At 41.3% G+C, this 72,089-nt stretch overlaps 2 protein-coding genes across 2 annotated transcripts; one reads left to right on the forward strand and one right to left on the reverse strand.

The window, feature by feature from the left end:
- Positions 1–15,091: 15,091 nt before the first annotated feature.
- Positions 15,092–20,159, reverse strand: LOC133899625 (ABC transporter A family member 7-like). The gene is made up of 18 exons (XM_062340643.1): positions 20,004–20,159; positions 19,426–19,810; positions 19,242–19,324; positions 18,995–19,139; positions 18,392–18,520; positions 18,181–18,305; positions 17,933–18,091; positions 17,689–17,851; positions 17,482–17,607; positions 17,314–17,397; positions 16,872–17,236; positions 16,597–16,797; positions 16,402–16,511; positions 16,221–16,305; positions 15,938–16,066; positions 15,727–15,832; positions 15,560–15,648; positions 15,092–15,453 (listed from the first exon to the last, which is right to left on the reverse strand). Exons 1-18 carry the CDS (start codon positions 20,085–20,087, stop codon positions 15,154–15,156), a joined length of 2,868 nt encoding a protein of 955 aa, XP_062196627.1. The 5' UTR covers positions 20,088–20,159; the 3' UTR covers positions 15,092–15,153.
- Positions 20,160–42,972: 22,813 nt separating this feature from the next.
- Positions 42,973–48,988, forward strand: LOC133898896 (ABC transporter A family member 2-like). Its single transcript, XM_062339703.1, has 16 exons — positions 42,973–43,394; positions 44,770–45,001; positions 45,208–45,377; positions 45,459–45,644; positions 45,812–45,907; positions 45,991–46,191; positions 46,274–46,430; positions 46,511–46,734; positions 46,816–46,933; positions 47,015–47,091; positions 47,178–47,267; positions 47,359–47,502; positions 47,616–47,930; positions 48,020–48,100; positions 48,177–48,353; positions 48,525–48,988. Exons 1-16 carry the CDS (start codon positions 43,026–43,028, stop codon positions 48,765–48,767), a joined length of 2,880 nt encoding a protein of 959 aa, XP_062195687.1. The 5' UTR covers positions 42,973–43,025; the 3' UTR covers positions 48,768–48,988.
- Positions 48,989–72,089: the final 23,101 nt, after the last annotated feature.

Raw genomic sequence — 72,089 nt, forward strand, 5'->3', positions numbered from 1 at the left:
CTGATCGTCGGGGGACTAGGGTGCTCGGGGGTGACCAGGCACCTCCCCGAGCACTTTCTTCCCGGTACTTAGACTCTGCGGGTCATCGGGGAACTGGGGTGCTCGGGGACCAGGGACTGTGGCCCCGAGCACCTTCTCTCGGAACTTAGACTTTCCTCACCTCGCACGAGGGACCTCACGGGGTGGTGACACGTGGCGGACGACTGGCCTAGCCTCGGGACTCAGGGACCCCCGGTTCCTGATACACCGACAGGCGGGGATTGCGGTAGCGGGGTTTAATTGGAGGGAAATGGCACGGGGAGGCGATGATTTTGAACCGGCGGCGTGATTTAGGGGCGGTGAAGGCAGGCGGCGGGAGGAGGAAGAAAGGAGGCCGGCTCGGGTTGGGCGGCTCGGGTCGGGTGGCTCGGCTCCAGCCAGGCCCGTTTGGCAATGAGAGAGGGTGGGAATTGGGGCGGCTCGAGTGCATGGGCAGGCCGGCCCGGGCGGCCCAGCGCGGGAGGAGGGAGGGCGGCCCATGTAGGGAGAAATAGAAAAAAAAGAGAGAGGGGAAAAGAGGAAATGGGCCAGGGAATAGAAACGGCCTGGGAGCACTTTATTATTTTTGAAATGCTTTTCTTTTAAGATTTTGAGCCAAATTCAAAAGGGGTTTTAAACGAGCAACTTCTAGCGAACTTTTGCAAAAAAAAAAAAAAATTCACGCATAAAGATTTATTGCAACTACGACAACATGAATGCATCAAATACAAATATAACCTATGGCAATTTAAATTCAGAAATTAATTTCTTCTATTGAACAAAATTGCAACTCCTATTTAAAATTCTTGCAAAATTTTAAACTATTGCAAAAATTGAAAATTTAGGGTGTTACACCATGGTACTAACACGGCTCGCACCGTTTCACCAGCTCACAAGTATCCTGGAGGGCCGTGGGCTAATAGAATCCTTACTGGAACGCTTTTCTGATAAAAGTGCGGTATGAAGCATGGCTACCACATATGCCACCGTGCATATCAGAGAGCATTGTGCTCCCCACATCCTTAGTGATGCATTTTAGCAAAAATGTCATTGCTCCCCCGGCTGTAAAGGTGTCCCTCTATTAGGGAGTATCTGCGGGCTTGCAGCATGACCCTTTCTGCTGACGCATCATCGTGAGGGATCACTCGATTCTGAAGGTATGCCAAGATCTAATCTATCCAGGTCATACCCGAATCAAGTTGGGCAACCACATGATGGCCACCCGAGGACTGCACAAAGGGACGCGTTGCCTCCAAAGGTGTTACCTCGGGTGCTCCGTTTGCAAGCGAAGTATCCCTGTCATGTTGGCCCAAGACCATGGTGGATGGTCGTGTGAGTCTTTCTCCAAAGACTCCGACCGAGATAGTTTCATGAGAAGAAGCTAGATGGGCAGCCTCATCGGCAAGAAAGTTGTCCCTACGGAGAGCATGCTTAACCTCAAAACTGATAAATCGGCACTCCATCTTTCTCACTTTAGTAGAGATATAGATGGAGTGGGGTAGGGTGGGTTTTGCCTCCACCCACCCCCACCCGCATGTCCCCCACCTCTCCGGCCCCCGCCCCGACTTGAGACTGGGTGATTTTTTTGTTTCCCCGCCCCGCCCCATGGAGCCCCGACTTTGACCCGACTCGCCCCGCCCCACCTTGATTAAAATTGATAAAACCTCTAGATCAAGTTTAATTATGAGGTAATAGCTACCACAACATACAAATCAATAAAAAAAACCACATCTAAGGTTCACAAGACCTAACATAATATGATAATAGTTACATATATGCATTAGTTTAGTAAAAGTTTCATTACAAAGATAATAAATTTTTTAATAAACTCACTAAATGTGCATATAACATATACTCTGGGGCTGGGTGGGGCGTGGCGGACCTTGACCTTCCCCTGCCTCGCCCTGACCACGGAGAGGATGGAGACCCGGCAGGTCAGGTGGGGACTTAGACCTCTACACTTTAGAGAGGTATGCCGCCATTTTCAGATCAGAGCATTGAAACTCCTTTTGCACTTGGTTTATGATCAGTAGCGAGCCCCCTTTCGCCAGCAGGCATTTTTTGCCTAGTGCGAAGGCTGCACTCATTCCTGAAACACAATTGAACCAAGTACCTGAGGGTGTCGCCGGTTGGTGATGTCAAGACCACTCTAGCCCCTCGCTCCCTTCAACGTGAACAACCCGTCAAAATGCATGGCCCAGAGCTCGTCCATCCCTGGTCACTTTTCATGCTTGGGCTTAAAGGATGATCACACAGCCAGAAAATCGACTAGTGCCTGGGACTTGATAGTTGTTCGGGGGACGAACTAAATATCAAACTCCCCGAGCTCTACTACCCACTTTGATGTTCTCTCTGTTGCATCCCTGCTGTGGAGGATTTCCCTAATCGAGAGCGAGGAGATCACCTTAATTTTGTGGGCCTGGAAGTAGTGTTTGAGCTTGCGAGAGGCCATCAGCATGGCATATAGCAGCTCCTGTGCTTGTGGGTACCGAGCCTTCGCGTCGTGTAGGACTTCCCCAATGTAGTATATTGGTCGCTAAAGACCTCCTCGTTCGACGACCAGAACTGCACTTGTGACCTATGGGGTGGCTGCAACATAGAGCAGGAGCTCCACATCAGGTCGAGAAGCGGTTAGTACTGTAGGGGAGGAGTGGTACCTTTTGAGATCTTGGAAGGCCGCCTCTGCTTCTGGCATCCACAGGAAGTGATTGCTCTTCTTCAGAAGCTTGAAGAGTGGCAACCCCCCTCTCCCATCCTCAAGGTGAACCTGCTCAACACAGCCACACATCTAGTTAGTTTTTGAACCTCCTTTAACCTGGTTGGGGATCCCATCTCATCGATTGCTCTGATCTTGTCATGGTTTGCTTCTATGCCTCTTCTAAGAACAAGTTCTGCGTCTTTAGATTCCAGAACTAATAGATTGGCTAGAGGGTCTACCCCCCTTAAAAGAGCGGACTTGTTTGACATGCATTTCCAATTCATGAGAAGTAGACATACATGTAGCCTTTGACATGGAATATATCACTCTCTCTTTTTTTTGTGCCTACTGAGCATCTGTGGGCTTGATGGGATCTCGTCGATCTTGGCTATCTTGAGTTACAACATGAAAGTTGTGACAGTCTGAATGTTGAACTAAGATCTTCATATGGGTTTGACAGTTGATCTGATTCTGGGCGGGAAACTTCTTGGGACATCTTTTGACCCAATGCTTAGGTTCTCCACAGTGGATACCTTCTTATCGTTAGGTACAAGGATCCCCAGGGGATATCGATTGGTATAGTGTCTTTCTTCTTCACAAAAAAAACACACCTTCCTTGTAGAGGTACTCTGGAAATTTTCTCTTGACCTGTGAAACTTCCTGGTTGACAGAACAAAGTGCTTGTTCAAGAGTGGAACATAGCCAAGAACTGTTATTTGCTTGATGGTCTTCAAAGGCTTTCTCCCTCTTCTTGTTGTTGCCTAGATTTCTATGCTTGTCTTCTTCACCTAGATCTTCAATGATCTGTAGCAGACTTTCCATATTTTGAGCCATGCCTTGAAGGATCTGAGTCAGTGTCGTCAAGAGTTGCCTCCTGTTGAATTGAAGTGACATCTGCTGGCCATTGCTGCTGTTGTTGTTTGTACCTTTACCAAGCTGATATTTCTTTTTGTTCACCATCAGATCGGGATTAAGGCAGAAGGTTGGGGAAAAAGAGAATGGATTAGAAGGAGAAAACCCAACTATACTATTAAGTATAGAGGTATGTAAGGAATGTTGCTGTTAGCATATGCTAAAGCATCCCACAACACAGTCCAACACCCAAACAGAAAAACCAAATCGCACAAGGCACACAACACAAACACGCACTACCAACAACGCTCTAACATTTACGAAGATCAGGGAAAATCCTCCTATGTCTTGAAAAACTAAAACTAGGAACGACGCATAGATCTTCATGTCTTCAGTGTTCGGTGTTCTGATAGATAATTCTTCCTTGTAGCGAAGAGTCTTTAACTTTCCAAGATTTGATTATAGGTTGAATAATTAGCATAAGAAAAATCCTATTTTCTAAATTTAAATTCAACCTTTGAAGCAATAAATTTGAGACGACTGCACCCATTGAAGATACCAAGAATGGAATATTCGAAAGAAAAAAAATTCATATACTCATGATAATCGATTAAGATTTCTTGAAGACAGTTGAGAAAGCTATCAAAAGAAAACTGAAAAGGTTAAGTCAGTACAATGAGGTTATCGCCAAGAAGAAAAATCATTTTGGAAAACAAGAAAAAATTTGAAGACCAAGTTCTCTTATCTCTTTTCCGATCTTTCTGAATCTCGAGTGCGAGATTCCTTTAAGGGCGATAGATTTGTCACACCTTGATTTTCGGATTTCTCAAATTTCTAATTTTTTTTCCAAGATTCGATTATAGGTTGAATAAATAGCATAGGAAAAGTCCTATTTTCTAAATTTAAATTCAAATTTGATTTAGGATATTAATTGTTTGTATGCATTCATGTTGAAAATAGGCATATAGGCTTTCCTTGAATTTTTATTTTATTTGGGCTCTTTTTTATTTAATTAAATTTATTTGAGTTAAATCTAATTTTCAAAGGTTTCAAAATGATTTCATGAGTTCAAATATTTTAATTAGCTTCCAAACGTTTTCTTAAACTCAAAATAATGTCATTAGCTTATAAATATTTTCTAAATTTTTGTAGAATTCCTTCTTTAGAATCTTTGTGCTTTATTTGAATTTATTTTGCTATCTCTTTCTTTGGTAATCTCTCAAACAAAGAAAGTCCAAAATCTTATTCGGGCCAGCCCATTCCCTCTCCTTCCTTCTATTCAGCCTGGCCCAGCCCACCGGCCTTCCCTCCCTGTTCCCCCACCTCCTCTCTACCATGGGTCGAGCCTGGCCGTGCCTGTTTGCCGTGCTCACCACCTGAGCACCAGAAGGTGCTCTCTGTTTTTCCGCCAGCACCTTGCGTCGCTAACTGGTGGGCCTACGCCGGCGTCATATTCCTCCCGGACTCCGACTCAGAGTAGACCGCACCGCCACCTAGGTCTCCAGCCCCCATACGCCTCCTCCTTGTCCGCCTTCATAAATTCCATCCCGGATCGTTCCTCAAACTATTTCCCATCAAAAATCGCCACTTCTGACTCATCCTTCGACTGGTGACCCGTCCTAACCGGTGCCCCACCCCATCTTGCCCCAATCAGGGCGGAGCAGATAGAAACCCGACGGGTCAGGTGGGGACTTAGACCTCTACACTTTAGCGAGGTATGCCACCATTGTTAGATCAGAGCATTGAAACTCCTTTTGCACTTGGTTTATGATTAGTAGCGAAGGCTGCTCTCATTCCTGACAATAGGCCCTAATACTCTGCAATATTGTTACTCCCCTGAAAACATAACTGAACCACATACCTGAGGGTGTCGCTAGTTGGTGATGTCAAGACCACTCCATCCCCCTCTCCCTTTAGTGTGAATGACCCGTTGAAGTGCATGGCCTAGTGCTCATCCGTCCCTGGTCATTTTTCATGCTTGGGCTCAAAGGATGATCACTTGGCCCGAAAATTGACTAGTGCCTGGGACTTGATAGCCGTTCGGGGGATGAACTAAATATCAAACTCCCTGAGCTCTACTGCCCACTTTGATGTTCTCCCTGCTGCATCCCTGCTGTGGAGGATTTCCCTAATCGGGAGTGAGGAGATTACCTTAATTTTGTGGGCCTAGAAGTAGTGACTAAGCTTGCGAGAGGCCATCAGCATGGCATATAGTAGCTTCTGTGCTTGTGGGTACCGCGACTTCACGTCTGTAGGACTTCCCTAACGTAGTATACTGGTCACTAAAGACTTCCTCATTCGACAACCAGGACTGCACTCATGACCTGTGGGGTGGCTGCAACATAGAGAATGAGATCCTCATCTGGTCGAGGAGCGGTTAGTACTGGAGGGGAAGAGTGGTACCTTTTGAGATCTTGGAAGGCCGCCTCCGCTTCTGGTGTCCACACGAAGTGGTCGCTCTTCTTCAGAAGCTTGAAGAGTGCCAACCCCCCTCTCCCATCCTCGAGGTGAACCTACTCAACATAGCCACACATCGAGTTAGTTTTTGAACCTCCTTTAACCTAGTTGGGGATCCCATCTGATCGATTGCTCTAATCTTGTCATGGTTTGCTTCTATACCTCGACTAGACACGAGGAAACCAAGCAACTTCCTTGATGCGACATATAACATGCACTTCTCTAGGTTCAGCCTCATGCGGTACTTCCGAAGGTTGTTGAATGTTTCCTCGAGGTTTGCGACTGGGTCATCCTTGGTCTGAATTTTTACAACAACATCATCGACGTACACCTCGATATTCCTACTTATCTGTGGTCAAAGGATGAGTTGGATACACCGTTGGTAAGTGGCGCTGATACTTTTTAAGCCAAAATGCATCTTTACATAACAAAAGAGCCCCGAAGGGTGTTGCAAAAGTAGTTTTCTCCTCATCTACCCTACACATGCTAATCTGATGGAACCCCAAACGGACATCTAAAAAGCTTAGCAGATCGCCACCAGCAGTTGAGTTAACGAGCTGGTCAATCTAGGGGGAACAAATCTTTCAGGCATGCCTTGTTGAGATCAGTGAAGTTGACGCATATCCTCCACTTACCATTGGGTTTTCTTACCATGGCTGGGTTGGCTAGGCACTCCAGGTATTGCACCCCTCAAATGAAGCCTGCCTCCAGGATCTTGTCGATCTCCTCACAAAGCACTTCTTTTTAGTCGGGCGCGAACCGGCGCGCTTTCTACTTTCCCAGTTGCCCCTCTGGTCGCACTGATAACTTGTGCTCGATCACATCCCTAGGGACTCTGGGCATATTAGACAGACTCTAAGAAAAGACATCCACATTGGCCTGGAGGAAAGTGATGAGCACGAGTTCCCATTTGAGGGCCACACGGGCCCCTATCTGCACCATCTTGGTTAGGTTGGTGTCGCTTAGGCATTGCTTTGAGCCGATCTATGGAACTAGTAGTGATGTGGACCTTTTTAGGGTGACTGCTCGGCCCTACGTTCTCAGGTTGTGACCCAGGAGCCAGCTCGACCATATTGAGGCTCCTTTTATCGCAGTGGAGGGCCGTCTTTCAGTTGCCCACTATAGTAATTGCTCCCTTAGGACCAGGGATCTTGATTGCCTGGTAAGCATAGTGGGTGACGACCATGAAAGGGGCCATTGCCAGTCGAGCCAGGATCACATTGTACGTGATCCCGAAGTTTGCCACATCAAACAGGACCATTTCGGTCCTGAAGTTGTTCAACAAACTGAAGGTGATGATTAGTTCAATCTATCCTAATGGCTTGGCCGAAGAGCCTGAGGTGATCCCGAAGAAGGGAGGAGATGGCTTCAACGCACTCCTAGAGATCTGCAAGGCATCTAGCGCATCCACGAAGAGGAGGTTGATGGAACTCCCTCCATCGACCAGTACGTGGCCTATTTGCACATTGTGCACCAGGGGCTCTACCGCGATGGGGTATCATCCAGGGTGTTTGACTCATGTAGGGTGGTGGGATTGGTTGAAGGTGAGGGGAACCACTGACCACTTAAGTCATGGACTAGGACCTGACATGGTCACGTATACCTCACGAACCACCGACTTGTACTCACTATTCGAGGAGGATATCACGGCTCCTCCAAAGATATAGTGAACCATGTGATCGGCTTGCTAGAATCCCAGAGTCGACTGGTCAGGGTTGGCCCTATCCTCACTATCATCGCTGCACGTGGGCTTGCACTCCCCGAGTTCCTGGTCGATAATGCCTTGCATGACCTTGCATTTGGTCAAGTTGTGGGCGTTGGTATGATGGATCGAGCAGTAGCCTTTGCCCTTCTTCCCATCCTTCTTATCAAAGCATCAGCACGGTTGGCTGGTTTGCTCGATAACCATGATGTCAAGCGGCCTGGCCTTGCTCTTGTATTTCTTTTTCTCCTTCTGGCCAACTCCTTTGGAAGAAGCGGGCTGGTTGGAGGTCGGTTGCAGCTTCTCACGCTAGCTTGAAGAGCTTGGTGGTGCTCTGGACCTCCTAAGACCATCCCGAACCATATTCCCTTCATTTCGTTCCCTTCCCGATTCCCTTCCCCGTTCCCATTCCCTTTATTTTCTCTTATCTCCAGCAGCTTCCCTTCGAGGGGAATTGCGAATGGGAAAGGAGAGAGAATCCCGTCCTGGAGGGAATGACTCCGCGAATCCTGTCGTGAAGGGAACCATGAAGGGAAACCGTTGGAGCGCTGAAGGGAACGGAAATCCCTTCACGACGGGATTTTGGTCCCCGAAGGGAAGCCGTTGGGCTAGCCTAAGTTGCCAGGTTTTGACCATCTTCTAGTCTCTGACCTTGTAACAACCAAAATTCTGGAAATCAAGAAAATTACAAAAAAAATCACAAAAAATAAAAGAGTTGCAATAACTAAATAAAAACCCTAAGTGTGTATGTGTGCCTTTATGCATATACACATATATGTGAGTATGTGTGTTATATGTATAAATACATATATACAGTGAGGGCTATTTTCTTATAAAATAGTATCTATATATATGTGTATATATTTGAATATTTGATTTGTTAGTTGATTGTGTGAGCTAATATAAGTATATATAGTATATATGTTGTATATATATATGGATATACATGTGAGAAATAAAAAAGGAAAAACAAAAAGCTTTTAGAATAGAACAGGTCGAAGCCCACTCTCTTTCTCTCCAGCCCAGCCCAGCCTTCACTCTCTCCCTCCCCTCTGGGCTGCAGCCCAGCTTGTCAATATGGCCCGCCCGACCGACCCCTACCTCCAGCTCCCTCTCCCTCCCTCCCTCTCTCTCTCTCTCTCTCATGTTGATGGACGGTGCCATCGTGGAAGTATGAGCCGGCCACGGGGAAAGGGACAAGTCCGATGCGCATATGGAGGAGGATGTCTTCTAGAAGCTCGCTAGCAACAGATATGCAAGAATCGCAGCCGAAAATTGCCTTATCTCCAACTGGATCAACTTCAAATCGAGTTTGAGTTGCCGCCGCCGCCATTCAAATCGAGTCCGAGCCGCCCATGATCTTTATCTCTTTCGGGTATATAAAGCAACCGAGACCTCTCCCCTAGAGCATCCCAAAATCATCCGTTGGTTTAGAGCTCTAGAAACACCGCATAGCTTTGCCGTTGCTGCGCCGGTGAAGAATGCCGCCACCCTCGATCTCAGTCATCATAGCCCGATTGCCACTGCCGAAGGGCTCATTAGCATCACGGGAGCACAAGAAAGCTTCCCGAGGCAAGCTCTACCACCATTGGACACCAGATCTTTGTCCACGACACCGGCCGAGGAGAACTGGCACCATGTATCATGGTCGACCTAGTTAGAGACCTCCCCGAGCTTCAACGAGAGTCTAGGTGAGTTTCCCACAAACATGTGATCCTGTTCCGCCGCTCGTCGTTGAGGTTAGACCGCCGTAGTGTTGTTTCGGCCATCGTCGGTGGTGCACCACTATGGCTGTCATCTTCGCCGCTGTGCACTCGAGTGGAAGAGAGTCGAGTCCTCTCAGCCGCCCGATCTAGATTGAACGGTTGATATTAAATCCACCGTACCCCTTCGATTTTAAACTAGACAGCATGTTGATGTGGCAGCTACGTCAACGCATGTTTCCGACATTTCACGCCATGTCAGCAAACCCAGTTAACGTTTCTTTTCTTTTTATTTGTTTTATTATTTTTTCCAACATCATAATTAGTATATATTACACAATAAATAGATTTCTAGTGCAAAAATAATTCCAATAATAATAATAATCAGGGAATTACTTTATAATAATGTTTTATAGTTGTATTTAATCATTTTTAATAGTTTTATATAGTTTTAAAATTCAAATAAATGCTAGAAAATTCCAAAAAATCCTAGAAAATCCCATAAAATCATAAATAACTTAGGAAAAAATCTAGAAAAATCCTAGTAACATAATTTTATCTATAGTTAATCTTTTTAGTCTTGTTTTGATCTTTACAAAATCATAACTTGTTATCCATAGCTCTGTTTTGACTCGTTCTTTCATCAGTTTGTCCGAAAAAGTGTGATCTTGTATGTGATGTTGTTTGTTGTGTGATATTTGGCTCTTTTTGATCTTGGTGCTTACGTGTTGCCTTTTTCCATGTATGCTGCGAGTAGATGCCAATGTTCTGGAGGAGCTAGAAGGACTGCAAGGTCAAGATTTTGAACGCCCAACTGAGATCAGTGAAGGCAAGTTGTATTTTTGATCATATTTATCCCAGTTTTCAAAATATTTTGTTTTACAAACATGCATGCTAATAATTTTGTCGGGAATCCCAAGAGTTAGGCTTTACGCTAGTTTTCGCTTATCATCCTTGTTGTCTTAGTTATGGTTTTGGGCTATGGAAGGGTAGATGATGGCCTTGCTTTGGGATGGTGATCATGATAATGGCTCTACGAACTTGATAATAATCATATGCAACAAAGATAAAATATGATGGAATAATATTATAGCAACATGGCATAGGGATTTTAGCATGCGGCATGAGGAGACAGATACGGGATGTACGGTTGGGAATGTGGTATTATTGCTCAAATCTAAGGACCGGTTCATGGGGTGACTTTTCTGTGTTTACAGTGCAACCACAAGCCTGGTATGGGACGTGCCTAGCCAATTAATTTACTTTAGTCTTAGTATAGTGTAGACCAGGAAGAAGAATAGGGAATGGATGAGATGTCCTGGGATCCAAAAGGTGCAAGAGGGGGCTTTTGTTGTGGAGGGTGTACTCCCATGGCACTGAAACCTTAGCGGGTAGACACATGTTGAGAGGGGAATTGTAAAGGATTTGCAGTGGATTCCTAGTGCACACCTTGGAAGTGTGTAAGAGTTTTCTAACAGCCAACAGATACTCAGCAATTGGGAAGAAACGTCTTGTGGGTAAAGTGTGCAACCTCTGCAGAGTAAAACTGGTTAATCCACCGTGCTCATGGTCACGAGTGACATAGAAAACCTACCATAATTAGAACTTGATGTTTTGGTTAGTTTGGTCAACTGTAGTGGTGGGAACCATAATTGAGGTGTTGTCAATCATAGTGGTGGGAACTATGATTGAGGTGTTCAACCATGGTGGATAGAACTTTTGTTGATAGTGTTTATAGTTGGTTAAGTCAAGATGGTTGGAATCTTTAGGTGGTTGGTTATTTACATTTGTTATTTAATTAGCATTGCTTTTCAAATGTTTTTACTTACATGCGGTTTTATGCAATAGAACCTTTTAGCCATATTTTTGTCAAAGCCTTCATATGCATACTATTTTCTTCACAACTTGATGAGTACGACATATGCTCACTCTTGCTATCACTAAACAATCAGTTGGAGAAGGTATTGAAGAGTACGTTGAAGATGGATCATTCTAAGATACTTTCTACGTCGATCAAGCCTATGGAAGAGTCATAAAGGATTAGAGTAGTTATAGTTCATTTAGATTTCATTGTATTTTAATTGGTTCTTTGACCTTGAAGGTCATTTGTTTAAGATAGTTTATTCGATTAAGCTATGGATATCGTAATGATTATCATCAATGAAGTCACTATGTGTTGGGATTGATTCATGGGCTCAGTACATAGATGAGATTGGTTGTTCCTTAAACTGTTCTCAATAGACCCTTCTCCAGAATGCTATGACCACGAACTCGCCCGTGATCTTTGGAATGGTATTTCGGCAATCGGTGAAATGCTGGATGTAGTCTAGTAGTGGCTCACCATGCCATTGCTTGACCTGATATAGGTCATCCTCGACCCCTGGTCAGGCGGAGGTCCCATGGAAGTTGGCGATGAACTGGTCGCACAAGTCTTCCCAGGACCGAACCGACTTGTGGGGGAGATTCATCATCCAGGACCATGCTGAACCATCCAGGGTGGTCGAAAAATAATTTGTCATGCCTTCCCATCACCTCCCACAACCTGCACCATAGTGGTATAGATCTGTAGGAACTCCTCTGGATTGGTTGAGCCATCGTACTTTTTGGCTAGGACTAGCTTAATTTTGTCCAGCCAGCGCACCTCTCGTACCTGGGCTGAGAAAGCGTTGCACCCCATCTCGTAACAGGGAGCTGCTTGTCACTGGGTGGCGTGCGATCGAGGAGAGAGCTGATTGTCTCACGCCCTGGTGAGGGGATGGAGGAGTCCATCGCCTCCCGACGAGGGGAAGGTGAGTGGCAGGGCTACTTGCCCATTCCCTCTTCTCATCGGGCATGCTCTTCCTATTTCTGGGTGGCCCTCTGGTCCCGGATTACGTGGCGGAGGTCACGGTGGTAGAGCGAGTCACATAGGTTAGCAGGCAGACTGCCCCGGTGTGGTTGGGGTCGCCTCGTATTCCTTGCCACCAAGGGAGCGCTAGTTTCCTCTTGTTGCAGAGCCCACTGTGACCCTGGCCGGCCACCATTCTAATCATTCCTTACAAAGGATGGGGCTACCGCTGCCACGGTTTAGCGTCGGGCAGTCTCTACTAAGAGGGTGAGATCGCGCAACCACGGTGCCACCGGCGAACCCTCCGGTACCGCTATCGGTGGGTGGCTAAGAAGTACCCACGTAGTCTGCAGGTTCACTCAGGAGTCATGGCCTTGTAGTCGAGCTACTAACCATGGAGCTGCAAGACATCGCGAGGGTGGAGCCCCTGTGTTCGCGTTCCTCGTGCACCGTGACGACCTTAACGAGGATGCCACCACGGTCTCCTCTTCATGTGGGCGCTCCTCTGGGTGGTGTTACTATTTCTGGAACAAGGTAGGACCTCCCCCATGCTTGGCGTCGGGTGGGTTTCCCTCTTGGCCTACGGCTTATGGCTCGCCTCTGGTTCCCGTGACACGAGCGTCGCTGTTGCCCCCTGCTGCATGGGCTACCTTGGAAACCTCCTGCTCGGGCTCAGAGTCCTCGGACTAGGATTTGGTATCCCATGCTTAAAGCACACCAGACTTGTTTAGGTCGTATCCTATGATGAAGACCTCGCAACAGCCGGTGTCCTCGAAACAGGACTCCGTAGCAGTTGGGGATCCAGTCATGGGTAGCCCAACCATAGTATCAATACCTGCAGAAACACGAAAAAGCACGCCCCTACCTGGCGCACCAACTATAAAGGGATGATCCTTGACAATTATCCTAGGTATACCGGATGACGGGCGGGTTGATCCACGTTTCCTATATACGTGTATCAACCTAGACTCAAGAACACCAAGGTTTATCCAGGTTCAAGACTCCCATGGAATAATAGTCTTACGTCTTATGTATTGTCTTATGAATTGGGTGAATTTATTATAGATGTACTCTCTCCCTCCACAACAAGGTCTTGACCCCTTTATATACCAAGAGCAAAGATGCACAAACAAACGGATCGTACCAAACCATGTGGTAGACCTACCCATGACGGTGACAACTACCCCTAGCCCATCATGACATCAGATAGGCATACTTGCCCTGCTCTAGTTGTCCTACACATCCTGTACCATCACCGAACGCTGTCACGCTCACCCGTCAGACCATCCCGCGGTATTAAATGCTACAGGACGGGTCACTGCAACTCCACACTGCCCCACGACTATGCCACATCGAAAGCAAGTGCCTGGGGAAGGGAAAAACACTCGAGTAGGCAGCATTAAATGAGACTTAACTGGGTAGGTGAAGACCTGCTTTGCGACCAGCAAGGGCTAGTCGCAGGTCCTCGCTACATGACTAGGGGGCTGGTCACGCGATGTGGTCGTGGTCTAGCAATACCTGCTGCATACTGACACTTGGTAGCATGGGACCCGCCATACGGGGCACCTCCTTGCCTATTACACTGACAATGTAGGTAGGCTAATTTTGGTGCGCATGGTTCTCACGATGACACCCATTTACCATATGATCGCCATGGATCTTCCCAAGTGAGTATTCAAGTCAATTGGCAAACAACAACATGGTTTTCTTTAGACGGGTCAAGAACAGGCTAGGGGTGGCAATTTCTTGTTTCTTGGCAATGGGTATGTCGCACTTTCCAATTTTGTGGCTTAGGTATTTTTGATTTGGTGACTCCTGGCTGGGCACTTTAGATGAGGTGGTTGTGGCTTCAAAAGATAGCCGACTCAGCCTTGGGCTAGTTTTTAGGTTCAAATTCATTTGAATGCACGGGCCATGTTTGCTATGGCTACTGTTTGATCGCTGGTTGAATGGTCATACAATCGCTGAAGTGACTCACCATCTCATTTCTTTAATTTCTCGAAGGGCGATCAACCAAAGGATACTGGATTAGGCGTTGGAAAACAGATGATGGATGTCTGATATCAAGGGAGCCCTTTTGGTGAGAGAAATTGAGTACTTCCAAATTTGGGATTCGTTGGAAGGGTTTGTTCTCCAACCGGGGGTGTAGGACCAGCACATTTGGAAGTTATCAGGTTCAACGGTTTACTCAAGTAAGTTGGTCTGCAATGCGTTCTTTGTTGGTTTGATTAAGTTTGTGCCATGGAAGCGGGTGTGGAGGTCTTGAGCACATCTACGATGCAAGTTCTTCATATGGCTTGCAATCTTTAACCATTGCTGGTCGGCGAACAAATTGGCCAAGCGAGGGCTGCCTCATCCAGCGTCCTGACAATCCAACATTTGCTGGTGTCTTGCGTGTTTGCAAGAAGGTGTGGTTTGCTGTCCTACACATGGTCAGGATGCACTCAATGACTCCCCAACTGGGGATGTCTGTGTTTTCTAGCTGGTGGTGTCACACCCTCAAGATGGTTGCTAAGTATCACAAGAAGGGTCTCAACTCTCTCATAATCCTTGTTGCTTAGGACATCTGGAAACACCATAATGGCTGTGTCTTCAATGGGGAGATTCTGAATGTTAGTGTGGTCCTGAGACTGTAGCAGATGAGGCAGTTCTTTGGTGTGCCGCTGGGTTAAAGACCTCCGAACTGTGCTAGCTGGATAGTTTATGTTTCTTTTTCAGTGTGCTTTTGGTTATTTCTGTTGGCAAGGTTTTTAAGTATTGTACTTCTTTGCTCTTTCTTCTTTAATGAAATGACACGTAGCTCTTCTGCGCATTCGAGAAAAAAATCTCAAATAAGAATGCAACACATATTCCTCAACAAGGCAGAAAATAACTACCTAGAAATCCAATATACTATTTATGCAACCACACTGAAAGCTTGTGCTCCCTTGGCAACCTTGATGAAGACATCCTCCAAGGTGGTGTCAGCCAGGCCCCAAGCGTTTATGCTGAACCGGCCTTGTGCACTCTCAACAGCATTGAAAACATCTGCTATCTTCACCTCCTGCTTTGGCAGCTCAAATTTCTGTGTTCCTGATATATGATATATCCTGCTTGCACTTGGTGATAAGCGGTGAACTAGCTGTTCAACCTCCTCCTCATGCTCTGAAGACGTCGTCATTGTCAACACATAGGTGCCCCCATATCTAGCTTTCAGCTGCAAGACATTGAAACAGGAATGTTTGAAAGCGTTTAATAAACTAAGAAAGCTACACACACACAAATGTACTTGTGTGCTTCATACATGTAAATTGGTAAGTTACCTCTTTTGGGTTTCCAAGACATTGGAAAGCACCATCCACAAAAATGCCAAGTCTGTCACATAATACTTCTGCCTCCTCCATTGAATGTGCTGTAAAAAAAATCATTGATGCTTCTCCGTTATTTCGTCTACAGAAGCACGAGAGAGAATATTAGGAGAGATCAATACTTGTAAGAATGATGGCACGGTTTTTCTTTGCCTCCTTCACAACGCTCCATAGGTTGTTTCTTGATGCGGGATCTAGTCCAGTGCTCGGCTCGTCCATGAAAACAACCTAAAAAACATTAAATTTTAAGTTGCACATGCCATTGTATTCTATCCATTTCTGAACGAAGTGTATTATGTCCATTTAAAAACATAAAAAGAAACAAGGTAGTACTTTGGGGTCCCCAATTAATGAGATGGCAACACTAAGCCTCCGTTTCATGCCTCCGCTGTACTTTCTTACTTGCTTATTGCCGACAGCACCATGAAATAGGTTAACGCTCTTCAGAGAATCGTCAACAGCCTGCAGTAGAACATATTTGTCAGTTCAAATATTGATGTATTCATGTGTATAATCATCTGAATAGTTGATGGAAGACAAACAAAAAAATGTCTTATTTCAAATACAGACTATTTTACAGTGAAAGTAAATAGAAACATATGCAAACTAATTATACCTTCAGTAATTCGGCTCCTTTAAGATTCTTTAGTCTCCCATAGAACAATAGGTGCTCCCTTCCCGTCAAAGTTTCCCAAAGTAAGCTGCATTTCAAAAAGCATTAGCAGTGATGACAATATACAAGGCAACAGTAAACTACAGAAATAGGTTATTCTATAAATTTTAAAGCAAGATCATACTCATGCTGTGGGCATACACCCATGTTTGTATAGATGTCATCCATATCAGTCTTTATGTCCATTCCATGGACATAGGCAGCGCCAGATGTAGGTGGAACGAGCCCAATCATCTGCAGGCGAATATATATCACTAAGCGGTGCATAATGTCACCTAAAATCTTGCGAAAATGAAAGTAATAGTTTATGTTGCTGTACCATACTGATGAAGGATGTTTTTCCAGCTCCATTCGGGCCAAGCATTCCGAAACACTGGCCTTTTGGTAGGGCAAGAGACAACCCTCGGACTGCAAGTTTGTCAGGGTTTCCATCCTTTCCGTGGTAAACCTTCTTGAGGTTGTCGCAGATGATCGCTTGGTTTGCGTTTGGTTCCCGCAGAAGTTGCTCAACTACTTCTCTCTGAACATAATTTTTAAAAAATAAGAAATAAAGTAAGTATTATTGAGACAATATTTAACTGGAGCGTAACTTACTTCTTGAGTGGCATCGGGGTTCTCCATTTCAACAACTACTTTAGATCCTTGTCTCCCGAAGCTATATCTCCGCAATGACACAACACGGTTCTTAAAACACTTCAAGAAGAATAAGGGGTTTTTTCGGAGTCCACCACCCCATGACGAGACTTGATCCATATAGAATGCCAATGGGAGAAGTATCGCCCACTCCAGAACCATAATAATCAATACAGCACGCATTCCATTAACAGAGTCATTCAAATTAGCCCACTTCATACCATTGGTCCCCATTGCATTTGCAGCGAATGCATATTGACCAAACTCGTATAACCCTCGGTACAATGAAAATCCAGGGATGATCTCCATGACAACTATCCAACCCTCTGTGTACATAAACAAAGATCTTGTCATGGATACAACTTAAAGAGAGTTATCAAACAATAATAAGAGAGGACCTTACTCGGAAAACTAGTATCCTCAAGAAAAAAACGAAGAAGAAATGCCCCCAGCAAGCCAGAGCCAAATACATAGATGTAACCAACCACTGCAGCACAGTAATTCTGAAGTCAGTCAATAAGATCATAGGATCATAGGCTTTCTTCAGAAGTAACATACGTGAGGCACGGACCTGTGGCTATTTTGACAGAAGAAAAGAAGGAAGCTACAAAAAATGCTAGTGCAATCTGAAGATTTATGTATATGAAGTAGAAGACAAACTGAATGCTGTAGTCATTTAATTTGAAGAATTTTAGACCTGCACAGAGGAAAGTTGTGTTCAAATTACAGAATTTATTTACAAAATTTGCATCCAGTTAAGAATTCATTCGTCAATTACCAATCAAGGAGCCAAAAATCACAAACAGTATCATGTAGACAGCAGACAGAGCAAAGAAGTAAGCATAGGAGATAAGCCAGTAAGGACCATCCTTCAGACCATGCATCTTCATCATAATTTTCAGCTTCTGTTGCTTCTCATACACGAGATATGTTAATAGGACCTGGAAAAAGTTTAGCATTGACTCAACATTCAAGCCACTTTTGCCACTTCCCTTAAAATAAAGGTTGTATCTTGCACTCACTGGAAATAGTAGTTCAACGATCCATGTGAAGAACAGTGCACCAAGAAGAGAAGAGAGATCAAATTTCTGTTTTGTTCCTACTTTGGGCATCTCTTTAACATACCCAAGCAACATTTCCACGCCACTTCCTTTGAGAAATTTGATGTATGCATTGGATGCCTATAGGAAAGAAAGCATAAGTAGTGTCAGTAGTAACAATACAGATGAATAACACTAGACGTGAAAGTTGTGCCGCTGCAGAAACCTACCGTGTTAACCAAGCGTGGAACTCGTAACAATGCGATTTGATCATACGCAGTGTTGTTGTTATAGGTAGAGTTGTACCAAATGTTCATTTCAAGACCATTCATATTTGTGTTCAAGAAATCATAACCTATGGAGAAAAGCAAGTTATAACAGAAGAAAATGAACCAACAACGAGTGGCATTTCGTTTAAGTCTGATTGGAAAATGAGATCACCTGCAGCATATTCATTTGTCTTTCCTCCTCCACTACCTCGACCTCGTTGTCTATAACCCTTAAATAATTCATCATTTATACTGGATGCACTTTCACGCCATAATGACAGACCTTGAATGCAGTCTATGTCTGAATATTTGAAAAGAAAATCATCAGACCTACATATTTTAGCAGGCCTAGAAAACAGTATCTATGAAGAATTGACAGCCTTTGGTATCTAATTGTCAAAGAGATAACATAACAAAACAATAAGAAAAAAAAACCTTGCCAGAAAAATATAAGTTAATTTCTAGCTTGTTTATGGGAATAAATTAAACCCCAGGAAACCAGTAAAAGAAGCTTATAGCACTACATGGAATTTGATGACACTTGGACAACCGATCTGTTTGTTCTTCTGTAAATAATGACAAATACAAAACTACGAATGTGGTTCAGTATTATCTAGAAGTGAAATTGAGGTAACAAAAGTGAGGTAGTAAATTCCAAGTGCCTACAGTTGCCCAGTAGTATAATCTTAACTAAGTCCTCAGTTCTCCCTTTCTGTCTGGTACATATTCAATCCTTGTCAAAACAAAATAAGTTAACCGAGGAAATGCTACTTACTGAGCTGAAGGGGTATGCCCCCGGCATTGTATGAAATCGTCTGTGATAAATTGGACGAACACCGAGGTTGCACCAGATACAAAGTATTCCCTGGAATAAACACTGGCTCGATAAGCTGTGTAATCCATGGCGACGTGTCTGACCCCTACAAAGAGAAATCCAACCAAAATCTCAATACATAAAAAAATAGAACACAGTACAAAAACTGCATAAGCAAAGCCCGCATATAGGCATGAAAAGGACTCACAGGGACAATCTTGGACAAGGTATCAAGATAATCCGTGAAATTCAAAGAGGAAGTCAAAACAGGAAACAGTCCACCCGAAAGACCTGCCAAACAAAATATGGACATTCCACTCGGATTATGAACAACAAATCGGTTTAGATTTACATCCAGCGTACTACCATGACACAGAAGAAACGGAAAATACTTTCAGCAAGCGAGCGGTTGTTGCTGGTAACGAGGACAGCGGCGGGGCAGGAGCCGGTGTCCCGGCAGGTTGGGTCAGGCAAACCGTCCAACGGTTGAGAGGCGGTCCTGACGGCCCGGGACTCTGGCCGCGGCACCTGGACCAGCGCTGGCCACTTGGTCGGGCTGGGGATCGGGCAGCTCCCGACCTGGTCCAGCGTGGAGTACTGGACGCCGCACTCCGTCCGGCGGCAGGATCCGCCGGGGCCGGGGTCGACGCAGGCGCATCCGCAGCGGTACTTGGGCTTGTCGAACTCGCGGTCGATGACGCCCTGCAGCACGACGAGGATCACGCAGAGGAAGACCGGGAAGAGGGTGATGCCCACGTTCGTCTTCAGGTTCCTCCTCTGCGACCAACACCCAAGAACACAATCTCTTGCAGATAAGGTACAAAGCTTGGAGTCTCGTAGCCCAAAACACGCACGCTATTGCAGTATCCAAGGACCGCTTGCTCCCCGACAATCTTGTTCGCGTGCAAGCAAAACAGAGGGATCCAAGAAACAGAGCAAGAGACAGGGGAGGAAGGGGGAGGGAGGGGACCTGGAAGCAGAGGTTCTTGCGGAGGAGGGCGTTGGCCTGCGTGAGGAAGCTCGCGGGGCCCCTCGAGGGGGCCGGGGAGTCCATCGACGCGCAAGGAAGCTAGCTGCTGGCCGGGTTCTGTGGAGGAGAAGGCAAACTGAACGTGCAACCAGCAAGCAATTCTTGTTCGGATTTTATAGCCTGCTCGAGTCGTTGTCTCCCGCCAATTCCGTGTCACGCCGTCACCGCGGGCACTTGCCGCCTCTGAGGAGGACTGCAGTTAAACAAGCAAACCTGGGGGGCCTAGCTGTAAGTTTACAGGTGAAATAAAAGTATCTTTGGAGGGCTGAACTGTAAGATTTTCTGATTTGCTCATCGTCTGAAAGTTCTCTATCCCATTGTTTGGTCAGAGGAGTGTCGGCCCTGACATTCGTACGTGTACTTGGGCTCCAGAGTGAGTGAGATCATGTTATAGATATACTCACTCTCATTGTAAATATAGGTTGTTTCAAATAGCTGTTAGTTCTCTTGATTTTTCCTTCTTTACTTTGCTGTTAAATACCACTTCAAAGAAACATCGGCACCTAAATTAGATCCAAAACATTCTTGTAACTTGTTCTTTTTTGTTCTACTGCATTAGGGTTCACTAGCTGAGAGAGGGTTCAAGAGAAAGGGATTAGGATTGCATATCCCCTAGAGCCTTTTCAAGATAATTGCTAAAAATTCCTTGGGTTGATTCAATTCGGCTCTCTTGTATTTTTGCATTATTTTCTAGATGCAATGCGCTTTTTAAAAAACTCTTTGAATTGTGTTGCGGTTATACACAAAACATTAGTTTTGCAGTCAAAATAAAAGGTACTCCTATTGTTAATGCTACGGAGCCCCCCCTTTTTGTCCCGCCCAGAGCCTCCAAAGGTTCAGGACCGGCCTGGCTCTGACAAAGACATATATATACAAGATAACATTAGGAGTTCTATAATTCTATTGGTCCTAGATACGATATGGCTATGCCCCTGTTCATGGCTGCACCATGCAGTTCATCATTTCCCCCTCTAAGCTAAAATTCACTTGTAAAGTCTTAAATGATATATGATCACATACGAATTTGCGCTCATTTTGGCACAACTTACCCTATAATAGTTAAATTCACACTATAGTCAGTAAACAAAAAACACAGAACGAACATAATGCATTTTCCTTGTCACTAACCCAAACTAAACCATGCTATATACTGGCGCAGAATCTTTAATTTGAATGAAGTGAGATCAAAATACAATTAAACATATCAAATTAAAATTACCAAACAAAGTCAGAGTCAAATCATCCATTCTACGTACGGAGGCTTTCATACAAGAGGCCCGTGCGCGCCTCGCATTACTGGACGTGAGTAGCTTCTTCTGTTTGCCAATAAAAAAAAGCTCTGACTATTCAGTGGAGAAATAGAAGAAAGATGCCTGCAATTTTTGATTTCCTATAGCCCGGAAAGTCCACACGCATTTAGTGAATTGGTAGGAGGATATAGGACTACTTAATCCTCTATCATTTCTTGGACAGCTGTAAGCTAGAGTTGACCCTGCAAAGTATGTGAAATATACTCTGAGAGTATGTTAGTAAGGGTGAACAGGTTGTTTCGATCTCTCGCCTATTGAAATGTAAATTAAAGAGTGTTCAGATATGAACTATGTTCATGCTTTCAATAAAAAGCAGAGCCAAATGCCTTGGTCTAAAAAATTGGATTTATGTCCAAAACGACACTCTGTTGTGACTGAATTTAGAGACGAACAAATCTAGTTCACCTCTACAGTGTGTATGAGATTGAGGGCCGTGAGGAGAGCTTCGTCACCATAATCATCTCTTAGAAATACTTTATATGAACTCTGAGGTGCCGACAACGCCGGCCACCAGCTAGTTAGAAGATGCACCTAGGTTAGCTCGATCGCTCACTAAATTATCTCTCAAATCAACGGCTGTCTACTCGCAACTTAAAAATCAATGGCTCTCGTGCACAGAAGGAAACAATATAGCACACGCAATGATCGAGCTACTCTGTGAAAATTGCGCGCAAATTTTACACTTGTTCTGTGCTGTCATATATACACGTGATCATGCTATGTCATGCAGTGGAAAATTTGTATGGTTCAGAGGATACTAGCATTCAGTTGCTTACCACGGATGAACAATGACTTCTTCATAGTCAAACAGGAGAGTACGTATAGCAGAGAAACTACCTGTATTTTTGCATGACTTATATATGTATTACCTCACGTTAAACTGAACTGATCAGTAACTTGTGATGTCTACTAGTTTGAATTCAGTGTATGGTCAGAAGAACACTGGTGAATAATTTGCGAGGAAGTTTCGCTGGTAGTATTTTGCAGGGTGTACTTCATTATCTGCAAAGATTTTAGCTCACGTTGTCGAGGGCTAATAAAATTAAGTCTATTTGGACTTTTTTGTTTTTTCAGCGTAATCAAGTCTCTGTTTGCCAGGTCAAGATTGGTTTCAGCTCATAGACGTAACGGTAATTAAGATGAAGCTAGTTTAATTAGGTGAATGCGAATCCTGCTGCATTATTAGATAGCCAGTTGTCGGGTAGCATCCATGTTGAGCTATATGTTTTGAGGTTTGGCAGCCGGCAGGATGCATGCATTCAGCGTTGGAATTCCTCACTTTGTTTAAGCCAAAGCATGACGTTCCGCATCTAGCAACCCCTGGCTTCATCTCCAAGCATCCGGTTTTCCAATTCAACTAGGCATTTGTAGGATTTGACAATGAAAACAAACCTTATTCAAACTAAGTGCAACTTGGCATGCAGAGCTAGCTCTACTACTCTATCATTCTACCTCGCAATGTGCGACAAGCAGAAGTGGTCAGGACGTGCATCTTATCACTGATCACTTAATAACCCATGGGCTGATGTGGATGCATGCCAACCACAGGATCCCTATCATTCTTGGAAAATTTATTTTTATCCTTCAGCTTGAGGTCAGGTGACAGAGTCCTTAAATTATATTACACGTTGGGCTCTTGCATATTAACTCAAGACTCAACCATGGGAATTTTTTTTTAAAAAAGAAAGCTTTATTAAGTCTCATTGTTACATTAAACTGATATAACAACATAAGAGTTTATCCCCGACCTCTGCACAACTATGATGCATACAACCGCAATCTAACAAACATCAACACATTACAAAAGACCCACATAAAGCAAAATTCAAACAAGATGGAATTACATCTTCTCAGCTAAGGTTATTCTAACTAGTCTTGTATGCGGAGGAGTTTAGACTGGCATCCAAACTGGGTAAAGAGCTCCCTAGCTACCCGCTCTAGTCGAGTACATACCGTAGTAACTATCTCGTGATGTTCCTACCGATGCAGTACAGACCACATATGGAGGCAGTGTGGATAAGTAAAAATAACCTGTAAAAGAGAATAAGAGTTTCTCTTATTAAAGATAATGACATTCCTACATAGCCATAGAGACCAACAAAATATGCTCTATTATTACAGACGGTTCACATAAATAACCGCATGTGGAAATGACGCGTTTACAAAGACGGTTCCTTATGTGAACCGCCGGCTTATGATAATAGACTTATTTCCATAGATGATTTATATAAGGAACCGCTTGTGTAAATGACACGTTTACTCAGATGGTTCTTTATGTGAACCGCCTATGATAATAGAGCTATTTCCACATGCGGCTCACATAAGGAACCGCTTGGAAAAACTAATTTTCATAGGTGGTTCCTTATGTGAACCGCCTGTGATAATCTCCCCATAAACAGTACCCACCCACGAGGAGCTCCATTCAAACCAAGCTCATTGTGTCCGAATAGTGCAGCTCAAAGGCGGCCGCGAGATTTGAAAACAAAGGGCAGGTTTCGTTTTTAAATTTCTTGGAGGAGCCATCTAAGGTAAGAGTATCTGATCCTTAGCTGACATCTTTTTTATGTCTAGATTTAGTTTAAGACTTAATTATAGTTTGAATGTGATCTAGAGATGCTCATGGTTCTAGCCATTTAGATTCTTAAATTAGCTAAATTTGTGGCCAATATTGATTCAATTGTATAGATTCACATGATTCTATTTAAAAAATGTAGTTTCAATTTGATGTTTTTTAGCCTCTATGAGGTTTTATTATGATTAGGGATTTTTTAGATAGATCTAGATCTAGATGTAAAGGGAGAGAGAGTAATAAATCCTCATTATTTTGAGCCATAAATTTGTACCAATGTAGATTCAATTGCGTAGAAATATAAATTTTCCTTTTTTAAAAAACCTTTTTTATTATGATTTTCTTATTAATTAATTTTTGATCTAATTTTGTGGTTGAAGTTAAAGATGGACAGAGCATGGATATACAATGCGCCAAGACATGGAGAAATATACATCAAAGGACTCTCTACTTTTATTAAAGTCACTGAGATAGACGCTTTGACTAAGAAGATAAAGGAAATACACTACCTATGCTCTGACTGCAAGAACCAGAAATTGTGGGACAAATCAAACGTAATCAAATCACACTTGATCTTGAGAGATTTTATCGAGGATTACACATGTTGGTCCAAACACGGTGAAAAACGTGCATACCAATCCCACGGTGAAAAACGTGCATGCCAATCCCACGGTGAAAAACGTGCATGCCAATCCCACAGTGAAAAATGTGCATGCCAATCAAATAACGACATCGCTGTTGATCAAGTGGATGGTGATGATGAGGGAGTCGAAGGCAATACTGATGCTATGATGGATGATGATGATGATTTTGATCTAGAGGAAATGTTGGGTCACATAGAACCATATGTTTTAAGGGATATGAGATATTTAGATAATTTTGAGACGTTGTAGAAGGTATCAAAGGAACTTTTGTATGAGGAATCGAAGGGTTGTAAAAAGGAGTTTATGGTGTTGCATTTAGTGTTTGAACTTCTAAGGTTGAAGGCCAGCAATGGATGGTCTGACAAGAGTTTTTTGAATCTATTGAGTCTCTTAGTAAACAAGCTTCTGAAGCCTAACTACTTGCCCACCATCACATATCAAGCGAAGAAGCTTATATATTCATTGTCATTGGATGTGCAAAAAATACACGCGTGTCCGAACCACTGTATCCTCTACCGTAAAGAATACGAATCCTTAGATAGATACCTAGTGTGTAATGCGAGTCGGTACAAGAGGAATGATGATTGTGAGGACGAAGATGCTTCTGCCAACGCAAAGAAGAAGAGTATTGCTGGTCAAGATGAAGAAGAAACGTCTTCCAACATGGAGAAGAAGAGAAGAAGTCTTGCCATGGTGATGTGGTACCTGCCAGTGATCTCTCGCTTGCAGTGTTTGTACTCGAATCCTAGGGACTCTGAATTAATGCGTTGGTATTTTGATAAGTGCAAGAATAATGGAACTAAGCTTCGACACTCCACTGATGCTAGCCAATGGAGAAATTTAAATGTCATGTATCCAGATTTCGTTAAAGAACCAAGGAATGTAAGGTTGACGTTGAGTACCGATGGAATGAACCCTTTCGATGACATGAGCACCTCACATAGTATTTGGCCAGTGGGCCTGGCCATCTACAACCTTCCTCTATGGCTAAAGAACAAAGGAAGCTGCCAAACAGAATGCGTTGAAAACTATGTGAAAGTGCAACTAGACACCTAAGTGGGTTTTGGTGATAATGACAAACAATTAAAGAACTAATGAGGGTTATGAAGTATCGACAGGTGTGATTCTATCAAGTGAAAATTCGACGCAAGGTGATCCCTAAAAAGTAAAGCGGCATATGGATCTTATAGTTTTATTTTTTTTTAATTTTGAAATTGAGTTTAGGATGTGCAATTTTGTGTGCTCCTTCTCACAACCTGGGAACAACAGTGTTTCAGAGTCCTCTATTATACGCTGAAAGTTTTGAAAATCTCTTTCATTGGTGAAGTTCCCCTCCCCATCGTGCAAATCTGCTCCATATCATCGTCATCATCCTCAGCCAACATCTGCTCTAGATCATCATCAACCAATGTATCTCCAACATGCGGCATATCAGTATATTCGTTAGCTGGTATATCGGTGCACAAGTCTTCATCTTCTCTACCAATGTGTTGGTCTTCCTGTACCATCTTAGCTTCATCTTGCTCTGTCCAACGGGTATAGCCAGGCATAAAGGCCATTAGCATCAAGTGAGAATGTATCTGCTGGGTGGTGAAAAAAAAGTTCTTTTTGTTCTCGTAATTGACACATAGACAACACATATATTGTGACTGTGTATTTGGCTTGTGCATCGCAACTGCTACCAGCAAATATTACATGTCGTTCTTGGACTCTACACTCACACGGCTTACATCGTACATCCATCTTCTATTCATCTATAATTATATCATTGTTGTAAATCGACATTGGAAATATCTAGAGCATTTTACAATCACCAACAAATAAATAACCTCAATATCTCCTACCAGCAAATAGTGGGCTGGAGGAGCTTTTTTTTATGCTTTCGTGTTCGCTTTCGATGGTTATTTGTTGATGATGTCATTTCTAGAAATTTTCATTATTATTCAACTCTTATGTAGGACTAATTAAGTAAAAATAGAAAATAAATATACTCATACATAAACTATAGGTAATGTAAACCAATAATAAAGACTTTTTTCACCATAAGCTACTAATTGAAGCTTTTATATTATAAATAAGGTATAATTGCATCTATATTGTCTTAAAACATCATGGTCATAGGTTCACTCTATCATTTCAAAATCTAGATAAATTTAGCAAATAAAATTCAACTAAAAATAGATTGAAGATAAAATTAAATATCTTGGAACACCTAAGGCATAAGAATTCCTCAAAAAATTTAAGGCCCCAAGAACTTGGTGACAAAAATGGTCGTCACCGAGTAAGAACAGAGCTTCTCTCTGTTGTGCTCAGGCTTAGAGAAGGAGAAAGTGATTTTTATATAGTCGAGACATCACTGCTAGTTCATACAATTAGCCGACGGTTATGACTTGCTATCACTGTCGGTTAGTGGCTTAAACCGGCAGTGATGAGACATCACTACTGGTTTAAACCACCGACCGGTAGTAATGACTCTTATCACTACAGATTTATAAGTCACGGTAGTTGATTCTTCCTACATGACATATGAATGAGCCGATATTAAAAAAAAATCAGTTTTGTAGTAGTTTACGTTCCAAACAGGCCTTAGCTCTCGATGCTTCATGTTCTAACAGCTTCCACTCCCGTTCACTTTTTTCACGCGGTGACATGCAACTAAATTGCTTTGCTCATCGGATCAAGCATTTGACTTGTGAAAACTCTACGAAAGTCTCCTTCACGATCGAATGAATCCATCCATCTGTCCGAATAATAAAAAACGAACATATATTATCAATCCGTTCAAAGCTAAAGCGCGTTCGCATGTGTGTCCAGATCTTCTCTCTGATAACCGAACCATGCATGCAGCTGACTTTTCTGAAGCGTCTGAATGATTACTGCATGCTGGCCCGCTGCATTATTGTTTAGGGTGCATGGTCAGCGCGCCCTTTGGTCATCGCGCGCTAGCCAAGAAACTCCCAAGAAGATGAGCAACAGCAGCATTGCACTCCAAATTCTTCACCTCCAATCATCCCAAAATGTGGTGAACCCACGATAACCAAGCACAGTTGAATTGTGGTGAACTCACGATCATTCAACACGTCCTACGTGCACGTACGCCAGGGAGTTTACAAAACGGGAAAAGGGAGAGAAATATTGAACGATAAGAAGAAATCAACGATGAAAGAACTGGAGTATTCAGTGTTCCTTCCAACAATGTGCTGCCGCTGTTTGGTCAAACCGGCACGAGTATCAGTGCTATACGGTCCTCTAAGCAAGAGCCATGGAAAATTGGAAACTACACAAGTTGACCACAAAGGATGCCGTTATGCCACCAACAAAGTTGGATATTCATTTGCCCGGTTCTTGCTTCTGGACCTTTCTGTAAATAGTAAAACCTCTGAGGGCTTAGGTGAAAAGTGTTTCTTTCTCGTCCTCTCCTCCAATTGGTGGGTCATACAAACTCAAATTCTCCCTCTTTCCTGCGCGCAATGGAGGCGGATTACAGGTAGTGGAAGAAACCCTTTTTGTTTGTTATATACATGAATATATTCTCATTTATGAATAATTCGTATCATTCAAGAATAACTAAGAAACCGAGTGTCCTTTTGCTAATCCCTTTATCTTCCTAGCTTGTAAGACTTTGACTCTCCTAATGCTGGAAATAAAACTCCTTTTCTCAATCAGGACAGAACTCATCAACATATTCGCCAGAGAACATTTTTTGCGCTCATTACGTGCAATCTACAAAATGTGAAAAATTAAATTAACTCACACGCCGGTCCAGGAAAGGTGGGTAATGAAGGTGATGCATTTTCCCTCTTTTGCTTATCTGGACTTGAGTGCCATGCATGTTCAGTTTGCCAACACATCCAAGCTTTTGAATCTTCAGTGATGAAATAGAAGAAAGATGCCTTCAAATTGGGATTTTCTATTGATCCGAAAGTCCACCCATACGTTTTGAATTATTATTAGGCCGCAGATTAATGAAGTTTACAATCACAAGTTGGACAAATAAATAACAGACTGATCTGTGAACTAAGTTGCTCCACGAGTGAACTTAGTTGTGAACCGAGCAATGGTCCTATACTCGTATAGCATGTTCTATTCGTGTGAGGAAGTTGATTCACATCTCAACTTTGAGTTGTCAGAGGCTACCTGTAGTTGCTTACCATGAAGGCACGATGACTGTACCAATAGTCAAATACGAGTACTTTAGTGGGGAGGGGGGGGGGGATAAACTCAAGTGTACGCGTGTAAGATTTACTAGCTTGTCTGAAACTCTGAATTTGACATGTGGCAAGAACACTTGTTTCGGATGAAGTTTCATTGATTTGATCGAATATATACTTTATCTGCAAAGACTGTACGAATTTTCTTTTGCTGTCAAGGATTAAACATTGGACAGTATCAGTTGTACTGGATTACAAAGTCTAATTGGATTCCCTTTTTTCAGTAAACCATTTTTGGAACATGATCATTCCTGGCGTAGCCCCATTACTCTTATTTATACTCAGCCTGTCAGTACTCTATAATATATTACGGTATAAGAACAATAGTGTGACGCAAATCTGCATGCTTAGACAGCAAGTTGTCAGGGAGCAAAGATGTTGATTAATTCGCCTGTGATGAAGTAAGGATGCATCAACCAAGCGTATGGAATTCCTCACTATATATGTTAAATCCAAAGCATGACGATCTCAGCATGTCACCACCTATCTTCACCTCCAAGCATCCGATTTGACCATGAAACCGTATTCAAACTAAATGCAATTTGCGATAAGCAGAAGTGATCAAGACATGCATGGAGTCAATGACATCAGTTAAGTAATGAGAATGATTAATCGATGCAGGTGTCCTTCTCAGGACAACAAACTACTTGTCAGTGATCACCGAATTGGAAAAACCGTGAGCTCATGCATCGGTCGTTTTCAGTGAAGCTTACGAGCATGCACCGGATCTCTCTCGGTTTGGGAAACTGTTTTCGGTCTAACCCTCTTTTTCTAAAATTCTCAAGATGACTAACGGCTCCCGGCAAAGTTATGTGAATAGCGAACTCTCGGAGGTTTAGTTGGAAAGCCGTCTCCTACCGACTGGTTAATGGCTTGATTTTTAACGGCAAGGTGCTTCTCGGATACAGAGACATTTTAAGTGATCGATGCAAGTGCCAGTTATTTTGAACTGAAGCATGAGTCTGAAAAAATTGTTGTCTCAAGTACTTGCTACTTGACAATGGTCGAATCCGCACGAATCGCAATGCAGTGTGGAGGCACTGACTCAACCATTCTTCGTGGGATATTCAAGAGCATTTGGCTCGCGAAAATTCGAGTGAAGCCTCCAACCATCGTAATCCACCTACCCATCGCATTCCAATCAACAAAACCAACTTACTGATCCGTTAAAATAAGCCAAAGCGCGTTCGCATGTGCACGTACGAGATCTTCTTGAGCGCCAGCCGCTGAGTCTTGCATTGGCGCCCATTGCCCAGGGTGTCGCTCAGCTAGTTGTTAATTCAGTCAACACCTAGCCAATAAACCCAAAAAAAATATTCCATCCGATCATAAATATATGTGTTTTGAAAAATATTTAATGAAACTTTTTAAATTTTGACTAGCAATAATTTTCAAAATATTTAGTTTGAAAATATTAAAATCATAGGTATAGATCTGTTTTGAAAAAAAATCTTTAATAGTATCATAATTTTGATAGATTTTATGACTATATTTTAAAAAATAGTAATCAAATTATACAATAAAGATAGTATCTTATCAAAACGACATGTATTTATTACCAATTGAGTAAATGATAGCAACAAAAGTGCAACCGGAATTCTTCACCTCCAAGCATCCCAAACCGTTTGAATTGTCACCATCCAACACATTGATATTGACGTCTGATGTACAACGAGTACTCCAAATTGGTCAAACCTGCACGGATTGCATCGCCATACGGCTCTTGATCCGGCCAGGACATGGAAAATTCACACAGCTAGGCCACGGCGGATCCCCTTAAGGCACTGAAAAGGAGCTTTTGGGCCCCTCTGCACCTTGTTGCAAATAGTTGAAACATCAAGGGCTTGCTTGGATGAAAATATTTCCTCCAGGCCGCTAGTCTTCTTCTGCCGTAGTGCCCAATGGCCGCATAGCACCACCGTGGAATATTGTTCTTATAGTTAAGGGGCTACTAGTAGTTGCTGACAATGGACGAACAATGACTGTATTAATATTCAAATAGGACTATATATACTCTATATATCATGGGAATTTATATGTTTGTTATCTCAAGTAATATAAACAAATGTAGGTCGTATATGCATGTGCGGTTTACTCGTCTCAATTCGACTTGCGGTCAGAACACTAGTTTCAGCGGAAGTTCCATTGATTTCACCCGATGGATACTTTTCTGCAAATAATACGAAGATTTAGCTTATCTAGTCGATTATATTATACATGGGATTGTGCCATTGGTGTATATGGACTTATTTGTTTCACAGTTTCAGCCTAACTAAACATCGCCTTTGAATGGAACACTGATTTGTTGGATTGGATTGCAAAGTCTATTTGCAGATTTAAGGTCGGTTACGGCTCATTTTTTTAAGATAACAGTAGGGATGCAAGTTTTATAGTCGTTGGATGGATTAAAAAAATTCACTCACTTGTACTAAAATTTTACTTCCACCTACTTAATTTAAGAAAAAAAATAAGTAGTGACCCAAAACTATCTATTAGGTACCTACTTACATCACTAGATAATAGAAATAAGATCCCAACATCTGCATCATAATGCACGCAGCTTGATTCATTATTACATCCTTACGGAATGAAATTGTGAAACAAAAGGGAGGTAATATAACAAGCTACATAATGTTTGATATTTTAACCAACACATAACACTACCACAGAATTAGCGAAAGTAGATAGAGTGTAATAGACGGTTTCTTCGAACCTGTCACTGACAAAATACACTTAGATAGTTGCTAAGACAAACATGTCTACAACAAGACTACCGTCTCGGTGCATAGGATAGTAATAGACGGTTTTTACAAATCCGTCTATTACTATTTTACAAACACATATGATGTTTAGAAAAACACATCTGTAATACTGTCACATATGGTTTCTTGTAACATATGTCCGTGTCTGTATGGTGGACACTAACAGATTTTCTGAAAATTTGTCTGTACTTAAAAGCCTAGGTACTATTTTATATTTGTCCACTTGTCTCCCCTGGCTCTTTTAGCTTCCCACACACACAACCCGCTCGTCTTCCCTACTCATTGGCTTCCCACACACATAACCTGCTCGCCTCCCCCTCAACATAAAGCGACAAGGAGTGTTCGTCTTCCTCACTTTACTTGTTGTCATCCGAGTGTTCATTTTCCACACACACATCTAGGGTTTTTTTTAGTGTCGGAGGAGTGAGATCTAGGCGTTGAATCCCTTCACCACTGAGGTGAGTGTTGTAGGGTTCCCATTGTGGTTTTGTTAGAGTTTCCTAGGATTTGCTTCGATCTGTGTAACTGATGGTAATATGGTGTTTCCATCGCAAATCTGCAATGGCTCAGTTCACTGCTATTAGGTAGATCTACAATGGATCTTTTTACATTATGTTCAGTTGATGTTTATGGACTAGTTTGTTACTTTGGTCAAGTATAGATGCTCGCACATGTTTATGTCAAATTTGCTTTCCCATATGTATTTACTTAACCATGTGGTTGTATTCTTGCTAACATCCTAATGCATAATCCTTACAGTTGAGCTATTTATAAGTGTCTATTATGTATTAAGTTTTACAAGTACATTCGTACTCACACTGCTATTTCAGGTGCTACCAGCGAGGAGGAGTTGGTATTTAGCTACTTCACGTCGGCCGAGGGTTTTGGCGGGCATGAGTAGGTAACTCCTCTTAGGTCATTCTTTTGTGATGGAGTCTAAGGACATATGGCTTCATTCTTCTTTTGTTGTATAGTCTTTAATCTTCCGCTGTGTAGTTTCTTTTGTTGGTTAGGAGTTGAGTCATTTTTATCTCCTCCTAGCTCTGTTTTGCTGTAAATTGTAATAGCTTATTAAATACTTAAGAACTTGTAATATAACTTTAATTACTTGCTCTTTCTTAAAGTGTATTATGATGCTATGTGTTGGAGAGATATGTGTTCCGATTTTAGACACAAAACATGTGCTGAGATTACCGGGGTGGTATTCTGGTTAATCATTGTAGTGATTATACAAATAATTGATTTAGTGATTAATTAGAATACTATCTGGATGGTTTCTTAGAAGATGATGCTTGGGTTGGTATTGTGCTAAAATACAGGAGGCTGAGATGATGTTGATCATTTCATCTTTTTAGAAGATAGTGTCGACCAATGATGTCGATCATTTCATCCTTCTAGAAGACGGCATCACCAATGATGTCAAGCATCTCATCCTTTTGGAAGACGGCGTCGTCAATGATGTATAGCTAGAGATTATGTATAGATAGCTAGCTTTATGTGGTCTGAACAATGTGTGATGTGTAAACATGGCCAAATGGGCCGTTCGTGCCTGCCCGGCACGGGCCCGACTTGGCACGGCCCGGCTACGGCACGGCCCAAACGGCCCATCTACAGTAATGGGCCGTGCCGTGCCGGCCCGCGTGCCTTCCCCTCGGCCCACGGCACGGCTCGTCGGTGACCGTGCCGTGCCGGGCCGGCCCGGGCACGATTTTGGCCCGACGGGCCGAAATAGATAAAAAAATAAAAATAAAATAAAAAATACATAGAAAATAGATAAAAATATAAAAAAATAGATAAAAAAATATTTTAAAATAGCTAAAAAATTAAAAATATAAATAAAAAATAGAAAATAGTGCCGGGCCGGACCGTGCCGGGCCGTGCCGGCCCGGGCTGGGCCGTGCCCGTGCCGGCCCGACTTGACCGGGCCATGCCGTGCCGGCCCGTCGTGCCGCGCGCTCGGCCCAGGCACGGCTCGTGGCGTCATGCCGTGCCGGCCCGACCCATCGGTAATCGGGCCGTGCCGTGCCTGGGCCGTGCCTCGGGTCGGCCCAGTAGGCACGGCCCATTTGGACGTCTTTAGTGATGTGCATCTATGTGATGTTGTTAATCTTTGTGACATGTAAATGGCTATGTTGAAGTTCTGAACAATATACAATCGATGTTCTAAATAATGTGTCAATATGAGATATGTAAATAATGCATGTGATGTTGTTTAATTTGTGAATCATGAAGTCTGCATGCCATATCATGAGGATAGCCAAGGAAGCAAACTTGCTTATAGGGGAAAGGGTCACACTGACTGTTTTTTTTAAACTCCGTTAGTGACACTTTATACAGACAGGTTCAACTCTCATACAATTTTACAGAAAATCTGTCTATGTGTATCTCTGTTACAGACGTAACAAGGTCGATATCACAGACACTTTTGTAGAGATAGAGTTGTAACTGTCTATGATAAGGTTTATAATTTATCTATAATAATCCGTTCTAAGGTAGTGTAGCTTGTTACACCGCACATTCTTGGCAAAGGCCTTCCTATTATAGATGAACCTATTTTAATTAGGTTACTAGTGTATTTTGATTTGTTGTGTAAGTCTTAATAACCTTGAGTCCCTTGTAGTTTAAACCTCTAAAAAAAACTGAAGATGCATCCTGGACAAATATTTTTACCGTTTTGGCTTTGAAACAATTTTGGACTGTTTATCCACTTTAGAAAATGGATTTTTTTGGGGGTATTTCCTTATAGGTCAAAAAAATTCAAAATACCTACGTATGCCATCAGTGTGTCTATGTTATGTGGGCCCCACATCAGTCACAGTGGCATATGAAGGATTTTGATTTTATCCAGTGGCATATGAGGAAGTATTTTTTTTTTTTAACTGGCACACCATTTAGGGAGCATGATTTGTCGGTACCTTTACGACATTCAGTTTCACTTTGTCAAATATATCCTTTTAATTTAACTACAGAAATCAAGGTGGATCATGTTGTATGTATGTATAATGCACTATAAATTATTTTGAACTTTAACAGTGGATGCTCTACAAAATAGATCTGATTTATTATGATTAACAGCTTTACGAGCGAGGGTTCCTTAGTAATCATCTCCGCATATAGCCCCATTAGTCTCTTGTACTGTCTGTCCGTCAGCATCTTGCAAAGTACTAAGAGCGCGCACTGTACTGTAGCGCAAATCTTGCATGCTTAGACAGCAAGTAATAAGTTTCCTGTGAGGTGGCATGCATGTTGAGCAATGTTTCATGTAGCGCAAACCTGTTTGTTTAAGACAAAATCAGCGTCTAGTACGTCACCCCTAGCTTCATCTCCAAGCATCCAGTTTTGCTGGTGCAATTTGACCATTGTTTGTTTATTGGGACTTGCTATATGGCGATCGCCTGAAATTGGGATCTTTCACAGCCCACATTTCTGGACCACTGGATGACGACCCAACAGTCTGATTTCATCTCGGAACGAGTCATAAATCTTGCATTCGTTGCCTCGCAACTTAAACTTTGATCTATCTTGAATTCTCTTTAAGTAGTATCTTCTTGTGCTCATTAATATATAGGTATACTTCACTTATTTGTTGCAGCACGAGTAAATGAGGTTGGCCGTATGTCTTATGATCAGGAGTTATTACTATCTTTCCCAGGATTCCTACACTTGCGGGCCTCTTCTTATGGCGAGACTTAGGCACGTCAATTAAGTTATTTGAGTCAATGTAATTAACAAATCACTCTAATGTCTTCTTCGTCGTATAACCTTACACGATGCATCCTTTAGAAAAGACTTAATTCCTTACGTACGACTTGCGAACGCTCATGTATCTCTCATATGGAAACATGTGATGCAGGAATACGGGGCTAAGATAGTGTATCTCCTTTATAAGGTGAGTAGCAAGATGTACCATGATATCAAAAAGGATGGTGGGAAATACATCTCAAGAATACATAGAGTCTCAAAGTGTCTTTTTTCTAGCCCCTCCAGCGAGTCTGAATCGAGCACCTTTTGTTTAATTGTATTGAAAAAAAAGCAAAGACTCAGGATAGCCTCACGAAACTTTATTAGGAGGATGTTCCTAATAGCTACTGTAAACAGTGACGTCATTATCACATGACAATTATGGGACTTCATCAAGGCGAAATCCATTTTCAGCTCTTTCACCGAAACAAGTCTTGCGATGTTGGACGAGTAACCGGAAAGAACTTTCACACTGTGCAAGAACTCACATAATTTCTTTTTCTCCTTCTTGGAGAAATTGATAACTGATGGAGTAGGTATTTTCCATTATCCATATCATATGCATGGAGCTCCAGCCTTAAGCCTATTTCTTCAAGGTCAGCTCGTGTGTTCTCATGATCATTCATTTTCCTTCATTTGGAGCAATGTGTCGATCAGACTCACTTATATATTCTTCTTTATATGCATGTTGTCGCAAGGGTGGTGAACATCTAATTTTTTTCAATACTCTAGTTCGAATAATATTGATTTCTTGTTCCACATTTATAACTGTTCATCATCCTTGGAGGATTGTTTTCGCTTGCTAAGGACAATATTGATATTCTTAACCTGATTGTGGACATCTTTCCCGCTGAAATGCCTCAGAGGTAACGTTTTGTCCCTCGTGCCATCGAACTGTTTGTCCATGTTTTGGTACAGGTGCTTCCTAGGAAGGAAACGCCGATGCTGCATGTATATTATTTTCTTTAAGTTGTTAAACCTCAAACTGCATATGTCATCTAAGCAATGGGGGCAAGCTTTATATTTTCTTTTCCTTTGACCATACAACTTACGAAGTGCTGACAGATCATTAATGATAACAAACAATATGACGTGCAAGGTAAAGTACTCTTACTTGTATTGATCCTAAACCTCGATTCCTTTCGACTAGAGTTTCTTAAGATCATTAACTAAAGGCCTGAGGTACACATCGATATCGTTGCTAGGTTGTTTCGGTCCTGATGTCAAGATTGACAACATAATGTATTTCCGCTTGTTACAAAGCCAAGGTGAAAGGTTGTAGATCGACAATACAATAGGTCAGGTGCTATGTGAGGTACTCATATTACCGAATGAATTCATGCCATCTGTGCTCATAGCAAATCTAATATGTCTCAATTCTTTAGCGAACCAACCAAATGTGGAATCAACGATTCCCACTGCGCGGAATCCGTCGGGTGCCGTATCATTGCGTCATTCTTCCGATTCTCCTTATGTCAACGCATCACCTTCCTAGGACCCTCCTTATGTCAACACCTCCTTTCTATTGACAAATAGATGCTTCAGATGGAAAATTATAGGAAAATACCACACCACCTTCCCAGGAGGCACTTTACTTATCTTGCCTCCATCCCTGTCACCACCATCATTTCTATGCTTATATTGATGGGTTCCACAAACGAGACATTGATCCAGTTCTACATACTCTCCACAAAACAAGATACAATCCTGCTTACATACATATATTTTTTCTATTTTTAGTCCTAAAGGACAAATTATCTTCTTCCCGTCGTAGACGCCCTCTGGCACCAAGTTCCCCTCTGGTAGCATATCCCTTAGCAAATCCAGCAATACTTTGAAACTCTTGTCAGTTCAACCATAGGTTGCCTTTAGCTGTAGAAGCTTTATGTTCCCAAATATCCGCGTATACTTCTCATTACAGTTGGGATAAAGAGGCGTCTTGGAATCCCTCACAAATTCTTGGAATTTAGCAAACTCACCATTGTTATACTTGTCATGCCGCTCGACATTCCGCACTATCTGGTCCACATTCTTCATAAAATCCTCAAGATCATTATCATTGAAACCTAATATGTCCTCATCCCTGAGATCATGATCTATTTCACGGGGTGTAAGTCCTTGTTCTACACTGTGGGCATAGAGGCCTCGATCCATCTATCCCTTGTTAAGTCCTCGCCATGTTTATTCCAACATGTATAATTCTCTTTAAATCTACGTATGATCAAGTGTGCATGGACATCGTCTGGTTTTGAGAATTTATTATCATTCTTGCAATCACGACATGGACAATACATTGCCGTTTTACTATGATCTTTCATATCCGCCAAAGCAGCACTCATGAAATGCTTCACCCCTCTCAAGTAATTCGTACAAGTTTGGATCTCAAGATACATCAAACTTCTGTCCGTCATCTACAATTAATATAAAAACATTCATTCTTCACTAACAATTACCATAATTGCGTGAATAAGTATGCAATTAATAATTCCATACAATTACACTAGGTCTATGGCATCCCGCGGTAGATTGGGCAAACCTAGTATCAAATCTAACATAAATACAACTCACTTGTACTAAGATTTTGGATAAAGATGCAAAATGGCTGATTAAAACTCAAAACACAATAAATCTACCAAATAGAGATTAGAGGAGGACGAAAAGGGGCGATGCAAACCTTTAAAGACCTAGCACTAATTCAAACTTCAAATCAATAAAATATTAGAGAGTCTCTAGTGAAACCGGAGAAAATCATTGATCTACTGTGCACGCATAATGCTGGCCAGTCTGTTGGACACGCATAGTAGCAAGCCAGATCTTATACCAGATCGAAGTCATAAGTGACAAGTGATAAGATTTATCATAAGTGACGGGTTGTAATATTAGCCATCACTTATTATTTGTGTAGGGAGACCCGTTACCTATGCCAAATTATAAGTGATAGGTCATAATATGATCCGTCACTTATGACTGGTGCGGAGAGATCCATTACCTATAACTAGATCATAAGTGACATGTGTAGTTATAACTTGTCACCTATATCATACATAACGAATAGTATTATAACCCGTCACCTATGATATACGATCAGTGACGGGTCTATGTCCGATCATGATCCGAGGTTATATAAGCGACGAGTCATATAATAACTTGTCACTAATTTGTGTTCCTTTTATCTATTTTTCATGTGCTGACGTTTTATATATCTTAGTTGTGTTTTTCAAAGGAAAAAAAAGAAGAAAATAATAAGGAGAAATTATCAAAGAACCTCAATGCTACTACGAACAGTTGTCCGAAGCGTAGTACTACTACTATACGTTAGTCAAACATGCTGTACGAGTCCTCCAAAATACAAAAACATGTTGTACGGTCCTCTAACTAACTACAGCCATGGGAAATTCACAAGGTGACCACACAGAAAGGTCTCCTATAAGGCACCCAGCAGAATTGGATATTTAAACTGGGAAGTCCTTGCTTCTGGACTTCACTGTAAATATTTGAAACTCTAGGCTTAGATGCAAAGGTTTTCCCTCTAGCCTTCCCCTCCCGACGATGATAGGTACGAGGAATAATCTACGATTTGCCATTGAATAAGTGCTTGTTCTACGATATGTTATTCATTGTGAGAATAATATGTGGGATCTGAACCCACATGTCATTAACACACTGATGGTATATCGTAGAACAGATAACTTATTCAGTGATAAATAGTAGAATCTCCCTAGGTACGACGAATTCCTCCTCCAGCCTTTCTCCCTCTCCTACACAAATGGGAGCAGTTGCAGGTTAGTGGAATTTGTGGGGTCTCGAGGTTTAGTAAAATAACATGTAGTATTTATGTGGGGTAGAGATTATTTGGTATGCATTATTAACTGTAGATTAAAATAAAGGATGCACGATGTAGACATGTTGGTGACCAACAAAGGATAATAGTCCTACATCTTGTGTGTTGTCTTGAACTTATATTGACTCGAGAAGCAGATTACATTATAAAATATCTAGATCTAAGTCGTAGCTATTTGGCAAGTTCTTCAAGCTAGTCGGGTTCTTTTCCTGTTCTTGAGGGCTTGAATCTCCTCAAATTGAGTTGACTTTAATTTAGTTGAATTGAGTTGTTTTGGTCGTATCTCTACCCTAGTTTATATAGTCGGACAGAGAAAGATCGTGTCCTACTCGAAGTCCTAAGCGTAGTCGACTTGATTTGTATCTCCTAAGTTATCCGGGCACTTTATTCCTTATATGGACATTATTTTCAATTTTGGATAGATCTTGTACTTGGAACATGAGATTTTGTCATTTGTACCATGTTGGCTTAAAAAACCCTTGTATGGAAATCAAACACATGTGTGATGGATAATCCAACTTTAGATATACCATATTTCTAGTAATATTTTGAATTATTTACTCCCTTCGATTGCAAATGTAAGTTGTTTTAGACTTGTGCACAAGGATTAAGAAAGTAGATCAAATGACATTTTTGCCCTTTATTTATTCTGCATTGGAAAAGATAACTCATTCATTTGTGAGAGTAGTAGCAATTATTAAACAAGGGCAAGACGGTAACAAAAGAGAAAAAAATGCATAGAAGTTCGAGAATGACTTATATTTAGAGAATAGTTGAGGAGGCTAAAACGACCTATATTTGCAACCAGAGGGAGTATTATATATTCCTCATCATTGGGGAACCCTAAAATTTGCTGCAGTGTTGGAACACTCAATTTTTTTGGAAGAAGTAATGGAGTCCAACGAGGTTCTTCATCTCCACATCGGCGAAATTCTCCCATGAGAATTTAGGGTTCGAGGTTAGGGGCTTCGGGCTCCGACGAGGCTCCTCAAATTCCCAGGCTTAGAGGGAAGGTCACTAACAGAAGGCCCACCCAGCAGTGGTGGCGAGCACAGGGGTGGGGCGTCAAGGTGGTGGTGATGCCACCTGCCGCGAAAGGCGGAGGACCACTAATTGGATAGGGTAGGAGCAGGGGTGTCATGAGTCGATGGGTTAGCGTATAGACGGGGAGCCACCGGAGATGATGAAGGTGGGCATGGTGAGGGAGAGGATGCGATGAAGAAGTCAAAAAGTAAGACGACGATGACAGGGGAGGGGCTCGAACTCACTAGGGGTGCCCGCCAGCGTCAGAGGTGACGCCGGCGAGCGGTGAGCCGGGGGGTGAGGGGCGTTGGTTGGTGGCAGTGTCATTTCGTGGGCATGGGCAAGGGGTGAGGATGACGATATAATTTCTAGGGTTATGAAATGAGAAAGGTGGGCTATTGGATCAGATAGATGGACAACCCAAAAATTGAGTGTTGGTTAGACCAGAAACACTCGAGTGTGCCTTAGACAGACCCAATTTGTTTACACAAACCTTGTGTCAAACTTAATATCTTTTTAATCTCCAAATAACACATGAAGCGACTATGGCATGTTTGATTCTACGGCAAAAACTATCCTATCTTGCTTAGCAAGGGTAGCTAATTGGTAACACTACAAAAATGGCAAGATGGATTAGAGATCCAAACACGATCGCCCTCCCCTAACCATGTGCAATCTTCTTCCCTTGCGCCACCACTACCTATTGTCAGCAACAATGTGTGTGAGAGAGGGCATCATCTTAGTAAGTGCGCAATGGTGGATCAACCAATGGGTCTGGGGGCTTAAGCCCCTACCCTCTGGACGCACTTGGGAGCTCCCCTTTAATTTCTAGGCATGAAGAGAAAAAGGGACAGAAAGAAAGAAAAGGCTCTCCTACTTTTTAGCTTTAGATCCGTTACTATAAGTATGACTGTTAGATGAATCTTATATAAATTATATATAATAAGATAGCTTGTGACGTTCCTCATCTATACTTGTAAGACGCGTGAACCTAGAGACAAGACGACCCCTGGATGGTACAGATAGCATGCATGCATACATACATACATAGTATGTGCAGGACGGAAATCCTAATCTGTTGACGTGTAGCACCTTGGCACAATGTTTGGACCTATATAGTGGACTAGTGGTGAAATGAAGGCTGGGTGCATCAACCTGCACATGGAGTTCCTCCATCACTTTGTTTAAGCCGAAGCATAACGATGAGCATCTAATTAACTACGCCTGGCTTCGTCTCCAAGCATCCGACAAGTTGTTCTAATGCCACTAAACTGAGGGCAACCCGATCAAAAAAAAAAATATATCCATTCTAATTTCTACATTGCAATGCGCGACAACAAAACATGAACTTGGGAAAATTTTATTTGTTTCCTCCGTCGAACCATCATGGAGAATTTCTCAAGTTGACTAACGGATCCCGTTACTGCATCCAAAGCCAAGTTTTGGTTGTTCGTTTGGGGTGTCTTTGCCACTGGACTCAATTACGTGAAACTCTGAGGGCTTAGATGGAAAAGTTTCCTCTCGTCCTCTTTATGTCTCCCATACTTCGCACGGACTTCCTCCTCCCTCTCCCGCGCACATGGCAGCAGAATACCGTCAGCGAAAATAATAATAATATAATTTGATTTATTTTATGCGAAACTTTTATCCTTTTCTTATGGAATATAGGTTCCGATCTTTTTTAGATTATCTAAGAAACTGAATATTTTCAAATTTCTTCATAATTTTTCTACGCCACCCCAAGACAAGATTATCACAAAATATATGGTTTGAGGCTCGCGAGGAGATGATATCAAACAAGGCATAGGTTGTCACTGTTCATAAACCACTGCAATTAATTCGAGGAGATCTTTTCTCAACCAGTGGGGCAAGAAGGATGTAGTTTCATGAACCAGAAATAACCACGTTTCAAAGGTGTGATTAGTTGCTTATATGTGTTATTTCCCGTATGAATCATATATGTAGACTGAGTAGAAGTAGATTGAGCGGAGTCATATTTGTTGAAAAGAAAAATATTTAGTTAGTTATATCTGTCTCGTTAAACTGAGTTGAGTTTCTGTTTGGTTGATTGAATCTGAGATCGTATAAGTAGATGAAAGAATTGAGATTTTGATTGATTGATGGTATGAAAATAATTTTGTGATACTGATAAGTGTGTTCGCCTGTATAAGTGGATGCATCTGTCGACTCAGCCTGCAGATGTACAATCCAACACTCTTTTCTCTGAAATTATACACATCCATCAAAATATAATCTATTCGTGTGACTAACTGATCACCTCAAAGAAAAAGTGTTGGCCAGAACGGATATCGTCCAGTGCAGAATAGACATCATACACTACTTTTTCAAAGTATTCTTGACTCATATAGCTGCACATTATTGGTGCCTCATATAGCATCACTTAGTTCTTCCGGCATTGTATGGCTTTAGCATGTCATTTATGAATGAGAGATGCTTTGCATGACATATGAGGTTCATCAGGTACAACCCTTCCCATTAAGAGTATATTTTGGATTGGAGACACATGAGCATTAATTCTTTTTTCCTTCTTCACAAAGAAGTGCACCTAATTTCTACGACATCAAAAGCTAAAAAAGAACTTAGTCCAGTGCATCCAAAATTCATTTAGTCATTTATCTATGCTACTCACCTTAATTAAATAATTACTAATAAATCTAAAAATAAGAATCTACATGCGCTCTAAATCTCACTAGCTGGAAAAGAATGAACGCGCAGACAGGTGGGCCCCACCGCCCCCTTCTCCGCGTCGTCGCCAGCCGTTTTCAAATGGCCCCCTTATAAATACCCAAACCGCAGACTCGACCTCCGAACTCCGACCAAGAACTCCTCCGCCTCCGGCGATGGAGCTCCTCAGCGGCGGCGCGCTGGCATGGCAGCAGTACCGGTCGCTGCTCCGCAAGAACTCTACGCTCACCTGGCGCCACCGGCGATCGGCGGCGCTGCAGCTCTTCTCCTCGCTCGTCTTCATCTTCCTAATCTTCTGCATCGACCGCGCCATCCGGTCCCGGTTCTCCTACACCACCGCCTACCGCAACGTCCCCGACCCGAAGCCGCTCGTGGCCCCGCCCATCCCGCCCTGCGAGGACAAGTTCTTCATCAAGTCCCCCTGCTACGACTTCCTCTGGAGCGACGGCGGGAGCGCCCGCGTCGCCTCGCTCGTCGACGCCATCCGGAGGAACAACCCCGGCCGGCCAATACCCCCCGAGAAAGTGAGTGGCTGTCCTGAATTCTTGATTCCGTGCTTTTTCTGCCTGTTTTTCTTCAGTTATCTGTTTGCGTTGCAGAAGATTGGGTTTTGTTTCGGTTTTTTAGAGGAATTGTTTCTTGATTTTCGCGCGCGGAGGGGATTGACCGGTTTGGACGGTGGAGAATGCGGTGCTCGCACGTTTGGTGTGAGGATTTTTGGTTCTGGGTGGGGAAAGATTTTTTTTTTCTGGGGTGCGTTGTTGGGAGGAGAAAGCAAACCGCGTGATGTATCTTCATATTTTGGTCTATGTCAGTTTAGCCTCTTGACAGAGAGAATTTGTGAGGGTCTTTTCAGGAGGTGATTTGATCCCGGGAGTTCGTGGAGTTCAGGAATGAGTTGTTTGGAACGATGGAACCTAAGCATTAGCATGCACATTTCAGTGATTAGATTTTCTGAATTCTGACAAAAAAATAATTTGGCTGGATTAACCGTTGTAAGAGGTCACATGCTGTTTTATCTCCTTTAAGCTTTTTGGGGCAGAGCTGTTGGATGGTTTGACGTTGAACTTAGATAATCATTTAGGTTTGATGTTGATACATTACGTAGTTGATTTGCTTCCATGCGACTTTTGGATGGAACTGGTGGGCACTCACTTCAGAATTTAGATGGTAGAGTTTGCAAGCTATCCAAAAGAAAGGATGAAAAAGATGCCTAGTTTGTTGTTTATGGGATCTGGGAAACTCTCAGGTCTACAAGGAACAACTAATTTGGTTAATGTCTTAACTCGTAAGTACGTTTCGTGTCACTTTCCTGCTCCCGTGTGTTTTAAGGCCTTCTTGGAAACAATCACCGTGAGGATGCACCTTGGAAATGTTAACTTAGAATATAATTCGAGAATTTTTAGGGAAGAGTGTATGGTTCGCATAGTTTACACGATGGTATCAATGAAATGGTGTTTGGTTTCTGTAAATTAGTATACTATCAATGTGCTGAAACTCTGTTGATCAAGAACTTGAACAACATATAAAAAGTTTCCTGCTCAGTCATAAACAAGGGTTTAATTATTTAATAAAATTAATTCATTTAGTTGGGAGTCAAGGCATTCATGTGTTGATTCCGTAGTCTGAACTAGTTTACTTAAATTCAGCTGCTGAAACACTTCGTTTATCCGCCACTTTGATAAAGTATGGCGTTCGAGACAAATATAATTTTGCCTTCTCATTATTCATTATCAATTGATCATTTCACATCAGCTCGGATTTAATGGCAAACTGTAAAATATAGTACGTGAACTAGTCGAAGTACAGTAGTTTCTCACTTGAACTACTTAGCAACTTTGCCACAGAATTGATTATTACTCGACATGTTTTCTGATTGTTTCGTGGTGAGTTTCTCAGGTTTTAGGTTTTAGGACTCCAGATGAAGTTGATGCTTGGCTTTTTCAAAATCCGATGCGCTGCCCTGGTGCTTTACATTTTCAAGATATAAATGCCACTCAAATAAAGTATGGTATTCAGACAAACTCCACTCCAGTAGCACGGAGGGGGACATATGAAGATCCCACGTTCAAGTTCCAGATACCTCTTCAAGTTGCAGCTGAGAGGGAAATGGCAAGGCTGCTCATTGGAGGTATTACTCCGTGCTCAATAATTAGTACCCCACTGGTCGCATACCCATTGACAACAATTACTGCTCTTTTGTACTTTTTAAAGTTTTTGACCAGATCTTTTTCAGACTATTTACTGTATGCTGCATAAATAAATGTTAGTTGTATGTTTTCTTCCATATTATAGTTGTGCCTGGGGAGTAAGATTAAATTTTCATGAATGTAACAGACCCAAATTTTAGCTGGACCGTGGGATTTAAGGAATTTGCTCACCCAGCGACAGAAACATTCTCCACTATTGCTCAAGCAGGGCCAACTTTCTTCCTTGCCATTGCAATGTTTGGATTTGTTTTCCAGATCAGTGCCTTGGTGACAGAGAAAGAACTTAAGCTTCGTCAGGTTCAAGTTTTTCCTGTCAGTGTTTTCAGATTTACGTATCTTGATGCTTGACGTGACCCTCAGTTTGGTACATATTCACAGGCTATGTCTATCATGGGGCTCTATGAATCAGCGTATTGGCTATCATGGTTTACTTGGGAGGCCTTGCTTACGTTACTGTCAGCGCTTTTTACTGTGCTTTTTGGGATGATGTTCCAGTTTGACTTCTTCCTGAATAATAGTTTTGGAATCTTATTTCTGCTGTTTTTCCTCTTCCAACTGAACATGGTAAGTTCCATATACTAATCAGTATGTTAGTTCTGCTTATGTTCATTTTGTAGTGGATTAGTTCTGTTTATCACATTTTCTGAATTCCCATCACAGTTTGCAAAACATATTTCTTTAATGTTTTTTTAACCTAAACATATTGTGTTTGTGCATGATGTTTGCTGCAGCTTAGTTTTGCCTTCATGATATCGACATTCGTAACGAAAGCAGCATCAGCTACTACTGTTGGATTTGCAATATTCATTATTGGCTTCTTGACACAGGTAATTTTTGCTTTATTCATCGTCGTATGTATCCAGCGTTTCCGTTTGTCAGAAAATATGAACTCTGTTATCTCCCTGTGCAGCTTGTTACAACCTTTGGGTTCCCATATTCAAGTTCCTTCCAAAAGTCTTACCGGACAGTATGGTCTTTCTTTCCTCCTGATGTATTTGCCCAAGGCCTCAACATCCTAGGTAAGGCAACAGCCACTCCTGAAGACAAAGGTATCAGCTGGAACCAGCGTGGGAAGTGCCAGTCTTTTGAGACGGATTGCGTCATCACTATTGTACGTACAAAAATTTGCTCATTAGTTACTATGTCTTTAATCAATAAATTTCAGGCTCTGAGTGTTCACAAACATCTAACAGGACGACATCTACAAATGGCTTATCTCCACATTTTTCTTGTGGTTTGTGCTGGCGATCTACTTTGACAACATAATTCCAAATGTCAATGGTGTTCGAAAGTCAGTGTTCTACTTTCTCATGCCTTCCTACTGGACAGGAAAAGGAGGCAAGATGCGAGGTCAGAGCTATAAGTGTTCGGTAGTTCTTAACATTGTTTTAACCATAGTAACTTACATTACTAACTAATCTGCATTCCAGAGGGAGGCCTCTTTAGCTTTTTTGGTTCAAGCCGTCCGGCAGATGATGCTACCCCTACTGATGAGGATGTTCTTGCTGAGGAAAACCTAGTAAAGGAACAAGCTGCAAACAATGAGGTAGATGGTGTTGCAGTTCAAATACGCGGTTTGCGGAAGACATATCCAGGAAGTTTCAGTATGGGTTGCTGCAAATGCAGAACAACTAAGCCATTTCATTCTGTCAAAGTAAGTTATCAGTTATCTTCTGGTATAAAGTACATGCAAGCTTGCTTGTTCTGATTATTAATGGGCTAGAAATTTTTTCAGGGCTTATGGGTGAACCTTGAGAAGGACCAACTGTTTTGTCTTCTTGGACCTAATGGGGCTGGTAAAACAACTACAATCAGTTGCCTGACTGGAATCACACCAATTACAGGCGGTGATGGTTGGTATCATTCGTGAAAGCAGAATTTTGGATTTTTTTTTAAACATCTTTAGACATGCTAATAAGACATACATTTCACAGCATTGATTTATGGTCATTCTGTTCGAAGCACTGCGGGGATGTCAAATATTCGTCGGATGATTGGAGTCTGTCCGCAGGTAGTGCTTTTAACATTTTCGTATTACTGATGCATTCGGTGATGTATTTGAAAAGAAAATAATTTTTTGTGTTTTGTTTCTTCCAGTTTGACATCCTGTGGGACGCATTAACAGCTAAAGAGCACATGGAATTGTTTGCTAGCATCAAGGGATTGCCTCCAGTAACAATTAAATCGGTATGTTTCTTAACAATCTTTTGACATGTGCTCCCTAAAACACTTCATGGTTTTGCGTTTTGATCTGTATATGGTCGTTCATCCAACGCAGGTAGCAGAACAATCATTAGCCCAAGTGAAGCTCAGCCAGGCAGCTAATGTTAGAGCAGGTAGCTACAGTGGAGGAATGAAGCGCCGGCTAAGTGTTGCCATTGCTTTAATTGGTGACCCAAAATTGGTCTTTCTTGATGAACCGGTAGGGACATACCAAATTTACCGTCATTTTGCTTCCTAGACGTCCCTTGTCAAATATTTTTTTAGGGGAAATCCCTTGTCAAATATTAATCTAACCATGTATATCCTGTGCAGACTACTGGCATGGATCCAATAACAAGGAGGCATGTCTGGGACATCATAGAGGATGCAAAGAAAGGAAGAGCCATTGTCTTGACCACCCATTCCATGGAGGAAGCTGATATTCTAAGTGACCGGATAGCTATCATGGCAAAGGGGAAACTGCGATGCATTGGGACATCAATAAGGCTGAAGTCGAAATTTGGAACTGGATACATTGCTAATGTGAATTTCTCTGGAAACGGTCACATGCAAAGCCCTAACATCAACAGCAACACCGAGGCACCAGTTAATCCTCACATTGAAGCTGTCAAATGGTTCTTCAAGGAAGTATGTGTCTGATGACTAATCAAATCCACTCAGCATAGTTTTTCGTATGATCTTGAGATCTAAATGTCATAAAATTTTTATGGAAACAGCGGCTTGATGTGAACCCTAAGGAGGAGAGCAGGACATTCTTAACATTTGTCATCCCCCATCACAAAGAACCGCTTCTGACGGTAATACCTTGGCACCCAGAATTCTGATATACATAATCTTTTATGTACATCATACACTAAAACTTTCAGCAAACAGAGATTCTTTGGGGAGTTGCAAGACAGGGAGGTGGAGTTTGGAATCTCAGACATTCAACTCGGTCTCACGACACTTGAAGAGGTCTTCCTGAACATTGCAAAGCAGGCAGAGTTGGAGAGCTCTACAGCTGAAGGCACCCTGGTGACTCTAAACCTAACATCAGGGGCATCGATTCAGGTCTGTACTCAGTAATTCTAAGAACACTACTGTAATTTTGGACATTAGAGAAAAAACTCTCTCAGATGTTGATGTAACTGTCATCCAGAAATTTCCTGCATGGTTTGCTTATCTGGGAATTCATTTAGAACAATGTGTTCTGTTCTTTGATTTCGCTCCCTGACACTGCAGATTCCGAAGGGTGCTCGTTTTGTTGGTATTCCTGGAACTGAGACAGAAGAGCATCCAAGAGGCGTCATGGTTGAGGTTTACTGGGATCAGGATGACAATGGATCACTCTGCATTTCCGGCCACTCTGATGAGATCCCTGTGTCAGCCAATGTTGAGCTGAGGAGGCCGCCCTCGCTGTCTCGTAGGGCCTCGATGGGCCGTGGAGGTCCAGTCGGGTACATCATTGACCCGAACCAGGTCTAGTGAACAAGATGAGTCTGAGTGCGAAATTTGGATTTGTTTTCATGTAAATTATCTTAGGCGTGTTGAAACATATAGAAATGCTTCTATACATGTTTTGTTTGTACTAGAACTTAGAGCATGTTATCTTTCTGTGTTATGGTAAAGAAGTGTTTGGTGAAAGATGTTAAGTACATAGGATAACATATTATCCTGGTATGGTAATATATTATGTTGGTATGGTATGACTCATGAAGATTGCCTCTATATATTAACATTAAATTTATTAAAAGATGTTAAGTATATTTGGTAACATATTATCCTGATATGGTAATATATTATCTTGGTATGGTATTGACTTACGAAGATTGGCTCTATATATTGACATTAAGTTTATTGGACGACATCCTTCTTTCTTACAATTTCAGCTAAGATAACATCAAATCAGGGCAAGGATTAGGGTTAGGGTTAAACTAACGACGATCCCCACATCAAATTTTTTTTCGCCTGTCTGCTGCCGTTAAGAAGCGCGAGCCGCCCGTCGCGGTTCCCGTCGTCTTCTTCTCCGTCCCGTCGTCGGTCATCGTCGACGATCGTCGGTCCGCTGTCGCGGATTCGGCTCGTCGCCCTCTCGGTCGTTTTTCGGCTGCCGTCGCAGTCCATTACGCTCAATTTTGGTCCGCCGTCGCGGATCTCTATAGCGTCGCGCCCAATTTCCGTCCGCCGTCGATCGCACCTGATGTTGCGTCCACCATCGGTCGCGGATCTCCATCGTGTCCGCCGGGAAGCGCATCTCCGCTCCGGCCGTCGCTGATTCCGTCGCGGAGGCGGGGAAGCACATCTCTGCTCCGGCCGTCGTGGATTCGCGGAGGCGCCGTTGCGCAGGCGCGTCCCTCCGGCCGTCGTGGAGGCACATTTCCATTTCGCTGTTGCGGAGGCGCACGTGAATCTGCTATCACCGGCGAGCTCCTGTCAGCTGGTCGTCCTCCGATATGTGGGCTGGTCTTCTTCCGATATCTGCTGCCCGTGCGCTGGTCTCCCTACGATCTCTGTTGCTGTTCTGCGGACGACAAAAATGGGGTTGACTTATCTACCGCTGGTACTGTTCATCTGCTGCACTTTTGTTACTGTCGATCGGTTTTCGTTTGCTTCACTATGTTGGAATCTAGCGCAATTGCTATCCTTATTAAGTTTGATGGTCATAATTATCTAGGGTAAGTTTTTTTTAAAATTGATCATTGGCATCTTACTTGACTGATGTTTCACCTCTTGATAAATTAAAAGATGGTTCTAGTACTACTGAAATCAAAACTTGGCAGAATGATTATGGAAGGGTTATGAGCTTCATTGTCACTACTATGAATCTTTGATTATAAGTCTTGAACATCATAAGATAGCTAAGAAAATATGTGATTATTTGCAGCGTTGATATGTTCAAAATAGTGGTGCTCTTTTGCATACTCTTTATGACATGACTTCATGGCCTTTAGCAGAATGATCTGTCCATAGATAAGTATTGCACCGCTTTTGATCGTTTGATGGGACCATTGCTCTCAATAGTACTTCAGTATACCAAAGGGTGTTCATGCTATTGTGATGAGAAGAATAAGTTCATTGAGAAGTTCATTATATACCATTTTTGTCATAGGCTCCGATTAGAATTTGAATCTATTTGTATGCAGCTGCTCAACAATCCCACTACTCCATCCATTGCTGATGTATTATCTTCTCTGATTACTGAAGAGACTCGTCTTCATTCACTCACATCTGCTCTAGTGCTAGAACCTCATAGTGTCCTTACAACTTCTCATAGGACCAGCACATCTAGAGGTAGTTCTTCCAAAGGTATTCCTTGTGAGCATTGCAAGAAGACTAGCCATCATTCAAATAATTGCTTTTCTCATCATCCAGAAAAGTTGGCTCAGTTCCATACATGCCGTGCCAGTTGTGCTCGTAATACAACCCCTTCTCGAGACTCTGTATCTGTTGCACTCCTTATGATAGTGATTCTCAATCTTGGGTTCTTGATTCTAGAGCCTCCTTCCATATGACATCTGATAAGTCCCAACTGGTTGCTTTCAATCTGGTGACTACTAGAGGTTCTATTTAGATAGCTGATAGTATATCTTGTCATATCACTCATCAGGGTGCACTTTTCACTTCTTGTTTTTTTACCTCGGTTATCCATGAATCTCCTCTCCGTAGGTCAAGTCATTGGCCAGAACTATTTTGTTGGAATTGACACCTTATCTTGTTCTATTCAGGATCTTCGAAGCGGGAGTGTGATTGGGACTGGTCGTTGTTGTAGCGGGTCTCTTGGCCTCTACGTTCTGGACATCTTGCGTCTTCCTTCTTTCACGAGCTCCCACTGTTTGTGTGCCATCTGCTGCATCGTCCTACGTTTCATCTTTTGCCAAGTGGCATCATCATCATAGTCATTTGAGTGGATCGTGTCTATCCACTTTGGTTCGTCAAGATCGTTTAGGTCATATGTCCATTGAGTCCACTTTTCATTGTAAGGGTTGCAAGCTTGATAAATAGCTCTAACTCTCATATTCTAGTAGTCTTTCTCATTCTGAAAAACCTTTTGCTCTTATTCATTCCGATGTCGTAATTATTATGTCATTTTTGTTGATGAAACATCGCTCCCAGTTATGTTCTATGTATCAATCTTTTGCTCATATGGTTCATACTCAGTTCTCTATTGCCATTAAATTTTTTCACTCTGACTCTCGAGGAGAATATCTCTCTATTTTTCATCAGTTCCTCACCTCTGAAGGCACTCTTGCTCAGCTCTCATTCCTTAGGGCTCATGCTCAAAATGGCGTTATTGGATGCAAACATTATCATCTTATAGAAACTGCATGCACACTCCTCATTGCATTTTTTGTTCCTTCTTATTTATAGGGAGAAGCTATTTCTACAATTGTATATCTTATCAATCGGCAACTGTCTTCAAAGCTGGCCGACAAATGCCTTGGTGAGGCTCGTTTTGGTACTCCTCCTAACTATGATCATCTTCTGATTTTTTGTTGTGCTTGCAATGCCCTGCTTGCACCTCATGAGCGGACTAAGTTGTTTGCTCAGTCGGTTGAGTGTGTCTTTCTTGGATATAGTCCTGAGCATAAAGGCTATCATTGCAATGATCCTTCCTCTCATCACATGCATATTTCTCGTGATGTGACCTTTGATGAGGATCGTTCATTCTTCTATAATCCCTCTACTCCGCCCACATCCTCTCCCACAAAGTTCACTTTCTTCCTATGTCTTCCTCCTCCTTCATCTGATGATCATGCCCCTATTCCATCTCCACCCACCTCTGATTTGGTTTTTGCTACTCCACACATCCCTACTCCAGATTCAGCTCCTCCACCATATGTGCCACCTATCATCCATGTCTATACTTGTTGGACCATAGTTCCTTATGATCATCTATCCAATCCCACATCTTCGGCCAGTCCTAATACTCTTGTCTTTACTGATTCTGATGTTGTTGATGACTTACCTACTGGTCCTCATTATAATCTACGTGATCATGCACTATTGAGACTCCTGACATGTTGGGTTTTCCTTGTGCAAGTGCAGTTGTAGCCGATGAGCCATCTACTTATCAGGAGGCATATGATATTCAAGAGTGATAGTGTGCTATTTATGAGGAGCTTGATGCACTTAATCATACATGTACTTAGGATCTTGTTCCCTTGCCATCACATGCAGTTTCAATCATATGTAAGTGGGTGTTTAAGATTAAGACAAAGTCATATGGTTCTATTGATAGATACAAAGCGCTCTGTTGCCAGAAGTTTTTAGCAGACCAAGGGTCATCATTATGATGAGATATTTGCTCGTGTTGCTCACATGACTATAGTTTGCACCTTGATTGCAGCAGCTGCTACTTGTTTCTGGACTATTTCTCAGATGGATGTTAAGAATGCTTTTCTTCATGGTGATTTGCATGAGAAAGTTTATATGTAGCAACCCCCAGCAAGCCCGTTGAGTAGTAGGGGCGAGGTGGGCTGTCGCACAGGGCCCCCAAATAATTGGGGCCCCAAATCCTATTCGGCTCGCCTGCTCCGTTGTTCGGCTGTTCATATTCGTCCGTCTCCCAGGTCGAGCTGTCGAGGCCCTAGTGCCCTGCCACCGCAGTGCTGAGTGCTATAGCCGCACCTGCCGTCTGCCGAGTGCCGACGCCGAGTCGCCGATGTGATCACGTGAGTACGTAACGCTGCATGCACATTCATTCCCTTTGCTAGCTAGCTACTCATCCTTCTTGTGTCCGCCTGAACTTTGATCTGAACCATCTGCAGTGGTTCGAGGTGCTGGACGGGCTGTTCGGGAGGCACTGGAGAAATGTCGGCTTGGCCTTCAACTGCACATTCCTGCTCTTTAATTTGGATTCACATAATTGGTATGCATCTTTGCATGTTTAAATAAATTCGATCTTGGCTGTGCAATTAGTATGCACCAATGCATGTTTAAAAAATTCCCTTGGATTCACAGACGAGAACGGCAGCGACCACTGTCCACCTCGATGCACCGGCGGACAAACTAGTGCTGGGCGGCACGTTCCACGCAGGTTCGATCTTCTTTTCTTTTGATCTTTTTCTTATCTTGCTAAGCCTAGAATTCATGTATTGTTTAAATCATTAGTGTTGTTTGATTTATAAAACAGGAAGACGTTTATTTCCTCAATCCTCATCATGTCTTCTAGAAATAGGAAGTATGATTCTGGTTATGAAAAGCGTAAGAAGAAACAAAGACTAGAAGTAGCAGCTCAATCTCAAAATGGTGCTCTTGATAGATTTGTTATGAAAGAATCTCAATTTAATTCTGAAAATCAAACTCCAGCTGCTAATGTTGATGGGGGTTATAGTGATGATGCTAACATTACAGTAGAAGTTGAGACTCACGCTGCAGAAATTGTTCAAGGTGATGATACTAATATTGCCGATGAAGTTAGTGGACATACTGATGGAGTTGATCCCAGCTTAGATAGATCACCAAGTACTGAAAGTAACAATGACATCAATACTTCTTTTCAGCCTGATATATTTGATCCAAGAACTTGAGATGCACTTGATCCTAAAATGATTGATAATGGTGCAAAAGGGTCCTAAAAGAGACTTGTCTATTGAAGTTAGGCTGTTTCCCTAATGCCGTTATTGCATACAAAATTTTGTTAACCATTCCTGTGACTGTTGCATCTACGGAAAAGGAGCTTTTCTAAACTCAAGTTGTTGAAATCCTACTTGCGTTCTACTATGACATAAGAAAAACTCAATGGATTGACGACAATAGCACTTGAAAATGATATCTTGGAGAAGATTAAGTATGAAGATATAATTGAAGATTTTATTTCAAAAAATACTAAAAGGATGATGCTTTTTAGTAGAATATGAGGTCAGTTTATTGCTTGAGTACTACCTTTACTGTCTAGCATTAATATTTGATATATTCCTAAGTATTGTAATAAATAACATGTCTTGAAGTTATATAATTAAGTGAAAGTATGCTTTGGTTATATGAATTTTTCAATTTTAGAGCCCTATTTTGCATTTCGCACTAGGGCCTTAAATTCCTAGAGACGGCCTTGACCCCTAGGTATTGATGCTCCTACATGATATGTCTATCGTCTTCATCGAGCTTTATATGATCTCAAATAAGCTTCTCGTGCTTGGTTTGAGCGGTTTGCTTCTATTATTCATACTACTGATTTTCTCCTAGTAATCATGATCCTATTTTATTTAATTATCTATCTTCAAAAGGACGTACTTTGCTTCTCCTTTATGTTGATGATATGTCACTTTATTCTGTTGTGTGGCAAACTAGCAAATGAACGACCTCTGAATTGCAGAGAATATGAATCTGTCAGGAAAGGATCTCGTTAATCTTAGCTCCAAATTTTTAGACAGTTTAGTATTAGTGATAGGTTTAGAACACCGTTGATTGGGTATGGATTTGCACGCTCTCTATTCAAGTTACATGTTTGCAAGTAGCTCTGGATCTGGCTTTGTCAGAAGAAAATAGAGGAAGCTGCAAGCTACCTGAGATAATCTGCACGATGCCTCGAGGCTAGTACCCACCTCCTGGATGGATATTCAGAGTTTGTATCGTCGTTGCCGTGCCAGTACTGTAGCTTATCCGGCGCGCTTCTTGTGCCGCATCTTTCTATTTTAGCTGGTTAATATTTCTCCTTCTTTATCTCCTATTTTGTTTTTATAAAACACTTCACGTCTTCATCCGTTGACCTCAATGGAAGCCGCCTGATTTGCGGCTACGTCTGTGCAAATATCGAGTGCAACAAATACCCAAAAAATTGCTATTCAAATATGGCACATCTTACTGAATTGAACTCGACAATAGTGCAGCAACATCCAAATAAAAAAGGGGGAGAAAGAAATAAGACTGTGTTTAGTTCCTTTACGAGTCCCATCCTAGATCATTTGATCCCACATCGGAGGGCGTCCATCTGTTTGGTTCGTTGAATTGGACCAACTCATCCAGGATAAGGGCATACAAATTCTCGGAATATTCGCTTGTGATGCTGAATGAACTCGTGCAGCCAAATTGGTGGCAACACTTCCTCCAGGACCGAACCGGCCCGTGTGAATAGTACTTAAAATTTCTCCCTGTTTAAAATAGTAGTGTTCTGTTGCTTCAAAAAATTTTAAACTTTTTTATACATGTTTTATAATTCATGTGAAACCCATTTTAATTAGATTCAGCTAAAAAATATGTGTATAATTGAAACTAAAATTCTCCAAATAATACTACTTTTATAATTTCTAACAATAGTTAGGCTCTCAAATAAATTCAAAAAATCTGAAAAAATTCACTAATATTCTTTTTTATACGATAAACTAATTTCTAAAATTATTTTCAACCTTAGGTTATATAGTGAAAAAATGAGTTCCTTTATAATGTTTCTTTTATATGCTTTTTTATCATTTCATGTGATAATAATAAATATAAAAATTATTTTTTTTAAAAAATAATTAAGTTATGCATGAATATAATACATAAATTTTAAGCAACTAAACACATTCTCATATCATCCTATACATACATCCAACTAAATACATTCACATACCATCTCATATATCAATAAAACACATTCTTATACCATCCTATATATCTAACCAAACAATTTACTTGCACATCTAATTAAGACCATCCCGTTCAGAGTCATCCTATACATCTAACCAAATAACCTACTTATATCACCTCGTCCAAGATCATCCCATCCAGAATTATCTCATCTAGAATGATCACATCCTATTTAGCTTCGTTCAACTAATCAAACAGTACCTAAGTTAGCATGTTTTTATTTAACAATGGACATCAGTGTACGAACAAAGATAAATAATTTGATACACACTGAGGATAATCCCTATTTGGGTCTACTACGAAAGACTAGTTGCCATTTCTTCAGAAGCCGTGCGCACTTGTTAGTTCCGCTATCCATCAAAGATTTGGTGTGATCCAAAGCCCAGACGGAGCTTTGTTTACACACTCACGGTCAGAACTGGGGAAAACATCCTCCAATGTCCTATTTTCCAAGCCATAGATCTTTACGCCTCTCGAACCAAGACGGCGATCATAGAAGTCTTACTTCACGTGGACACAAGGACTCGTGAACTAGATGCAGTTCGGCCTCAGTTCATGAAACTTGCTAGCAGGTAAACAAGCCGAGTGGTTTTGTCCAATGAACACCGCGCGCATGCCCTCGCAAGGCTGTCCCAGGACATAGTACTTGCATTGTGGGTCTCTGGAGATCCACCTTGTATATTTCTATTGACACGAAAAATTGTCACGCAAAACATACTGAGCATTTTATATGCAAATTGAACCGAAGCTCTCCTAGAAAAATCAAAAGTTCCAACCTCCCGATCGGAAGTTCTGGTCTAAGTGCTCAGCGGGCAATACCATCGCCATGGTACCTGGTTGTTGAGCCTTCATCGTTACCTACGCTCGAGAGAGATCCCGTTAGAATGTAGATGGCCAACGACTTGTCCTTGACCGTAGAGATCAAGAACTAGAAGCAAATTGAAGTAGGTTGGTGTAGAGAAAATAGTCTTATTAGGTCATGATTGTGATTTTTTTATTAATGAAAATATAATCAATGGAACTAATATACTTGTCAAGTATATGATTTAGTAGATCTCATGGATGCAAGAAGTCACCAAAGCCAGAAAAAAGAGAGGAATGAATTAGACTTGTTTCACGAATTTTGATGTGATCAAATGGGAAGGATTTCTATATAATCTTGTAGAGCTCTTCACAAGCTTTTCATAAACACCGGATCATCGGAGTTCGGAGCAAAAAGTTATACCAAAATACATAACGTTGTTCTACCAAAATTTGCCTGACTGGATAGTCTGGTGCTCACATAAAAATTAGTCCGGTGCTATATACGATAATCTTGTGAGAACAATGAAAAACAGTTCGATGTTCACAGAAAATTTGAAGCTGAGTCTTTTGCCTCACCGGATGATCCGGTGTTCACAAAATGAACACACTAGACTATTATTTCTAAAGAGCTCCAAAATGAATATATGCACATAAGATAATCCGGTGCATTTATCTGGTGTTCAGTAAGTTATCACAGGATAATCCGGTGTTCACAGATGAGTCTGAGTGGGTTCTAACGGCTAATTTCTTCTCCTATACTCACCGGATGATTCGGTGTTCACAAAATAAACACACCAGACTATTATTTTCAAAGAGCTCCAAAATGAACATATGCATATAGGATAATCTGATGCATCTGTCAGGTGTTCAGTGAGTCATCACAGGATAATCCGGTGTTCACAGAGGTTTGAGTGGGGTTCCAACGGCTAGTTTACGAGAGTGTACTCACCGGATGATCCGGTGTTAGTACTACTGTTCTCATCGGATTATCCGGTGTTAAGAGCTTTCTATAGTCGTTGGGTTAACAGTTAGTATGTGAGTTTGAGGCTATAAATACTCCTCCACTCAGTCATTTGAGCATGCTAGAGTCCAGAGAAGTTCATATACACCTGAAAAGACATCCAAGCCACTAAAATGCTTAAAGTGATCATCCAAGTCGATTAAGCACAAGATTAGTGAGTGATTAGTACTTATAGGCCTAGAGAGTGAGTTGCTAGCTGATTGCTACCTAGAGAGTGGATCAAGGAGTGATCCAATAGTGTACCTCTTGGTACGCTGGCACCTTAGAGTCTTGGTGACTCGCCAGCAAGCTTGTTGACCCTCCGATTTGGTGTGGAGCGGTAGCAAGGTGATTGTTCGGGGACGCGGAGACCCTTGCTTTTGTGGCCCAAGCTCCAAAGTGATGAAGGCGGTGAGGAACTGGAAGATAGGCTAGTGGTGAGACCTTGCCTTGGTGGCTTATCCGGGTGGAGACCTTGTCTTTGTGAATCGGTGGCTCAAAGGTTGTGACCGGGTGCCGATCAGGAGCATATCCTTTGTGGAGCTTCAACGTGGACTAGGGGTGGCATTCATACCATCGATACCACAAGAAAAAATCCTTATGCCAAGTTTGCTCTCTCTACCTTATTTACGTTTCCGTATTTACTTACTTGTAATTTACCTTCTTAGATAGGTTGCAAACGCTTTGATCGGTAGAGTAGACACACTAGATAAACTCAGAGCATATTTAGATAGAAATTGATATAGGTTTATCTTGTGTTGTTTTTTGGAGTTGAAATAGTTTTAAGTGTCATAATTCACCCCTTTTAGGATGTCATCGATCCCTACAATTGGTATCAGAGCCTCGTGCTTTTGATAGGCTTAAAATCCTAGAGTTGTGACGTCCAGAGTTGGGATGGATTCTCATAGTGCTCCACTTTTCGATGGCATAAATTTCTCGCGTTGAAAAATTCTAATGTTTTGTTATTTGCAAGCTAGAGGTTTAGATGTTTGGAGAGTCACCGAGGAACAGATGAAACCTCTCATTACCAACACGGAGAGGCAACTAGATGCTTTAGCAAAGAGTATCATTTTATCATCTATATGTATTGATGCATTCAATCGTGTTTATTCTCTCACCAATGCACATGATATTTGGAATAGTCTCATTGAAATACATGAAAGCACAAAGGATGTGAGCAATGAGAAATATCATATGCTTGTTACTAATCTTAATGGCATCAAGCAACTACCCCTAAAAGTGCTAATGATATATACTCACATTTGAATATTCTTGTCAATGAGATCAATGAGTTAGGTTTAACGCCAATTGAAGATGATCAAGTGGTGAGAAGAATACTTCAAGCTCTTCTTCCAAAGTACAAGTTGATCATCTCTATCATCTACGACAACAATGACATCAAGAAGATGACTCCAAGTCAAGTGCTCGGCAAGATCACTGCCCATGAGATGACAATGAACATGAGGGTGGAAGCTTCTCCCTCATCCGACACCAAGAACCTTACTCTCACAAGCAAACAAGCTAAATATCAACACATGAAGGCAAGGATAAGAAGACAAGAGCAAGAGTCAAACTCAAGTGAAGGTGATGAAGATGAAGATGAACAGAGGTATGAAGAAGATGAGCAAAACACCTCAAGCGATGAAGAAATATATCTCGAAGTCACCAAACCCATCTCATAAGTGGAGAAGAACATCAAGAAGATCAATGCCAAGATTGATCACCCAATCTCCATAAAGGACTTGGTCAAAACAATTGATCACATTAAGAAGGAGAAGAAAAAGACCAAGAATAAGAGGGAGAAAAAGGGAAGAGCCAAAGCATTTGTAAGCATAGGAAGATGGTGAGTGATGATTAAGATTTAAGCTCAAGTGATGAAAGCATCACCTTCCACTCCTCCAAGAGAAGCTCTTTCTCAAGGTCATCATCACACAAGTCGTCTCACAAGCCATCCCACAAGTGCCTAATTGCCAAAGGTATGAATAACGATATAAGTGATGATGAATCCGATGAGGATTCTACTTCCTATGATGAACTCCTTTATTTGATCAGTGAGCAACAAAGGGCCCTTAAGAAATAATCAAAAGACCTTAAGAAATTCAATGCACTTAATGACATTCATGCTACCTTTGTTTCTAATTATGAACAATTATTGTGCAAATTCAATTTGGTAAATAAGGAGCATGAAGAGCTTAAGACTAAATTTGAGTGCATTGAATCTCAAACTATGGTCCCTTTGAAGCAATCTACCTCTCTTTTTAATTACAATTCTAAGGTAGATGCTTCCACTCCTTGTGATGATTTATATGCTTTATTTAGCTCACCCCTTTGCAATAAGATTTGTGTTTAGAATGTTGTTGTAGAGCAATATAATGAACACATTGCACAAGAGAATGATGAGCTCAAGGAAGAAGTGGAGAAGCTCCAGGAGGACTTGGTGAGATTCAAGAGAAAAGGACATGTCCAACTTTCTCAAGATAACCGTGCTTTTATGGTGAAGAAGCTTGCGGAGGGGTCAACCGTGACATGCTTCAAATGCCATCAAGAATGCCACAAGTCCTTCCAATGCAAGTAAGTGAAGAAGGAGATCAATGAGAAGAAGAAGATGGCAAACCTCTCCAAGAAGACCTCTAACATGTACACTAAGCCTAACTACAAGAACAAGATAAAGAGCAACCACTATAAGCTCAAGAAAAAGGAAAATGGAAAAGTGGTTGCACATATGGTTGGGAAGAAGGATCGGAGGTGGAACCAACCCATTTGGGTGCCCAAGGAAATCATCATCAACATAAAGGGGCCCCAATCGGTTTGGGTTCCAAAGAAGACTTGAAGCCCAAGGCGAAGATGAAGTGAAGATTCAAGCAAAAAAGCCAAGTATACAAGATTATGATCATCACATACCTAAATACCCATCCAAAGGTAAAAAAGGTAAGTATAACGAGATTCTTGTTCATACATCTTGTTTTGCTTCTAGCTCATTTGCCTTGTCTAGGATTGCATGTGCTTATTTCAATTTGTTGCAGTGCCTAGTGTAAGTCTCATATGGTAGGTTACTTGTATTTCTCTCTTATTCATGAGCAACCTACATGGTTTATTAGTTATAGGTCCCTTACATGGCACTAGTTTTTTAATTTATATCTTTATGTACCATGATCCAATCTATAGGATAAGTCCCTATTGTTATCAATAACAAGTGCATATATCTCACAAGTTTTCAACACTTGTATGCACATATTTATGAGGAGTATATCCTATAGGTTGTGATTTTGAGACTAACATGTGTTTCAAGTTGCATCTCCTGTAGTCTCATGGAGCAATCAATATGTCCCCGGAGGTATGCAATGCTCAAATGCTTCAATTGGTATCATTATCAAATCTTTGTTCATTTAAGCTATCTCCATGCATAATATAGCTTAAACTTCCTATCTTGACATACTATCTAGTTATGTATATGCTTCTTTCTCATCATATGTATGAACACATATAGGGGGAGTTTAGACTATATTATGTGAGTTTCATGAATTATGATTCATGTGCTTTTATAGCTTTCAATTGGTATCATTCTTTTGTAGTGTGATTCCTACAATTGGTACCATTATAATTGATATCTTTTTAATTGGATCATGATTTGTGAAGCTCTCTCCCATGTACTTTAATGTCTTTCCCTTTAAGTTTAACTTGTGCGTATAGTCCTTTTGGAAGATTATTGATAAAGGGGGAGATGTTTGATGACCAAAGCAAGAAATGCAAAATGAACAATGAGGGAAGATTGTAGCAAGTGTAAGATACATAAAGGTTAACAAAGGGGGAGAAGCTCTTGCTTAGGTCAAATCAAGGGAGAAAGTGGCAATAGAGAAAGGGAGGGCCACAACAAAGGGGGACTAAGTGGTAACAACATGTATCAAAGCAATGTGGTAAAACTTCGTGCTCATTTATGATCTTTACATTTGGAATCATTTGTTATTTGCCACTTGCTTTGGTTGTGTTGTCATCAATCACAAAAAAGGGGGAGATCAATGGCCTTATTAGGTCATGATTGTGATTTTGGTGATTAATGATAACATAGTTAATGGGACTAACATATTTATCAAGTATATATTTTTGTAGGTCTCATAGATGCAACAAAAGAGAAGTCACCGAAGCCGGAACAAAGAGAGGAGTGAATTGGACTTGTTTCATGAATTTTGATGTGATCAAATGGGATGGATTTCTATATAATCTTGTAGATCTCTTCACAAGCTTTTCATAGAGCCAAAGATCATAAAAATCGGAGTTTGAAGCGAAAAGTTATGCCCAAAATATATAACATTGTTCTGCTAAAATTTGCCTGACCGGATAGTCCGGTGCTCACATAAAAATTAGTCCCGTACTACATAGGATAATCCGGTGAGAACAATGAAAAATAGTCCGGTGTTCACAGAAAATTTGAAGCTGAGTCTTTTGCCTCACCGGATGATCCGGTGTTCACAAAATGAACACACCAGACTATTATTTCCAGATAGCTCCAAAATGAATATATGCACATAGGATAATCCGGTGTATTTGTCCAGTGTTCAATAAGTTATCATAGTATAATCCGGTGTTCACAGATGAGTTTGAGTGGGTTCCAACGACTAATTTCTTCTGCTATACTCACCGGATGATTCGGTGTTCACAAAATAAACACAATGGACTATTATTTCCACAGAGCTCCAAAATGAACATATGCACATAGGATAATTCGGTGCATTTGTTCGGTGTTCAGTGAGTCATCACAGGATAATCCGGTGTTCACAGAGGTTTGAGTGGGGTTCCAACGGCTAGTTTATGAGAGTGTACTCACCGGATGATCCGGTGTTAATACTATTGTTCTCACCGGATCATCCGGTGTTAACAGCTTTTTAGAGCCATTGGGTTAATAGCTAGTGCGTGAGTTTGAGGCTATAAATACCCCTCCGCTCAGTCATTTGAGCATGCTAGAGTCTGGAGAAGTTCATAGACACTTGAGAAGACATCCAAGCCATCCAAGTGCTTAAGGTGATCATCCAAGGCGATTAAGCACAAGATTAGTGCTTATAAGCCTAGAGAGTGAGTTGCTAGGTGATTGCTGCCTAGAGAGTGGATCAAGGAGTGATCTAACAGTGTACCTCTTGTTACGTTGGCACCTTGGAGTCTTGATAACTCGTCAGCAAGCTTGTTAACCCTCCAACTTGGTGTGGAGCGGTGGCAAGATGATTGTGCGGGGACGTAGAGACCCTTGCCTTTGTAGCTTAAGCTCCAAAGTGATCACGATAGCAAGGAACCGGAAGAGAGGCTAGTGGTGAGACCTTTCCTTGGTGATTTGGTGGCTCATCCGGGTGTTAGCCTTGTCTTTGTGTCTCGATGGCTCAAAGGCCATGACCCAGTGCCGACCGGGAGCATATCCTTTGTGGAGCTCCAATGTGGACTAGGGGTGGTATTCATGCTATCGATACAACGGGAAAAAAATTCTTGTGTCGAGTTTGCTCTCTCTACCTTATTTATGTTTCTGCATTTACTTACTTGCAATTTACCTTCTTAGATAGGTTGCAAGCACTTTGATCGGTAGAGTAGACACACTAGATAAACCTAGAGTACATTTAGATATAAATTGATATAGGTTTATCTTGTATTGTTTTTTAGAGCCAAAATAGTTTAAGTGTCCTAATTCACCCCTCTTAGGATGTCACCAAACCCTACAGTTGGAAAAGCTAGGATTAGGGAAAAAAAGGATAAAAAGAGAGATAAAAATAAATTATATTGATTTGATGGGATATTAGTCATCTTCAATTGGCCATAGCCCCTTATATTTATAGGGAGGGTTGATGTTGCCACGTTTTGAGTCGGAATCTATCAAAACTCCCATTCAAATCCGACTCTATCTCTTAATAAAATCTTGGATCCAACTTGAACCGGAAGTTTCGGTTCCTGATCAGACGTTCCGGTCATACCGAAATATCCGATTCTCTCCAGAATGAGGTTCTCAGTTTGAACTAGAATAATTAACCCACAAGTTCCGGCCCTAAACCAGAAATACTAACCATGCTCGAATATCCGATTTTTCCTAGGAATGAGGTTCTCGGGTTGGACGAAAAATATTTAACCAGAACTTCCGATCCAAAACCGGATATTCCGATAAAAACTTAACCAGAAGTTCTGGTCCAAAACCAGATGTTCTGACCCATTGAATTTCTCAACTCCGAAATTCTTCACTTTGTCAATTTTGGTCATCAACACATGCCCCCCTGTTTTTTAATGCTTGCGTGCCAAAAAACATATCATCTGCCCTTCTACCTTTCTTAGGGCGATGATCAAGACATCGACCATGAATATCCCTTAGGACGATGGTAACAAATGCATCGGCCATATTTCCTCAAGCATCTTGCCACACACTAGGATATAATTTCTTCAAGTATCATCCATTAAGAGCTTTAGGAAATTTCTCCCCTTGCAAACCTTCTAGCAAATAACAATTTACAGGAATGATACCTACAACTTTGTATGTGCCTTCCCAACTTGGAGACCATTTGCCAAAATTGTTGTCCTTCGATCCAATAGGCAAAATCATCTTCTGCACAAGATCTCCATTCTAAAATGACTCTGTTTTTATCGTCTTGTTGTAAACTTTGGCTACCCTCAATTTGTCCATTTCGATCTCCCTCAAAGCCTTCATCAGTCACTTCATCAATTCTGTCCATCATTAGATCATAATAATCCGCAACCAATAGGTTATTCTATCCATTGTTATTCTGCTTGGCCAACCTTAAAGTATTAAGATTTACTTCAATAGGTAAAACAACTTCTTGTCTATAAATAAGTTCATACGACGTTACTTTAGTGGCACCATGTCTAGATATAGGATGTGCTCACAAAGGCTCCGATAGAACTTCTTGCCACCTTCTAGGATGTTTCTCTTTTTTTTTGAGAAGCTTAATCAAAATTTTATTACTAGGCTCGGCCTAACCATTGACCTGAGCATAATTTGGAGATGAATTAAGAAGCTTAATTTTTAATGACTCAAAAAAGTCTCGTACCTGATGTGAAATGAATGAAGTACCTTGATTCATAGTTAAAGTTTGCGGAATGCCGAATCTATAAACAATATGCTCCAAAATAAAGTCAATTACCTCCTTATATGTCATGTTCTTGAGAGGAATAGCTTTAGCCCATTTAGTGAAGTAATCTGTAGGAACCAAGATGAAGCGATGACTTTTAGATAATGGAGGATGTATTTGGCTGATGGATCTAAGCCCCAACCTCAGAACGGCCATGGTTTGATAATATGATGCATCATAGCAACAAGAACTAATTAAATATCACCAAATTTCTGACATGCCCCACATCCTTTATAATACTTGAAGCAATCATTAAGCATAGTAAAGCAATAAAATCCGGATCTTTTCAACAACCACTTCATCTTACATGCTGATTGATATGTGCCACATATGCCTTCATGCACCTCGCCCATAGAAACTTTTGCTTGATCCGAATCCAAGCACACCATCCAATGTTCTGTGATATAAATCATCATTCAACAATATATATTTGAAAGCTTACCGTCGAATCTTTCTATCAACACTCTTGCTTGGATCCTTCAAATAATCAATGAGAGGTCTCCTCCAATATTTAAACTCAGCACCTTGAACCTTTTCTTCTGATGAAGAAGACACAACTAAACCCAAAAATTCAAGTTCGGCCATACAATGATTAACACTTTCAAGCATCGGTCTTTCAATCACAAAGAATTTACCTCTATTAACTTGATAACCAGATGTTTGCTGTGCTAAATCATTAGCACTGAAATTATCATCTCTAGACACAGGCTTAATAGAAAAATAATCCAAACCAGTTTAGACACTTATCAAGATAGTTATTTAGTGATCTATCAAAATATTGATAATAACTAAAAACTTGTTGCACAACTAGCAACGAATCACCAAAAGCCTCTATGTTCTTTACACCCATAGAGCTTAGAATTTCTAATCAGAACAATAGAGCTTCATATTCGGCTTGATTATTGGTACAAAAATATTCTACACGACAAGATGTTTAAAAAATAGCACCTCTAGGTGACACAAAAATAAGACCAACACCTTGTCCAACCCCACAACCTGAACCATCAAAATAAAGCTTCCATAGTTTAATAGATATATAGCCGACTCCTAAATCATACTTATCATCAATCCAATGATCAACAATAAAATTAGATATGATTTGGCTATTCATAGATTTCAAAGATTCATAAGCCAAATCATATTCTATAAGTGTATAAGCCCATTTACCAATTCTACCACTTAAAATTGGCTTTTGAAACATATATTTTAACCACATTAGCTTGAAATGCTACTTAGACAAGTACTAGATAGCAAATAATGGCTTAACCTTGTGCAAGCATAATATAACGATAAGCATAATTTTTCAATAAAGAAATATTTTATCTCCGCTTCCAAGAGACATTGGCTCAAGTAAGTAATTGCGTGCTCTTTACTATCAATTTCTTGTACCAAAGCATCACCAATCACATTCTCTCCCGCAGCAATATATAGCTGAAAAGGTAATCTGGCTTTAGGCTTCCGAAGCACCAGAGAAGTAGACAAATATTTCTTGATTTCATCAAATGCAAGCTACTATTCTGCCCCCCAAGTGAACTCGGTCTTGTTTTTCAACCGAAGTATAGGTGTTAAAGCACTAATTTTTCTAGACAAGTTTGATATAAATCTTCTTAAATAATTGACCTTGCCTAAGAATTTCTACATATCCCTTTTACATGTAGGTGCTTGAACCTTTTGTATACTTTCTCTTTTACTCGGATCTATCTCTATGCCCTTCTCATGTATTATAAACCTAAAAACTTTTCAGTCGACACACCAAAAGCACATTTGAGTGGATTCATTTTTAGACCATACTGACACATCATTTCAAAACCTGAACGTAAATTCGGCCAAACGAGAATCATTGCCATCAGATTTAGTAACTATATCATTAATATATACTTCTAATATCACACCAAACAGATCATGAAAAATTAAATTCATAGACCTTTGACAAGTAGCACTGGCATTTTTCAACCTAAATGTCATAACCACCTATTCAAATAAACTAACAAAACCAGGACAATGAAAAGCCATTTTAGACATATCTTTCTTGGCCATAAAATTTGATTATAACTAGCATTAGCATCGAAAAAACTAATTATTCTATGTCTTGAAGCATCATTAATTAACTTAGATATTCATCTTTAGGAGTACCTTTTTTAAATCTCTAAAATCAATACAAACTCGCAACTTACCGCTACTCTTCTTCTCAACCGGGACGATGTTAGAAATCCAATCCGCATACTTACAAGGTCTTATAAATCTAGCCTTCAACAATCGGTCTATTTATTCTTTAATCCGATCATACATATTAGGATTGAATCTCCTAGGTAACTGCTTATAAGGCTTAAATCCCACTTTAATAGGCAACCCAACATCTCATGATATTCCAAAGAAAAACAATCAACATATTCTTTAAGCAACTCGATTACTTTAGCCTTGTAATCGGCTTCCATGTTCTTGTTTACAAACATCAGCCTTGAAATATTACCATCACAAATGTCAACCTCTTCTAATGGATCAGCTGACGAGAAACCTTGACCTAACTTATCTAACTCATCTATATCTTCAATGGCTTCACAAATATCATTCTTATTTAACCGATATTGCTCTATATGCTTTTGTAGCCATTCTAAATTCTTATCTCTACTCATTGATATATTACATTATTGAGCCGATTATCACAAGTCGGCTTTATGACCACGGGTACAAATCCATATTTGGAGGTACTAAGAAAGTCATTATCAGAAAGATAAAGACCCGATAAGCACTTAGCAATGCCATATCTCCAATCAACCAAAGCATCGACCAAAGAAGCATAGGCCGAAGAATCAGCATATATGATTTCCACATCATCATCCACCCATTAAATTAAAAACTGGTGCAAGGTAGAAGGAACACAACTATTCGCATGAATCCAATCACGTCCAAGAATAATGCTATAGTTACCTTGCACTTCAACGATGAAGAAAATGGTGGATAATGTCTTGCTCCCAATAGTAAGCTTCATGGAGATAATACCTTTTGCCTCATTAGAATCACCCGCAAATCCATTGAGCACCAAATTAGTCTTCATCAACTCATTATTATCTTTACCAATCTTCTTAAAAATTGAATACGACATCAAATTTACTGTAGCTCCACCATTAACAAGCATTCTAGAAATTGGCTTCATATTAGTGTGACCTTTTACATATAAGGGCTTCAAGTCCCGATTCGTCTCTTTTGGCTTCTCAAAAATACCCTCTTTTAACCCCAAATTCAATTGAGCCACTTCACCTTTATCCACAGCATGAAATTTCGATGGTAACATGAAAACCATATTAACATCCATACCTTCGGTTGGTGAAGCATCATTAGTGTGCACTGGCGAATCACTATAATCAATTAATTCCTCATCTTCCTTATCTTGTTCGATAGGCACCGGTGTTGTTGGTAAAGGGGCTGTTGTAAGAGCTATCACTACATCTAACTTTGGTTTCCATACTTGCTTCACGGGTTGCATAGGCTTAACTTCACTGAAAGTATCATCCTGCAATTTTTTCGCTTGTTGTTCCATCAATTCTTGCTTGTGAAGCCACTGCAATCTTCTCTTTTTTTGTGTGTGAGATAAGCCAGAGGCACACACATCGGCTATAGATATTTAAAATGCAGCTTGCTGCTACTCGCCTCATGATTATTAGCCTTTGGAACAATATGGACATCAGTAGGTATATTTTTAGACTTGACTGATTTATTGCTAATAACAATCGGTCCTTTACCAAGCTCTTCGGCCACTACTTTCATTGATCAAATCTCAACAATATCAGCAGCAGTAGTCCTATTTTCATCAACATTAGAATCTAAATTTTGAATAGAATTCCACCCTCCTTGACCCAATATACTTTCTTCACATTTTTAGCATGTTGAACATCACTAGACCAATCTTTATGCCCTAATCCATCATGGACATCACGTGATATTCTATCAAAAACCGGCCCACGTGGTGCTATCCTTCCCGGATGAAATGGAGAAAATTGCATAGGAGGAGGAAGCATCAACATAACATCATAGCCCCAAGTTGGGCAAGGAGGAAAAGGCATCGAAGGAGGCATCCTTGTCATGGTGCCGGCCCAAGTGGTGGGTAAATAGTAGCAGCATGGTCCTCCTTTAGTTGATGATGATCATGAACTTCTCGCTTCAAAGGTGATCTTGACTGCTTGAGATTATTTGACCAATTCAAATGGGTCTGGACGACCCTATTTTTCTCATGCTTGGACAAAAGTTGCTTGAAAGTAGACTTGAATTTTTCAACCTTGTCATGTCCCTTTGCTTCATTAACCTTCCACTTTCCAACCTTCGGGCTTTTTGGTTTGAACATCTTTGGTTTAGCATTGACATGCCCCCCGGTGGTTGAAGTGTTCACCATGATCTTAATTGATTCTTTGCCTTCGAGAGTCTTCTCAAGTAGCACCTCTCTTGGCAAGTTTTTGTTCTCACCCAAAGGTTTAGGTCTTTCTTCACCCACAATTACGTTCTTCTCCTTGGTTGATTCGGCTTGAGTTGGCCAAATTAGAATGCTCTTGTCTTGGAGATCAACAACATTAACCAAGAATGGTTGCTTATCCACTTGCATCTATGCAAATTTTAATCATCCTTCATTAATGGTCAATTGAATTTGTTGTTGAAAAATATTGCAATCGTTAGTAGCATGAGAATAAGAATTATGCCATTTATAATAAGCTCACCTCTTTAATTCATCTAATGAAGGAATTACATGACTATGAGACAGCTTAATTTGATTTTCTTGTAGCAAGTAATAAAAAAATTCTATCACACTTTGCTACATCAAAAGTAAATTTAATTTCTTCTTACCAATTCTTAGAAGGCATCGGCTTAAAAGCAGAGCAAACTAATGGTTTAGACTTATAAGACCAAGCCCATTTGACACACATACGTTAACATCATCATCATCGTCTGAATTTTCAGTTTCATATTCAAGCATGTAAACATTGGGATGATAAACTCTAGATTTATCATGCAATTTCTGAAAATTTCTAGACTCTTTGGCCTGACCTTTTTGTGCGAGAGCTCTTTGCAAGACTTGACTAACAACCTGAAAATCATAACCTTCTAGCTTTTCCTTAAGATGAGACAACAAACCCGAATAAGCTAATTCAGCTAAATCTTTTTGAGAAAGTGTCAAGTTAAAATATCGGTTTTTTATATCTCTAGACCTCCTAATATAATCAGCAATGGGTTCATTGTATTTTTATTTTACCAACATTAAATGTGACATCCTCAATTTAGTATCAGCACGAAAAAATATCCATGGAACTTTTCTTGTAATTGAATTAGGAGCAAGAGATGTAAACAAAGTAAAAACAGTTCTAGACAATGACAAAGAAAATAATCTATTTTTCTGCACATCATTGGATCTAGCCTTGCCTTATTGTGCAAAAAATTGACCCATGCTCCCTAGTTGTTCTATTTCCTCCCCGGTAAATTTTACAAAACTAGGAACCTTAAAACCACGGGGATATGGTATTGTGTTATAGTACTCAGGATATGGCTTTTGGTATGCACGAGCTTTTCTCCTAACCTCTAAGCCGAATTGATCTCTTAGCACATTAGCTACATGTTCTCACATGATTTTGGTGTAATCAGCTACAATCCGATTAGGGTTAGCTATTGGCTCAAGCGGCGGCGTAGGCACATTCGGCACATGAGAAGTGATAGGAGGTGTTTTAGTAAAGTTTTGTTCAGGTATCCACCCATAAGGGATTCCGGATCCTTGTGGCGGTATAGGTGGAATATTATATGCTACAGTTTGGTAATAAGGTGTTTGCACATTAGGATAACTTTTGGCTCTATGAGCTTGAGCCGAAGTTGAAGCATAGGGCCTAACATATGGTGTTTGATATGGGTTTTGTGTCACATCAGTTTTAATAGCATCAGAAGGAACATGGTTAGGTACAACACTACCCATGTTAGTTCGACCATCGTGAGGATTACTCAAATGTGCATAAGAAATGCTAGGTAATATATTAACAACATTAGGAAGAATTGGAGCACTAACATTACTAGCAAGAGGTTTCTTCAAATTTTGTTCCTCATGAATTTGTAAAACTAAAGGTTGAATCTTTTCAGCCAATATATCATCAACCATCTTTTTAACACTATTGGCTATGGTTGCACCAACAGATTGATCAATCATACTAGGAACTTTTTCATGCGAGGGAGAGGGTTGAACACTTACATTGGTCGGTACCTTAGGGGTTTTGTTGAAGATTAGTTTCTACCAATGTGTCTATAAATAGACTGGGCACCTACGTCCTGTGGGGGTGTTGTTACCGTATATTGATGATCTTGAGTACAAGTAATGGGGATAAATCTATTACAGAGAGTATATTAGATCTGATCTATCCTAAAGCTAAGGTCGCTGAGTAACTTCTCTACTAGGGTCTTGATGCTTGCCTCGAGCTCTCTCTTCCTATGTTTTCCTTGTGTGTTGTTCTCGTCTCCCTTGTTTTCGTCCTCCTCCCCCACCCCCCAGCCTTTTTCCCTTATATAGGGGTGGGAGTACCGACTCCTATCTAGCCGTGGTCGATAGGGAGTTGTCTCTTGACGTCCAAGTAGATAGATCTGTTTTGAGTACTAACTGCATCGAGTTAGGTAACTAATTGAAACCTTTCTGATATGTACTTCCATGATTCTGGGTGTATCAGGTACCGCTGATTCAGTTCCGTGATATCTAAAGCTTCTTAATACATGTTGTACATACCCTGTTCATATATGATATATTCCTTATGCGCATATAACCCATAGTTAGATATTCGATAGGTTTGATCAGCGGGTCGTGGAGAATCTTCTTTATTGAACACACCTTGTTGAGTCTTCACATAGCGTGAGAGCAACTGTTGCACATGTTGTTCCATGTCAGCTTCGATCTCCATATGCGCTTCTTCTGGAAACTCATCGTAGGACACCATGATGATGTTATCTTTGTCAATTTCCAAAGTAGACATGACTAGGATTTTAGAATTCAGCCAAGAGATAGACGAAAAACTTTGATCACCAGTGGAGTTGCCAAAAAGTGTGTTGACATAAAAAGTTGTCACGCCAAACACACTGAGCACCTCATGTGCAAATCAAACCAAAGCTCCCCTAGAAAAATCGCAAGTATCGGTCTGAGTGCTCAGCGGGTAGTGCTATCGTGCCAAACACACTGAGCACCTCAATGTGCTGGGGTAATCTGTCATCGATGATGCCGCGCTTGACTGGATGGTCGAGGAGGGAATGATCCCCTCTCGACTCATCGTTTAGGCTCCCGAGGAGAGGAGATTCCGGACCCCCGGGGTCACA

The sequence above is a fragment of the Phragmites australis genome, chromosome 18, assembly GCF_958298935.1.
Source record: "Phragmites australis chromosome 18, lpPhrAust1.1, whole genome shotgun sequence".
NCBI classification, from domain to species: domain Eukaryota; kingdom Viridiplantae; phylum Streptophyta; class Magnoliopsida; order Poales; family Poaceae; genus Phragmites; species Phragmites australis.

Excerpts from the sequence above, each read along its gene's own strand:
- LOC133899625 (XM_062340643.1), bottom strand. The coding sequence starts at position 20,087 with ATGGACTCCCCGGCCCCCTCGAGGGGCCCCGCGAGCTTCCTCACGCAG. Across the intron at positions 16,067-16,220 it reads AAGGAGCCGAATTACTGAAG|GCTGTTGACGATTCTCTGAA; the intron begins GTATAATTAGTT and ends GTTCTACTGCAG. Across the intron at positions 15,833-15,937 it reads CATTAATTGGGGACCCCAAA|GTTGTTTTCATGGACGAGCC; the intron begins GTACTACCTTGT and ends AATGTTTTTTAG.
- LOC133898896 (XM_062339703.1), top strand. The coding sequence starts at position 43,026 with ATGGAGCTCCTCAGCGGCGGCGCGCTGGCATGGCAGCAGTACCGGTCG. Across the intron at positions 47,092-47,177 it reads TGATTGGAGTCTGTCCGCAG|TTTGACATCCTGTGGGACGC; the intron begins GTAGTGCTTTTA and ends TGTTTCTTCCAG. Across the intron at positions 48,101-48,176 it reads ACAAAGAACCGCTTCTGACG|AGATTCTTTGGGGAGTTGCA; the intron begins GTAATACCTTGG and ends TTCAGCAAACAG.